At 39.1% G+C, this 72,089-nt stretch overlaps 1 protein-coding gene across 3 annotated transcripts; it reads right to left on the bottom strand.

The window, feature by feature from the left end:
• Positions 1 to 32,039: 32,039 nt before the first annotated feature.
• Positions 32,040 to 71,566, bottom strand: COLEC11 (collectin subfamily member 11). 3 transcript variants are annotated; one of them, XM_051613960.1, is made up of 8 exons: positions 71,353 to 71,566; positions 65,289 to 65,424; positions 55,293 to 55,448; positions 49,570 to 49,641; positions 36,748 to 36,819; positions 35,987 to 36,040; positions 34,548 to 34,643; positions 32,040 to 34,391 (listed from the first exon to the last, which is right to left on the bottom strand). In XM_051613960.1, the coding sequence occupies exons 3-8, from the start codon at positions 55,420 to 55,422 to the stop codon at positions 33,982 to 33,984; spliced, it is 834 nt and encodes a 277-aa protein (XP_051469920.1). In that variant the 5' UTR covers positions 55,423 to 55,448; positions 65,289 to 65,424; positions 71,353 to 71,566; the 3' UTR covers positions 32,040 to 33,981. The 3 variants fall into 3 exon arrangements, with proteins under 3 accessions (XP_051469920.1, XP_051469919.1, XP_051469921.1); XM_051613959.1 differs by lacking the exon at positions 65,289 to 65,424; XM_051613961.1 differs by lacking the exon at positions 65,289 to 65,424 and having other exon boundaries at positions 32,040 to 34,373; positions 71,353 to 71,564.
• Positions 71,567 to 72,089: the final 523 nt, after the last annotated feature.

The following is a 72,089-nucleotide window of genomic DNA, read 5'->3' as shown; positions in this document are numbered from 1 at the left end:
TTTTATTTTTTTGTTTATAAACTGAATATAATTGAAATCAAATAAGAATTAGTAGAAAGAGTTGATTCAAGAAGAAAGCTGGCTGAACTTATATCATCTATCTCTTCAAATATAATTTTAAATCCTGTTTCACACTTGAAAGATCAATTAATCCTGTCTTTTCTAATTAACACTTGTCCATTTTTTTTTGTTGACCTGCCCTCTGCAGCTGTGACGATGTCTTCATAGATGTCTATAGTCTTGTACATTAATCATTGCATTAAGACTGTATTTAATAGGATATCCATTTCTTATAGTAAAACATGGCCTACAACAATGTTTTGGAAAACCAGACCAACTACTATTAAATAATGTCCAATCTTGATATACAAGTTCATGTCCTCTTGCTTACTACGTTACAACTGAATATTTGTTGAACTAAGAGTTCCAGATGGCTGGAAACATGAACTCAGTTAATGTATGAATGTCTACACTGAATCTACATCCACAGGAAAAAATTAAATACACATTTTAAGGAGTGTTAACTCAGAAGCTTGAAAAAAACCCTGCTTTAGTAAGAGTTCATTCTTCATATATTCCATACATAATTAAAGAGTGAAACATCAATCTGATGTATTCTCTGTAAATGGCCTATGCATGAGGAGGGTGATAAACTGCCAGACAGAGCAATTTTACTGGCCATATTAAACTTTTGATAATTTCTCTTACCTGTGAACAACTCTTAAATGAAGAGAAAGTCTTTCACCAATTAGGACAAACTTTTTTGGAGTAAATCTCAATATGAGAAACATTACAGATGACTTGATCGTCTCTAAGTGGGGAAAAACATTGCCAAAAGGCAAACAAGGTTTGTTTGTTTGTTTTTTGTAAAGAAAGTAACAAAAAACCAAAAAGACAAAATGTATTAATTTGAAAAAAATAATGTAACCTAATGCAACTAAGCACCACATAGGCATTCACTTGCTCCCCACACAGTAGGATGAGGAAGAGAATTAGAAGAGTGAAAGTGAGAAAATGCAAGGGTTGAGATAAAGACAGTTCAAAAGGTAAAGCAAAACAAGGAACTCATTCGCTATTTCCCATTGGAAGGCAGATGTTCAGCCACCTCCAGGAAAGTGGGGCTTCATCACACATAACAGTTACCTGGGAAGACAAAAGCAATCATTCTGAATGTCCCACTCCATCCTTCCTCTTCCCCAAACTTTATATGCTGAGCATGACATCATAAGGTTTGGGATATCCCTTTCATCAGTTGGGCCAGCTGTCCCAGCTTTGTGCCCTCCCAGATTTTTGTGCTTCCACAGCCTATTCACTGGTGGGGTGATGTGAGAGCTAGAAAAGGCCTTAATTCTGCGTAAGCTCTGCTCAGCAATAATGAAAACATCTATGCATTATCAACGCTCTTTTCAGCAGAAATGCAAAACACAGCCCCATACTAGCTACTGTGAAGAAAATTAATTCTATCCCACACAGAACCAGTACAATGGTCCCTCAGGGTTCAGGTAAATTCTCTTCATGTTGGAAAACATCTTTGCAAAAAAGGCTCTGGAGCTTTTGGTTGAACATGAGCCAACAACACACCCTCAGGGCAAAAAAGGCCAGCAACCTCCTGGGCTAGAGTAGGCAAGGCATTGCCAGCAGTTCAAGGGAGGTGATCCTCAGCACTGCTGATATCATATATGAGTGTTATGTCCCGTTCTGGGCTCCTCAATACAATAGAGAAATGGGCACACTGGAACAAGCCCAGCAAAGAGCCACAGAGAAGAGGAAGGCATCAGAGCACATGTGATTCCATATGTGGTCTAGTTCATCCATCCATAGTGGTTTGGACTAGATGACCTCCACAGGTTCCCACCAATCTCAACAAGTCCGTGATTCTATGTGATTTTGTAGCAAGGGCAGATTCTCTCAATCCATGTCTTATTTTCCAGTTTTTCCTTTTCCTTGTTCTCTTCCTTCTTCTTCTTTCCCTTTCAACATAAATTCTTCCCCTGAATCCAGATTCCACCAAATCAAGAGAAAAATACTTTTCATATTCTGTATTGAATACTACAATCTCCTTTCAAAAAACTACATTTTTTCATTAAAAATATAATCTGGTAAAACCACCTTCCCCAGCCCCTAGCATTACATGTCCTTTTTCTTGGAAACTCCTCACTTCTTCCCATTACTCCACAAGTTTAAATTTCTTTTACACCTTCTGAAGATTATCCATAACTCGTAACCTGATCAAACATTAAAATATTTCCCTTTCCTACATCACTAATGACACCAATTTTAATATTTAATTTTCATGTGTTTTTCATTAATTTTCACTCATTAAATCCTTCTACTTTTTGATATTGCAGCTCAACTGAAAATTCATTGCAGTTTCACCTGTTAAATTCCTAGTAATAAATAATATCCTAGTAACCTTTCTATTTTGAAACTACAAGGGACACAACAAATTTACATGTTTACATTACACTTAAATATTTTCAGCTACTTTGTACTACTTAAAATTGTTATCGAGAGTTCATTCTTATATCCAATCTCTCACCCAAAATAACGATGAAGCTTAGAACCTGCTATGACCCATAAGAAAGTATATAAAAAATAACTGATCATCTACTATAAGTCCAGCATTTTGTGGCCAGGTTGCCTTGTCTTGTAACATAAAAAGTGCATTGCACAAAAGACAGTATTTACAAATTTAAAGCTGAAAAATAAAAATACCCAACCTGTTTTAAGAGGCGTTTTCCAGTCTAGGCTTAAATCAGCTATTCCACATTGACAGTAGTTCAAAGCTGCTTTAAAATGTTTTAGAAGCTATCTTCCGTGTCTTCTTCCACAACAAAGTAACTTTTAACAAATCATCTGTGTATATCAAACAGGAACCTGAAGCTGCTTCCATGTAACATGAGGCTTCTAACAATTTAGACAGCATAAAAATTAATTTAACAATTTTTTATGCAGCTAGGATTTAAGTGCACAATATTCAGCATCTTTCTTCCCTAATTTTCTTTTCTAAATGTGTAATATAATAATATACTTTGTTGTTTCAAGAGCAAGGGAACATATTTTTATCACCTGTTTATCTTGCAAGTGGCTTCATAAAACTTCCTATATAGTAAGAATACTGTGGCAAGATAAATGTTTTCCAGGAACATGTATTCAAAACAAAACAAAAACTAAAACACTTGGGGCAAATCCTAGCACAGTGTGTCAAGTTTCAGCCAAGAGCAAATATTTATGTCTGCATGCCACATTAAAACAACATCTTGAAGTAATAAAGGTTACATTCAGAAGAAGTCTGGGGCCATCTAGTGGGACTTACAGTAAAATCATGTAAAGCCCTCGGAACACGTACCTGAAATAAGTATTCAGTTTGTCAGAAGAGAGGAACCCAGTCTTCATTTTAGTACTGTTCGCCTCCAATTTGCTATGTAAGTTGACACAACTTTTCTTGTTCAAGTTTAAGAATAACTACCCAAAGAACTCACTTGCAAAATACAAAACTGCACAATGATCCTCTGAGCGTTGATTTAGAAACTTCATCCCTCAAAACATAAATCCAGGGTGGACAAGGAAAATGTATTGTGTAGGGAATGGCAGCCACAAGAATTAAATACATAACTTAAACAATCTTCTTCCTTTCTAAATTCTGTTATTTTAATTTGCCTATGGAAGATGTACAGTGCTTGAGAGCTATTCAATCAAATAAACACTTCAATTCCTTAAAGAAGCAATTCAGATCTATGTCAGATATGTTCTTCCATTTATATTTTTAACCTTGACTCTTGATTTTGACACTGGAATCATGAGTGATTGTTTCACTAGAGAAAAAGTAAATAATACAACATTGGCCTGACGGAAATATTTCTTACATCACAACTGCATTTTGAGAGTTACCTTAGCTTTGTATTCATTTCTGGGTGCAATTTAAAGGTGATTTTCTTTAATGAATAAACTCTTCTATAGGATTTATCATTATTATTTCAAAGATCTCCACAATACCATCCCAGATGAGATCATACAAAGTTTGCATTAACAGCCTACTTGTATACAGAGAGGACACACATCACCATCGGTGTTGTCTTCAAGTATAAAATTAATTCTGCAGTTGTCAGAGTTCAAATCTACTGATTTATAGTTAAAAATGGGCATCTTTAATTTTTTTTTTTTCCTGAACTTCTCCCATAATAGACAAGTTTGAAGTGGAGATAATTAAAAGGTCAAATAAAAACAGTTTAATTAAAGGATTGCCTGGCAAAATCTGCAACTCCTTTTGATGTCTCTGGGTTTTTTTTTAACTTGTCAGAATTACCTGCATGTACACACTGTCACAACAATAGCTTGAATTACTAGGAGTTAAGTTGAAACAAAATGAAAACTTAGATAATCAACTTTTATAAACTTTCACTAGTAGTCCTTTCTCTAGTTATACCACTTTGAATGCTCATAATTTCCAATACTAGCTTCTGCATTAGATAAATCTTACCATGAAGCATGGAGAAACAAGGTATTATTATTATTTCTGCTTCATAAGCTACAGTATGCTCCTCCATTCTTGCACATGTGAACTATTACGGTCTTGCTGTATGGGAACCATCATAACACCAGTGACTTTGCTTGGATTTTGTTATACATATTACTTGAGTAATGGATCTTGTTGGTAAGAACTGTAGCCACTGCACATCCCTTCATATGCCCAGGCAGGGTGATCAAAGGCACATGGAGGAATAATGTGAATTTATCAGTCTGTTTTATTATTCAGGTTTATTGTAGAATGTTTATGACATATGGGACAGAAATTTATAGGAAATCAGGCTTCATTAGCAGTTAACAGAGTTAATTGCTCATATTCTCCATTCATAACACTCCACTGTTTTAGAAACCTCTCTGATACTTCATGATTCTTCCTAAATAACTATTGAATTAACCATTCTTTTACAATATTATCTGTGATGTATACACCTTGTATCATACGACTTTTCCAAATATTCTATAATGTTTTTTCTTTATATTTCCCTAGATAAAACTATTATGCATTGCAATATATTGTAACTCTCAACTTATTTCCTTCCTTTAGAATATGTCAGAAAAATTAGGCCTCCTGTCATATCAGAAAAAAATTAATATAAATTTATGGTTTCTAAATCAAGATAGAAATTGACCCTTCTTAATCACACCCAGTTAAACTGAGGTTCACTACAAATATTCAGCTTTTAACTGAACATGCATATTTGGGACTTTGCATACAATGTTTGAGTAGAAAACTTAAAACCAAATGTAAATGTTTTATTTGTACCACTCTTACATAATATTATGTGGCTTATTCTAGATAAATTTCCATCTGGAAGGCACACAGATAGTACTATGAATTATCGGTTCAATCTGCACGAAAAATCAATCATACGTTGTCATGATCTGGTATTCGGATACATGGCAATTTTTTATGATCTTGCCAGGACAAAACAAAGATAACACAACATCAGGTGCACAAATAGGCACTGGGGCTGGTGTGTGGTCTTACAAGAGATTAGGCAGAACCCCCTTGCTTTCTAACACTCCTCACCACATCGAGAGGCTGGTGCGGCTGGATTCTACCTTCCCTCTCCTGGGATAAGCGGCACAGCAGCTGCACCCTTTGTTGTCCGGCAGGACTTGAGAAAAGGTTTAAAGGTGATCCCAAATGGTGAAATTAAGACACAAATGAGACCAGATGTCACGCGCACAACAAACTTTTATTAGAGTAACACAGCAAAGTCCCTAGAGCGGATAGGACAGGACAGAAAACAGAGACAGAAAAGAAAGGAGAAAGCAGAGATACAGATGACAGCAAGTGAGAGAATAGTTACCACCACGGTCCAGCGATGTCGTTGGTGGGAAAGTGGTTCCTGGTGGGGAAGTGCTTCCCTGCACCCATAGTCTCCCACATTTTTATACAATTCTTGCCCACTGCACCCCCACTTTTCTCCCTGAATAAGTGAGAAAATCTGTCTATCTTCTCCGTGCTCCTCCGAGCTAGGAGGGGGGGTATCTGGGGCTGTGTCCTGCAGGTAGTCTTTGTTTGGCTAATTAATGAGATCAGCCAAAGCAAAAGAGGAGGTTGAGACAACTGGCACCACAGGATTAGTTTATTGCAGTGGAGGTTCGGTCCTAATAGGTGGCTTCAGACTGGCACTCTTTGTCTTTTCCTGCTAAGTCAGTGGTTTTCATGAGATATCAAGGCCTGGTTATCACTGGATATTCTGCTCCCAGCACCAGCTGTAGAACTCCTTTGTCTCCAATCTCAGCATGTCCCACACTGAACTCCCCATTTCTCAGGTACACATCCGAGGAGGGGAAGCAAAATGGTTGGGTGGGTTGCTGAGACATCTCTTTAGTCCATCAACAAATGTTGTTTAACTCTCAGATCAGACAACAGATATCCAGAGTGCCTAAGTCCATCACTTATCTCTTGGATTGTTCAAGACAAGCACTATACATCCTGAATGCCAGATACCTTTTTAGCTGATGCAAGATGTTTAAAATACTTTCTTCTCAGAAGCAATGCTCGTATATAAACACTAGCCCCAGTTTCAAATACTGTCTTTGTTCAGTGCAATATGTTACTTGTCAGTATTTTGAAAACCTGCCACACTTGAGAAATCCCAAGTTTTTCATTGTTTCATGTCTTCTGCCCTCAAAATCTGTGTCATGTTCATTCATCACTTTTCCAAAAGACTTCTGTTCTGAAGCAGCTGACACAATTTAATCAGCCAGAGAAGTCACTGTCAAATGGCCTGATAAGCTCTCTCCCATGGGAAAATAAGCTGCCACCCCAGCATTTCCAATACTTGATAAGCCAGGAAGTGAAAAATTGAGACTTGTAATGAAAGAAGACTTCCCACAGGGGAATCCAAAACAGAATAAACTGCTAAATACTTATGCCAAGTAGACCAGTGACTCTAAAACTTGCTATTCCCCACCTTGCTATTATGAGACCCCACCTGGAGTACTGCGTCCAAATGTGGGGTCCCCAGCTTAAGAAGGACATGGACCTGTCCAGAGGAGGGTCTAAATGATGATCAGGGGGCTGGAGCACCTCTCATATGAAGACAGGCTGAGAGAGTTGGAGCTGTTGGGCCTGGAAAAGAGGAGGCTCTCCAGAAACCTTAGAGTGGCCTTTGAGTACCTGAAGGGGCTACAGGAAATCTGGACAGGAACTTTCTACAAGGGCATGGAGTGATAGGATGAGAGAGACTGGTTTCAAACTGGAAGAGGTTAGATTTAGTTTAGACATTAGGAAGAAATTCTTGACTGTGAGGGTGGTGAGACACTGGCACAGATTGCCCAGAAAAGTTAATGGATACCCCCTCTGGACATGTTGAAGGCCAGGTTGAATGGGATTTTGAGCAACTTGGTCTAGTGGAAGATGTTCCTTCCCATGGCAGGGGGGTTGAAACTAAGTTATTTTTATGGTGTTTCTAACCCAAACCCTTCTATGATTCTATGATAATTGTCAACAAATATGTATCACGGCAAGAAGTAAAAATTTTACATTTTTACATATATATAATATAACAGTTATTTTGAATTAACTTTTATTTATTTGTTTATTCTCAGTAAGAATGGTACAGATTCAGTAAAGCCAGCAGCCTAGCTCAGTTCATTTTCACTATACTTAACTGTGAAAGCAATAGAAGAGCCAGAATAACTACTGTAAATCTCTATCTCAAATCAAAATCCAATTACAATTTAAAAGGTAGAAATTTGTCAAAGGCCTTTCCTATTTAACTGTTACAAACCCAGTCCCATTTGCCTTCAGTGCCATATGTGAGAATGCAAAAATACCATTCATAATTAGAATTACAAGCTATGACTGACTCAGCGTGCTAAAAGGACTCTGTATGGTATGCAATCTATACCACATTGAGTGTGATCACACTACACAGCATTATTGTAGCAAGACTAGATTAAAAATCAAATATTAAGTGAGACAGAACATACAGTCAGTCATTTGGGCTCTGTCTTTTCTCTGCAGAGGAAGACTGGACAGATTGGAATCATTGTATATATGAAATAGACTTAGTCTGCATATGCACATAGTATTCAGGGGTTTCCGCAGTCTTAAAATAGCCCACCAGTTTAAATTCCAACAAAAGACATTGGAACAATAATTTGGAAGATTCCAGTGGGACTTCAGTAGGCCACAGACCATGTTATGTTTCAGGCAATAACTAGCTGTCATAATGACAAGTATGGCAGGGATGTGGCAATGAAAATGTACATGTTGCAGGTCAAACTGCCAAAAACGGCTAAGAAAGGATACTTAATATTGCTTTATCTGTATCAACACTGCCTCAAAAACTCCCTATTGCAGATGGATTACATACAACTAAAACTCATTCTTTTGCAAAATAAGCAGTCTTACTAGATCTACACTTACAAACTCTGCTATTTACTTTCTAATTTTGAATGTTTCTCATCCTCTGCAGCAGTTCTAATCCAAATAAGCCAACAACACCCATGTGATCTAGGTCAGCCTCTTTGACTTCAAAGTGGAGCACAAAAATGTGAAGTCCTTACTTACCTGCCATCAGTTTCAGGTGAGAGACTAAAACCACCAAAGATCAGATAAGAAAGAAAAAAAATCTTCATTTACAGTGAGGGTGGTCAAACACCAGAACTGGTTGCCCCAGCTGACTGCAGAGTCTCCATCCTTGGAGACATTCAGAACCTAACTGGATATGGCACAGAGCAATCTGTTCTAGTTGACCACACTTTAAGTGGAGGTTTGGACTGGATGAATGTCCAGAGGAGAGCTACAAAGCTTATGAAAGGCTTAGAGGACAAGTCATACAAGAAGTGCCTGACGGAACTGGGGTTATTTAGTTTGGAGAAGAGAAAGCTGAGGGGAGACCTCATTGCCCTCTACAATTACCAGAAAGGAGATTGTAGGGAGTGGGTGTTGGCCTCTTCTCCCAAGTGAATAATGACAGGACCAGATGAAATGGCCTCAAGTAGCAGCAGAGGAAGTTTAGATTGGATAATAGGAAGAATTTCTATACTGAAAGAGTCATCAGGCAGTGGAACAGCCTGCCCAGGGAGGTGGTTGAGTCACCATCCTTGGAAGTATCCAAGAAACTTGTAGATGTGACACTTCAGGGCATGCTCTAGTGGCTGGGGTTTGGGGGGGGTTGTGGGTGTTATCTGGTGGAGTGTATGGTTGTTTGCATTTGTTTGGGGGTTTTTTGTGTTGATGGTAGGACTTGGTAATCTCAGAGGTCCTTTCCAACCATGAAGAGATTTTGTGATTCTGTGATCTCCAGAGGCTCCCCACGATCTTAACAATTCTGTGACTCTGTGACTCTGTCACAGAATGTCACTAAATGTATCGCTAAATGTCATCTATAGCTTACACTTTCTGAACATCTACTTGTACAGTCTACTGCAAAGAGTGTAGAAGAATAATAATTACTTTTAATTCCTAAAAATATGGAAAATAATGTATTTAGTTATTGCCAGTCTAGTGATGTTTAAATATTTACACAGTACAGACAAAGGAAAGTTAAGACAAACTTCAAGAGTAACATTATGCTTGCATCCAAATTTTCACATAATGAATTTCAGGTAAATTGATATTATTATCATATTATATTCTTCTCTGAAATAGCATGGTTTAACTGTTAAACATAAATTATACAAGACTAACATAATGAATAGGTATTTTGTCATAGCGATTTGAACAGGTGATATCCATAATTAAACACTTCCCATGGTTTCTTTCCTTTTCCCCTCAGGCTTTTTAATTCTTATTTCAGTGTAACAGTAGAGGAAAAAAAGACACGTAGATAAAACTTGTTCATTTGTATCCAAACAGAATAGACAATCTAAAAATATTTTGGACTCCCTGTGAAGCACTCTATTAAGGATTAAGAGAGGCCCAAGAAAAGACATGGGTACTATCACTTCAAATTGCCAGAACTGGGAACTAAGGGTTATGCACTACCACCACCACTGCAGAAGCCAAAATCCCATCTGGCATAGAGCTCCCTGTGTTTGGAAGCTTTAAGACGCTTCAAAAGGACTGCTCAGGAATCCCAGTCTTTGGCCAGGAATTGCCTGCAGACAGCCACCAAGACATACTAGCCACATATAACTGCTGAATCGAGGTGAGAGAATGCTATCAGCTCTCAGTTCTGAGTCCAAAACTCTCCCTGAAGACTGCTCTACATCTCATGACTGTAGGTAGTCACCACCCATCTCCAACACAACAGCCTAACATATTTGTGCAGAGTAAGTGTGGTTTAAGCTCTGGCCTACAAGTTATTTTTGTGATGACTGCTCTGACAGATTGCATTTGTATACATATGTAAGTATACAGATGGAGTTTTGTGACAATTTACTCTACAGTTCCAGTAAAGATTTCTGTAAGTGGTCCATTATAATTTGAATTTTAAAATTGTCTTGTCTGTCTAAACAGTCTGATCCATGGAGATACATGTATCACCCCAGGCATGCACCATTATGTATGTCAGTGACATTTTAAAATCCACAGTTCAGACATCAAGAAGCTCTCTGCCAAATGAAATCTGACCAAAAATTCTGTGCAATCCTCAGTGTCACAGCACATCTAAGCTACTGTCCCATGTGCCCATGCTGCATATCTAAAAAAATCAAACTCTTAATTTTTTCAAGTTGAGATCTGCCAACTAGCTGATCTTGTTCATGCAAACAAGGAATTCCTTAATTTCACAGGGAAGTGATTTATTCCTCCATCAGCCCTAGTGTTACCCTGTCTGAGCAGGAACAGCTAAACTTTGCTACAGCCAACAATTTTAAAATCAGCACTGGAAACTTTTGCAGGATGACAAATTAATTACAGCATTAAAGAAAGAAAGAAAAACCTTTGATCAGCTCCCAGAGGAGCATCTTGGCAGAACAAAGCTCAGGTGTCTTCTCCATTAATCAATTTGCCTTTTCACTATAAAGCTTTGTGAGGAAGTCTATTTTCTAACCTCCTTTTCTTCACTCTTCCTTTTTCATTTTCAAGTACATTTTGGCTGAAACACAGTAATTCACGATAATAAAATCCTGGTAATGCTAAGGCAGCTAATAACAACATAGGCAGTAGGCAATGCAGGCCAGGGCAGCCCTTTCCCTCTCATCACCTGAGACAGTTCAAACTGCAGAGGAAGTTCTTTGGGCCAAGGATGAAGGCTTGGAAAGTGCAGTCACTGACAGACTGTGTAGGAGTTTTCTCCCATTCCTCGCCAAGTGCTATGATGGTCCCTCATCACCCCAGTGAGCCCAGGGTGGGAAACATGCACCCCAAGGCCTCCCCTCAGAGCCACCAAATGGCTTCTTACCTACTCCTGCCCAGCCGCTGGGCCGTGAGGGACGCCTTAAGCTCAGCGCCTGAGGTAGGGACTGGCCTGGCCCAAGGCAATAAAGAATGGTGAAAGGAAGGGGAGAAAGGAAAAATAATAAAAATTAAAATTTGTGGCACCTATGTAATTGAGTCATTTCACATAACTCAGACATTTCAGGTTGCATGTTTGCGGGCTCTATGAAGGTGAGATTTACAAAAGTGACAGGAGTGTTAGAATCTCCTGGGGTTAAATGTTAAATGTCCTGAGTAACACTGAGAAGGGGGGCTGGCAATTCTGGGGTGGATGTTATGGACTGCTTTCCAGCTAACTGAAAATAAGAAGCTTTTAAAATCGGTCAGACCTACCTGAAATACGAGGCTTTGGTTTCTTTGCACAAGTAATTAATTTCTCCTAGATAATGTTTTTGTTTCATTATCTTTCTCCAGAGGATGCTGAGGAGGGCTGCCGGCTTCCTGCAGCTGCAGAGATGGCAAAGAACAGAGGGGCCAAGCTGGGGCTGGTGCAGAGGAGCCTTTCCCTTCCCAGACATTTGTCACAAGTTTAGAATGTCAGTCTCTGCAGACTTCTTATTTTAGCTAGCTTTTCTTGATAGTTTTACTTCTTTCCACTAATAAAGTCATCACAGAAATGGGTACTAGGACCTTACGTTAAAGATTATATCTAAAAAATTTGTTTGGACTAGTAAAACAAACAGTGACTCACAAAGTTTGTCTTTACATAGACAAAAAAGCTGCATTTTATAATGAGTAAGGAATTGTCATGTTAAATAGAAACACAGAAAATGGAAATGCAGATGACCTAAAAGATCACTTTTTAATGATAGTAGTACACATTGCATCATAGCCACAAATTGTAGCATGAACCAAAAAGGAACAGATGACCAGCTACGAAGATCTTTTCTATCATGAGATACTGGACATATCTGATTACTAGTGAACAAGAAAAATATTGGTTAAAATGTTAATCTGGCACTGGAGATGTGGAATCAAAACTCTTATTTCCTACAGATTTCCTGTTTACCTGCTATAAAATCACCTCTTTTCTACTTTACTTCTCTGGACAAAATAGATATCCTAGCGCTTGCTTGTCACACAAGGTATTCTGAGCAGAAATATTGTAAAGATGAGGGACATTTCACTACTTTACTATTATACAGTTTTTAGTTACACAATTATGTTAACTTTTCTGAAGTTAGTATTTCTCAAGAATTAAAAAACTTTCTCATATACTAAAAAAATCCACAAACTATAGGAGTCACACTTCATGTCACAACTTATGTTGCCAAATAGGTGAGCAGAACAAATAAAACTAAGTAACAGAAAACTAATATTCTGGGTTATTTTTTAAATTTATAAAATGGCCAGTGCTTCAGTGATAGCATTATTTAAATTCTCCATGTAACAGGCAATTCACCTTTGATCTTCATACCCTAGTGGTGTTTAAAATGCAAGTTAGGGAAAAAATGTTAACATTTTACAGCGTAGTGAGCACCATTTTTAAAAGAGATTGTTCAAAATAAACACAATAAAGAATTTTTATTTGATACTTATCACAAGATTAAAGAAGTGACACTGCATCACATCTGAATGATCAAAATAGAAAAAGACATAGTAACATTTCATATGAAAGTCTGTCTGAGGTATTATCTTTTTTTGAAAAAAAAAAAAATCCTTTATCTTAACTAATTCCATTTAAAGCAGCTTAGGTGGTTATGTCTTGTTTTTAGTCTTTGCTGACAAATCAAGTTCCCTTCTCCAGGCACATACAACTCTGACAGTGAAGCCAGAGTAAATCTGCCAGGCAAAAGGAAGATCTGAGGGGGAGATGTGGGAAAAAGTGTTAAAGGAAAACCACAGTGATATATGACACCTGTGTGGCAAGGAATTTCTTCAAGCTTGTAGAGTCCCAGCTATCACAAAAGAAAAGGGATGGAGGCTGATAGGTAGATACATACACAAACTGTCCAGTCTTCTGAGGGCGACATTTCATCTGTTTTTATGGAACCAGAAAAGGAATTCTGTAAGGAACATGTTTCTCTGGAGGGTTGCTGGTTGCTGGCCTTGCATCCTATATGAAGGATCTTTCTCTGTATAGCCAAAAGATATGATCCTCTTTAAAACACTTATTAGTGTCAAACCCTGCATAAGACATTCGTATATGTGGTTAAAAGTAACCAAATCAACAGCTGTTACTTCCTGCACTCATTCTTGCTGCCATCTTGTCCTTGAGACAGTGCAGCTTTTGCAAAAATGCTGTTTTCCAAGTCATATTTTAATGAATTACTTATGCCAATTACAAACTCTGAAATCCACTTCATCTTAAAATAACATGCCTGTAGCCTTAAGTACACAATGTAATAGTTCTTTCTTCACAAAATCTAGGAACTTGTCAGAAATTAGTCTTTTATTTTGTTTCAGAATTAGTCTTTTATGTTGCTTCTAACACACTGCTTGAATTGAACATAGTTTTCAGGAAAAAAAATATTTACCTCACAACAACAGAAAATGCCAGGTGCTCAGCTATGTAATAGACAGATAGTGCTTGTTGAACAAAAATTAAATATATAGCAAGCATGACTTTTCTTTTGTTTGTAACTAGAATAAAGAGATATGCATAATCTGTAAGCTTCAAATGTAAATACTATTTTTAGCACATGAAAGTATGGCAATGTTGAGAACGATGTACAAATAAAAATCAATCTTCAGCTGCTAAGCAATCAAAGACTCCTAACACATCCCAATTAATTTTCAAAGAATTTGCATGCAGCCAAAACTTTGTGGAAGCATTAATATTAGGTCTTTTTGGTATTTTGGGGTAGTATTCACTTACTAATTTAGTTTCCAGAAAACTACTAGACTAGAGAAGGAGAGAGTGGGAGAATTTTCTCCACCTTCAGATGTGAAGGAAAAGTTTAATTGAACAATTATTGAGGTAAAAGTGTATTACTAGCTCAAAATGTATATATTTATGGCCTAAAACATAGCTAAGTATTCATAGTAAGCACAAAAAATTAAAATCATGTTCATTGGGATCCTGAGCTGTGAAGGAAAGATTAAAGGTTTGGTTGACTTTATCTGGGCTTTTGGCCCACTCCATTTTATTAAAAGGATCATTTTGAATATTCAGACAAAAAACTGCATTTTGCTAATAAAATCATTCAGTTGCAGAACTGCAGTCTGGATGAATCTGCATTTTGAGCTAACCACTGTCAAGTTCAGGAGCATTTTCATAATTAATACATTTCATTGCAAAATAAGAAAAAAAATAATATTTATTTGTTTTAAGGCCATAGTAGAATAGACTTGTGACACCACAAAAAAGTACTCAGATATGCATGAAGCTCTTCACAATCCAGCACAGATTAATTTTACTAGCTGGTTAAACAAGGGAGTGGTATGAAAACTGAAGCTCTGCATTATCAAAGGATGAAAAAAAAAACCAAAAAACAAAAAACAACAAACCCATAGTTTCAGGGGTGCTTCATAATATAAAGTAGTTATTTCAAGAATCAGGCAAATTATTACAATCATCATCTAAGAACTGGAAAATATCACTTAAAAAATACCCAATTTTATTGTTTCTTTCCATCTCGGAATGTCATTCAAAGACTACTGGTATTTTTAATATGAGTGGTAAAGAGTTTGGTATCTGAAATCCTTTTCCTTGTCTCCTATCTGTCTGTTATCTATAGCAAGCAAACTGATCTGGTTTGAGTACTGAATCTTGCCTCTATGTTCTTCTCCCAGTTAAATGCAGGCAGGTGTTTATACTGTAATAATCAGAATCTTATTTTCCCTAACATTTCATGTCATAGCTAAATTTTAAGTGGCATAAAACAAAGGATTTGTTAAAAGAAGCTGAAGGTGTTTATTTCAATATGTTGTTTTGTTTGTAATTCAAAAGTATTTTAAATTCACTGTAACTGTGCTGACTTCAATGTGAGTTTTAAATATCTAAATGTTATAAGGTGAAATTTTCAAAAGCTTCTTAGAGAGGCTATCAGAAGATGGAGGTATCCAGAGGAGGTTTTGCACCATTATTTACCCTGTTGTGAAAGAAAATACTAATTGAGGGTCAAAAAATCCCTTTTTTTTTAGCAGAGAATCAAAGGATACCATGTCAGAAGGAATCTCAAGGATTATCTGGTCCAACTTTTCTTGGCAAAAGCACCATCTATACAAGATGGCCCAGCACCTTTTCCAGCCCAATCTTAAAATTGTCCAGTGTTGGGGAATCCACCACTGACAAGGACTGTCCTTTGTTTCAGGTGATTTGAGAAAGAGAAATAATTTTCAAGCATATTGTTATGCTAGAGTTCTGAATACAGATTAGTACCTTTCAGAAGTTATTTTTATGGCAGCAATAAGCCAGCAATTTAATTAAATCTGCAATCAAAACTCAGAACGTTGTGTAATCATAATCAAGCTTGTACAAATTCTTTCTCCGCTGGAAGAACAGCCACAGGCTAGAGGAAATATGTCTTAGAAGGTATCTGAACAGCTTCACTAGTGTGTTCAGTGTAAAACCTACATTACAGTCCCTTCACAAGTGTAAATGAGAGAAAAGACATTGCAAAATAAGGTTCTTTGTGTTCAGACCTATGTTACATATTACTGTACTTGGTGTAATGTGAAGCTTATATGTCTTATTGCTTCATTAAGTAAAAAACAAAATAACCAATGGAAAGATTTTTACTTGTTTTACTTTTGGAGCTCATCAGAAATTTCCCAGCAGCACTCAGGAAATAATGGATTTGACAGGATCAAAACATTCTGCAGGGATACACCAATTATGTTACAAGCTCTGAAGAAAAGCTACTCTACGCATTCTTGGCCACACTGCCCCCTGCCCATCTCCTAGGTGCTTGGCTGCTTAAAACCCTTTATCTAGCCAACTCCTGCATTGCTAAATCTCTTGAGCTGTTTGGCTTTTTTATTAGCAGTCTGGCTGGGAGAGCTCTCAGCCACCATCCAAGCTTGTATAGTAGCTGGTAAGGCTTACCAGTTCCCTGGCAGCTGGAAATCAAGATAATACAACAGCAAAGATGAACTCTCTAGAGCTACTGCCTCACTCTGCAGCCAGCTGGCTCCAACAGGCCACAGACAACAGGAAACTCGTTACCTGAACAGTCTCCCAAGCTGAGTTATGTCGTTAACTAGAATTTTAATAACTCTCTGGACATTCTCAGTAACTTCCTTTATCAGCTCTTTGTCTTCTGCCAACAGAGATTCCCAGAAGCACTTTTATTATGGAGGTGGTAAAGCTAGGGGTTCATGATAGACAAAAAAATTTAAAAATGTATTTTTAATCTTACCTTTCTTTTTTCTCCTATAAATTTTGCCTCACAGTAATTGCTGTGCTTCTGGAATTTTGTCCCAGTGTTGGATTTGTTTTTTAAATGCAAAAAAAAATTAATTGCAATGCCTTTGCATTCTTCCGGCCAACTGGATTTTGGCTTTGATCTTCATAATTTTCAGTTTTCATTGTTCCTCTCATTTTCACCTCACAGTTATCAAAGGATGTGCCTACACTCCAAATTATATTTAGCTGTTTTCCTTGTCCAAAGAACAATAATCCTGCTTAAATGTTGTCGTTATCAAAAACAAAGCTGTAGTAGGAGAAAGAATACAAATACGGGTTAAATAATCAGCACATCCTCTACTGAGAGTTGCTCCCCACAGCCTGCTTAGTTTGGCAGTTGAAGTGAGCAGAGAAAGAATAGAGGTTAAATGCTCACCAATTTTCACACCATCTACCGTTTCAAAGACTTGACTGTCACATTGATTATCTTTTCTATATCTTGCTGGTCCATCCTCTAGAGTCATTCATTCTTCCTTTATCTACTAAGTGGTTTGATTTTATTTGGGGACCTTTTGTTTCCTGCCATATTAGATGAAAACTAGAGGTTCCGCACTTGCAGTGGAGCTGCAGGTTGAAATATAATCTTCTGGAAAGGGAGACATCCTACTGCTGCTTATAGGGAATATGCAGAGTTCAACTCATTTCACCTGGAGAGTTAAGATCCAAGAGTAACAATCATGAGAGGTAAAGGAACCTGAGTACAAAATCCTAAAACTTATTGTACAATTGCCAGTTTCTGTATAATACCAACACACATTAACTACATATTTTTTTAATGCATGTTATTATTATTTTTCTTCTCCCCCACTCCACTGGATTTATTTTTTATAACATGCAAACCTTCCAGTCTTGGGCAAGCTAAGCATCAGCCTACTGTACCTTTCAGTCATTTTCTGATGGAAAAAAAGCTTACCTGGTGTAAACAATGTCTATTTAAACGAAGAAACCAGTAATTTCATATTTTGTGAAAAGTTGTATGTCAAACTAAAAAAAAAAAAAAAAAAAAGAAAAAAAAGCTAACTACTCCTGAAGAACATCCGAAAACCTCCACAAAATCACTTTACATAGGAAATCTTAATGTGGGCCAGTGCACATGCATAGCCATGAGTGAAGTTAGCCTTGCTTTGGAGGCTTGGACTGGGTGACCTCCAAAGGTCAATCCAACCTCCTCTGCAATTCTGCATCTTACTGCCAAGGGCATTCAGCCCATAACATGTCTGCCACCATAAAACCAGCCTGCCTGATAGCTGGTGTAATGGGGCCATTGCAGGAATAGCAGGGTGAAATGGCCTCTGATCTCCAGACTTAATGATGGGCTGGTAAGAACATTACTAGTCAGGCTCTTACCCTCGTTTCTCCAACAGAAACTGCTGTCATTATCCTAGCAGCGAGACAGATGCATGTCCACACTTCAGTCACCCCATTTCAGTGTATTAACCCCATCCCCTGTGAAGACAGAATTGTGCTAATATGCAAGGTGTGATCAGGAGTGGATGAAGTGCAGGAACCTCCCATTTTGCCTCTCCTGCTAAGTGGTGGCAACCTCTGTCAGAAAAATAGGGCGGGCAGGACAAGTAACATTGGAAATTGCTGCAGCTAAATCTGCCAGAGCCTTTTCACCGTTTTTTTCAATATAGGTACTAAAATTAATTCCTAGCCTGCCATCCCAAAGCCACATGAATGTTGTCTCATGGTCACCAGCTTCTGTATGTGTAATTCCTACTTTAAACACTTTCAGTTATTTCACATAACATTTGAAGCAGTTTGGTTCCCAGATATACTTTGGCCTATAATAGCAGCCATCCAGCCTTTCTCTGGCAGACACCAACTAGTTTGAATACCACCCTTTTGATTTATAAAATATTCAGAAATGCATCATTAAAACAATCTTTTAATTGCACCAGATTTTAAAGGATATAATCTCTCCTCTTTTATGCAAATGGATATGTGTGAGGTTTCACAACACAAAGCGATTCAGCAATATATTTTTTTTAATCTCTCATTTATAGTACACAACTCCATTTACTACAAAGGCACAAGAAGATCAGATTATGCTACTGACCTGCAGTGATTTATGGTGAAGCACAAGGAGGAAAGGGGAGGGATTTGCCAAACAAAAAGTAACTTCCTTTTTATGAACTCTGCAGTAGACTGTGCGCACCCTCAGAAGACAGGAGCTTTATTTTCAAGCTTTCAAAAGATATAACACATATTTTAATAAGTTATGTTAGTGGAATTTAACCTGTATATCTACTAAAACTCTGAAGAACCACTACTATTGGGAAAGAATTTTAATTAAAGCAAAAGCCTAAGCTGAAGAGTTTCAAGTTTTATTCTGATTTTTATCAGAGGCTTGTGATGATATGCTTCATAAATCTGATTTTTTCTTTCTGCCTTAGGTTCTCCCACAAGTAAAATTAGATCATTACCTAATGCACAGGGATATTGAGATTCTTAGAGTCTGCAAAACACTTTTTGATCTCCATCTAGAAAGAGAAGTTTCTTGGTTTTTTTCCTGTATCTTCACATACTAATTCATTCTGATATAGAAAATCAGATAATGAATTTTTTCTGCTTTAAGAAGAACCAACAGTTAGAGATGGTTTGTTTAGTATGTCTGATTTTTTCTCTGCCCTTCTAGCAGTCAAGGAAACGAATATGACTGTAATTAGGAATTAGCTTAAAAAAATAATTTATACATTTATTCTTTTATTATCTATATGCTTTACAATATGTATATATTGAAAAACAGTAAAGGCATGCATTAGGCGACAAAAAAATTTTAGAAATTTTTTTTGTTAATTGTATTTCCCTCAAGGATGTAAGGCTGATATATACTTACATGTTTATATACTGTTACATTTGTATTGCTGATTCTTATTATCAAAATATACTCTTACCACAATCATAATTTTTACTAGTAAGGGTGATTCCCAGAGGCCTTGACAGAATAGGAAGCACTGATCCAGGGATGCAGGGCAAAAAGAGTGCCTTGAACCATGTCCTGCGTGAGTTAAACTCTAAGATAGCCCAGGTTTACTCTAGAAAATCTTTTTATGCTGGCTTAGGACATTGTCTGTGTCAGAGACACAAGCAATAGATACAGGGAATTGCTGTTGTCCTGGTCTGTCAAACTGTAACAGCTGTGGTCTTTCATTAGTCCGAGATTCAGTAATTCACTTCCAGGGGTTTGAGTGTCAGTTGTCAGAACATTGTTTTAGAGCATGACATAAAATGAAATCTGGAGAGGTCCATGTGGAGGCTGTGGAGCCCACTGAATCCTTCTAATAAAAAAGTATCCTGTCTTACCTCTCCCTGTTCTTTTAGTTGAGTTCAAGAGCTGATGCCATCCATCTCTTACTTCCTAAGCAGGAGGACACATGATAGTGCAGGAAAAGAAGGGCAGCATCAGAGGAACAAGAGATGATAGGGTCATACTCACAGTCCTGAAACAGAGGAGCAACATCTGAATAGGCTAGGAGGAGGGATGAGTTTCAGTAGATACCATAGAGGTCTGTAGATCTGTGAGGAGCACATACAGTATAGAAAGGAGTGACTATTCATTGCTTCTTCTCATACAAGTACAAACAGCTATCAAATTAAGCTAGTTGGAGACATGCTCAATACAAACAAATGTGAAACACTACTTGAAACATTTACCAGATTTCTTTGAAATTACTTTACAAAACAAATATTTAAGTCAGAACAATTAATTCTAGTGGAAATACCTTTGTATTTCTGTGAAATATAACTTAGTAACTCAAAAATATTTAGAAAAATATTTTTAAAAAATAAAAATGCTTATGCCTGTTTTCACTCCAATATCCTCTAGATTCACTCAAAGAGATCAAAAGTTAGGAAAAGATTGTGGAGATCCCAAAGCAAAGATACACATCTGAGCATCAAGGAATCACTGGACGTAATATTGATTCTAAAAGGCCAAACATCAATCTTTTCTTATTTTGGAGTGATTATGTATGTGAGTGGGTGTAATTCTTTTTGCAGTATAAACACATATGGCTATTTATGTCTTAATATTGCAGTAGTGAGCATAATATGCTCACAGTGAGACTGAAATTGGAGCATGTATTCCCAACTGTGTTGGCCTGTGTTGCAGCATGCCAAGAGCACAACACAGCACTAGTGGTTGCATTATCAGCCGTGGGAGACTCACCCTGTTGCTACTTGATTTGCCCTTGGTGCTCAGCCAGCACAAAAGTGCCTGAGCTACAAAAAATAAAGAGCCGCAAGGGATCTGGATAGGAAAATCGACAAATTCCCTGCAGCTGCTGGAAGTCAGTATAATTATGCATCCTTGATGCTGGGCAGGCATAGGTAGACAGCCAGACCCAGCATACAGCTTACAGAGAAGACTCAAAATCTTATGAATAGGTTTGCTTCGCACTCATTATCAAGCACTGTCTATGTCACACTACACTCTGCCAGGTAAAAAAGTCACAGCATCATGGCAGGACAGACCTGGAAGGGACCAGAAGAAACACTATAGCCTAGAAGGTTCTAAAGGCCAAAGTGTACCAGTCATGACAATCTCTTGTGTCTTGCCTTTTGTGCACCCAGCCACCACTGTTGGAAGTGGCAATTAGGAGGCAAGCAGAAGATGGTAGCAGCATAGACTGATGTGGGGAGGGCAGGAGAGCAGCAAAAAGGAATGAGCAGGGGCTGGGAGGCAGGCAGGGGTGTAGCAGCAGGAGTCAGAAGTGGCAGGGCACAGGCAGCTGCAGGGAGGTTCAACAACAGTATTAGGAATCACTAGCTAGCCCATTTCATTGGTTGATATAAGGCATTTTCCACTGAGTAAAAATCAATTTTAAACATGAACCTGTCTCCCACAGTTCTTGAAATCCTCCTTATTATTTTATCATATCGTTCAAAACATCAGTATAAATGCTGAGTAGAATTGTGTTCAGGATAAATCTCAGAACTCTGACTTCAAATGCACTCTTATTTTTACCCCAAAGCACTGATAATGTTTCTTTGACAGCAGTTTTTTAATGCAATGCACTCACTTTCTGGAATTAATCAAAGCTATTTCCCATTTGGCATGTGAGTGTCAAGAAATACCACATCTCACTGGTTTTCTACGCTTAACAGATCAGCAAATAAGAAAAAAATATAAAGGTGGATTTGATATTATTTGTTCTTCACAAATCCACAATTACTGTCTCCATCAGTTTATTATCTACTTGGTGCCTTATTTAATTGTTTAACCATTTGCTCTTGTATCTCAGTTAAGCTGCCCGAAGTTTTATTTTTATTTTTCTTTAAATACAGGTACTATGCAAAAGTTTCTCTAGGGCTCTGAGACCTCTCAGTTCTCCCTAAGTATCCAAAGACAATCTCTAATAGTTCAGCAATTTCTTTGGCAGATTTCTTAAGTATTCTGCACCAAATTTCACCTGACCCTACTGACTAGAACATTTTTAACTTATCTAAATATTCTTTAACCTGCCCTTTCTCTCTTCTGGCCTGTGATTCTCTTCCCCTGATAAAATTAATTGCATCAAAGATCTGATTGCAATTAACCTTGAGACAGTAAATCTTTCAGCCTTTCCTCTTTCATCACAGCAGACAAAAGCTTTTTCCATCAAATTAAAAAGAAATATGTTGTCTACATGTTGCAGCACCACAGTAAAACATTTTCATGATGCATTGCCAGACATTTGTCCTCTGGGTAGTCCAGATGCAGTTAAGGTCTCCAATGATGATGCTGGATCTGCAGGCCTGACCCCTCTCTCTGCTCATTAGCACTGACTGTTGTGCAGGACCTCATGATGACTCCACACAATGGCATTTTTCCCCAGTGGACACTTAAAAGGGCAGAGATACCACACACAGTGTATTGTAGGAGATTCAAGTGATGTTCCCTACGGCTCAATATCGGGGCCAGTTCTGTTTAATATCTTTAGCAATGATCCAGACAAGGGGATTGAGTGCACCCTCAGTACTTTTGCAGATGACATGAAGCTGGAAGGGAGTGTTGATCTGCTTGAGCGTAGGAAGGCTCCACAGAAGGGCCTGGGTAGGCTGGATCCATGGGCCAAGTTCAATTGTATGAGGTTCAATAAGGCCAAATGTTAGGTCCTGCACCTGGGTCATAACAACCTCATAATAATGCTACATGTTTGTGGCAGAGTGGCTGGAAAACTGCCCAGAGGAAAAGGACCTGGGGTGTTGGTTGACAGCTGGCTGAACATGAGATAGCAGTGTGCCTAGGTGGCCAAACAGGCCAATAGCAACCCGGCTTATAGCAGAAATAGTGTAGCCAGCAGGACTAGGGAAGTGACTGTCCCCCTATACAAGGCACTCATGAGGCTGCACCTCAAATGGTTGGTGATCTAACCACCTTTGATGGCTGGACTTGATGATTTGATGGCTAGACTTCATGATCTGACTGGTCTTTCCCAGCATTAATGATTCTATGAGTCTGTGATTCTATGAATACTATGTTCAGTGCTGGGCCTCTCACAAAAAGAAGGACATTGAGGTATTGGAGTGTGTCCAAAGAAGGGCAATGAAGCCGGTGAAGTGTCTAGAACACAAGTCTTAAGAGGAGCAGCTAGCTGAGTGAACTGGAGTTGTTTAGCCTGGAGAAAAGGAGACTGAGGGGAGACCTTATTTCTCTCTACAAATACCTGAAAGGAGGTTGCATTGAGGTAGGAGTCAGTCTCTTCTCCCTTGTAACAAACAATGAGGAAGTGGCCTCAAGTTGTGCCGGGGCATACTAGGAAAATTTCTTCACTGAAAGAGTTGCCAGTCGCTGGAACAGGCTGCCCAGGGAAACAGTGGAGTCACCACCCCTGGACATGTTTAAAAGACATGTAGATGTGGTGCTTAGGGACACTTTTGCACTTGGCAGTGTTAGCTTAACATTTAAACTTGATTACCTTAAAGGTCTTTTAAAATCTAAATTATTCTGGTAGTTTGTAGAACACACCTTTCCTGGCAGCCTAAAACCTTGCAGAAAGGCCACCAAACCCAGATTTTGTTTCACAAAAATAAGGCAGGATATTTTGTCTTTTTAGCATTAAAATGTTAGGTTATAAACACATTTATGCTCTGAACGTACCTTTCACTAAGGAAAGGTCCCTTGGGTTCTTCCTGTCTTAAAGAGAAATAGCACTATGCTTGCAAGACCGCCTACCATAAGCACATAATAATTCTTCCAGAGCCTTCTCAGGCAATGTTCTCCTTTTCTTTTCACCTCCATCAGCCAACTTGTCCTGAGAGCTTCAGACTTGCCCTCAGATCTTCCCATCTCCCTATCTGAGTTCTTCTTGCACTATCCATGCAAAAGGAACCTTTTTCTTTTTCCTCTGTCTTTTAGGTCACAAATTAAGATAAAGAGTTGAGGGCCCTCTTATAAAAACCCAGGACAGTCCTAGATAGAACCGGATTACTGGAAGATGCTTGATTTTCCATTTACAAGCAGGAAGCCATTAACCTTTTTAACACACTCAATATGGTGTGTTCCCATCTGGGTTATGGAGTACACCCACAGTGCTTCTCTGATGAGCTTTTGTTGCTGAAACTAGTCAAGCAAGACACTCATGGAAGTCACTTAAATGGTCCCTGTGGTGGCTGTGCTTGTGGTTTCTTCTTTCTGCTGCCCATTGTCTCTCCTGGAGGTGATATTTATTTCTTTGCAGCACAGACTAGGAAAGGCACACATCACAGTTGGCAAGGAAGTAAGAAATAATGCCAGCCAACCATTATTCTCTCTCAAGCAAGAAAGATAAGAAGGAATTCAGCTTGCCTCTAACATAGTGATCATAACTGCCAGTTTCGGAAGGAGAGAAGGGAGGGTTATTTTCTGCAGACAGAACACTTATCTTTTTTCCTGAGTGTGACTCATGAGTCATTACCATGCTGGGCTGTATGACAGAAGTGGCATCTGGATGCACCAGGTGATAAAAAATCACCCGTGGCAGGTCATGCTCTTCTAGTGGATGTCACACCTCCTTCGCAACCTCACATAGCCTCTCTTCAAAATCTTACAGGACAAGCACAGCTGGTCAGCAAGGGAAACATCTGAGGGACAGCTCTATAACAGGGGTTTCAGGTTGGCAGCTCCTGAGATTTGATGGGTGGGATTCATCTCATCAGAAAGAATTGTCTGCATTTTACCTTATCACCTTGGTCTCACTTTAGGGCAATGGAAAGATAAGAGGAGTCAGAACAAGGAACATTGCCATCCCAATTTAGACATCTAAAATAGGACAGATGTATCATACCCTGAATGCACTTACTTCTCCCCACAGACTAAAAAGAGAGACAGTGTGAGTAGCTCAGATGCAGGTGTCTACAGCACTGCTGCTTAAAACTATGAGGAGACAACTCCCATCCAGTCAACCTAAGCCAGGGGATCTGGCAAACCAGGAGCAGTCAGGAAAGAAAGAGGATCTGGACATGTCCCTTTAAAAGTCTCCATTTAGGTACTGGCCTGTGTTCATGGAGTATAAACTGTCAGGTCCAGCAGAAATATAATGTCAAAGCATCTGGTGATAATTAGCAAGGGGCAAAACTGACCATCACTACGGGCTCAATCCAGCTGCCCACACAGAGGCACCCAGTGCCTTTTGAGGTTCCCCAAGACATCCAGCAAATTTATCCACTGTCGTCTGTTCATGGGATGTAAAATTTGACCTTAGCTAGGCAAAACATCTACCAGCCTAGGTTGTCTACTGTAGTAATGTTCCCAGCACAGTAAACCCTACACTCTCACTTACAGCAGGCAAACCATCCTCTGTTAGGAGACTGGCAATGAAGTCAAGGATTGAGAACATGCAAATCAACCTGTAAAAATAAGCTAAAAATCAGTACCTAATTTGAGGAAACCTTTTTTAAAAAATCAGTTCAGGGTAATTAAGGGTAAAGTAGTTTCACCAAAAGACAGAAAAGTAAGGAACTGCCCAGTAATTTATATCCAATGATTGTTTTCCTTCAATCCTTTTTACATTAAATATTACTTTTTTCTTTTCTAGATGAATGTCATACAAAGTACCTTAGTTAATATTGATTTATACTGTGTGTTTATCTTTGATTTCTTTCCATTTTCATTACAAGCTCAGAAAATAAACCTAGTCTGAACATTCATTATCATATTCCTTAAGATCTTTAAAAATTTCATATCAGGTTTAAATATTCCTCTCTGTAATCTTATGATAAGTGATTTTTCCCTGTCTGCTCACTCTTAAAAATGGAAGTTCTGTGAATGGAATTCTGTGAAGGCACTTACCTGTAGCCTCCAGTCACACCTGTACACACTTACCTGTAGCCTCCAGTCACACCTGTACATTAATTTAAACGGCAGGGAAGGCTTTTTTTTTTTTTTTTTCCCTATATCTCATCTCAGCATAAACAAGGTAAAGAGCAAGGGAAGCAAAACACAGCCAGCATAAATAGGTATAGAGCATTGTATAAATGTGAACATAAAGCTTGTAGCACACATCCAGCTGAAAAGGTGGTATGCACAGGACCCTATATTGCCCAACCCTACTGATGCCTGTTCTTGCTCCCAGGAAAGCCAAGACAATGTTTAGTGGTTTTGAAAATTCTGTCCCTGGTGAGTGATTTCAACAAGGGGGGAAAAGGCATGGGATTGGTGTGGGATTAAGTAAAAAAAAATCCCGGTGAAGCTGATTGAAAGAGACACGTGTGGAAAATATTCTCTCTTATGATAAAAGGTGATCTAATGGTCCCTTTTTGCTGCAGCTAACATACCATCAGCTGGACATCATAGAACAGATGAGTTTTGTGGGCAATCAAACTGATAAAGACTGGTTTCTTATAGTATTCACCACTGTTATCTAAAGTCTTCAGTACCTAAATAGGACAATTTCTAATCAAGTCTTTTCCTGCAGTTAGGATTTTGTAGTCTGTCTCCAAGATGACTCTTTGGTATTCAACAACAGATGAGTTCACCTGGCAGCCATTTCCTGAGAAGTGGCTGAGGGAAGTCTGTTCATTACCCACCTACATACATCTTTACACAAAATGTTTAAAAACTTCAGATCCCTGAGACCTTCTGTCACACCCAGCTGAAAATGGCTAAAAGGTCCTAAAGTTAGTAGAAGGAAATAGGGCATGCAATCACATCAGCCTTGTCCTTCTCAAACAGGGCTAACACCAGAGGCAGGCACTGCTTGATAAAGGTCTGCAAGTGGCACCAGAAACAGAGCTTTGGGCCCATGTAAAACTGGTCAAATGTAAGGCCCACAAAACACCAGAGCAGGTATTCCTGGCATCAGCTAATAGTGGACAAGCCACAGTACAGCCTGGTGTCAGCAAATTCAAGCCCTGCTTTATCTGAAGTACGAGGTCAATGGACACTGAATTCTCATCTGTTAGCAACCAACCAGCCCATTTCAGTTTATTTTAAAATAATTAAGCATATTTGTCTCATGGGCTAGATTTGTTAATCTTCTATTTACTTTAAAGCAAAAACTGTCAAGACTTAAAGAAGATTCATGTTAGTTATTAGTATAAACCATATTTTCAAATAATCCTTTTCAAATATCCTACAATTCAAAACAACTGCCCAGGCAAATTGATTTCCAAGATAATACAGTACAGAATACAAATCAAAAGTATATAATTAACTCAACTTGTGGGATTGACAAGATGCAAAAGGAAAAGCTTTAAGGAGAAAACTGAGGACACTGTAGAGACCAGGACAGTAGTCTCAAAGAGGATTTTTAAAGAGATTTTATCACCAAGTGTTTGGCATAGTGTCAACATATCAGCTGTAATACATTTTTGCTTTTGCAGTGCAAGGTTAAGGGATCCAGAATTCATCTTCCACTTTCAGAAGCTTCTGAATGGCAAGAGGTAGCCAAAAAACAACACCAAAAAAAAAAAAAAAAAAAAAAAAAAAGGAAAGGCCTACATCAGGGACAACTAGAAACTTTTCTGCTAATACAGCTGGGTATACTTAGAGGAGATACTGAACCCTACCAAATAAGTCAGAAGTTACTATATTAGCTGGTTTTATGTAAAGAAGAAAGGAAGTGATGCTGGGGTAGAAGCACAGAATGGACTAAATAAAACAATCTGATATGTATAGGTGCAGGACACTTTGTAATAAGGAAGCTAGTATTTTGCTGGTTTATACCTTCTTTTGTGCTAATGAACTGAACATATTGCTCAGCTTCTATCTTACATAATGTTTGTCCTTATCATTCCAGTCACACTAAAGAATGAAGCAGCAACAAAGCTAGATCTGTGGCTTTTTTACATATGCAACAAACCTTTTCTTCACTAGATGGCACCCACCTGCTCCTATGAATCAATGTTAAGTACGGCAAAAAGCAACTGCTTAATTTCAATAGATTAATATAAAATGATAAAGGATTTAACCTTTAGTTGAATGCTTTTCCAGCTTGTGTTCTGCATCATACCCCTTATGTAGTTTCACAGGTAAGGTTTCACAACATACACTTACTTAAACTATTTTATGTTGTATGTTTGTGTCACTGATTATAGCCCAGAAATTTGCTTCTGAGATGTATCCATTACATCACTTCATATTTCAAATAAAAGCAGTCAGAATAAATTATAAACATCAAAATACCTCCCCCTCTCTCTTCTTCTTTCTGAAATCCAGAGTTTATTAAGATACTGTGCCAGTTCCTCAGCAGGTATAAATCAGTTTGGCTTCACTGAAGCTGATTGATGCCAGGTGAAGATCTGCACCTGCAATTTAGATGCTGGCCCGCAGAGCGCAGCTTGACTTGTTTTCTTTTGCTTAACTCAAAGGCATGATAATTGAACTCATTTGAGCTCCCTTCTCACTGCTTAGTCTAAACTCCCACCTAGGCATTGGACTTAAAATCAGCACTCATCTCTTTGTTAGAAATCAAAATAATCTTTTCATAAAGAACAGAAGAAAGCTGATGAAAGACTTTAGAGCTGGGACATTACTTCTTCAATACCACATCAGTGATTGCACTGCGTAACATGGTATCGCCAGTGCAAGCAGAAGCAAACCACTGCTCGGCTCCTTCATTTTGCCTCTTCCGGCCACTAGATGATAGTATGGCAACACTTTTTCTTCAGCTGCACACCAGATTTTCTGCTGCTGAATTCTTGGCAGTATTCACACTTTCATATGTAAGGAACACACAGAAATTCATCAATACTACACAGCTAGCCTTTGAATAGCAGTTTTTAATTATATCCCTAGTGATTTCATACATTAATGTACCCAAATAGTAGTGGATTCTATTATTTGGCCATAGACACAAACTGGGCTTTATTTAGATACAGACATTACACTAAGTTGGTCATCTCCCTTTATTTTTGTAGCTACCCACTCAGAGCTACAGTGAGATGTTTTGACAGAAAGGGCAAGAAAAATTCTATTTCCAAAGCAGGAAGCAGAAAAATGGGTGGAGGTAACATTTACATTCCTCCTCACGGGCAACCCACTTGCTGCTGATTCTGCAAATCCACTCACTGCTTCTCCCACCTTTTCCATTTCATGCTCCCCCTCTTGAGAGGACTTCCCTCCTCATCCAATTGAAAAGATTCCAGACAGGAGGAGATACACATCCAGGAAAGAACCTTGAGCACACAGCTCTCATACACTCCACAAACCCTTTTTCTCCCAATTCACATAGTTTGTACTCTCCTAAAACAGCAAAATTAAACTGTTATTTTTCTCAGCTACTCTGTAAAGTAAATAGTCAAAACCCTTCACTGCACATTTTTTCCCCAAGTAAATCTTAAGCCTCTGGTTTCCTTTCACCCACAATAACAAGGTCATTCCTCCCCTCCATAGGATGAACTGCCAGCCAGAAATAACATACCACAGGGAATAGGTGAGTGGCCAGCTCTAGTCCTGCACAATACCTCTCACATGAGAGGTGGTTTTAGGGACACTTTCATTTCACAGAGCATTTCTAGTTCCTCTTAACTGGCCAAAACCCCACCTCTTGGTCCATAATCTCTGGCAGACAGGTTGAATGACAAGGACCTACCTGCTGGCACTACAGGGCAAAACTGAAAACCAGAACCTCCAGTGAAAACAGAAAGACCCTTAGGACAAATTTATGTACACAATTCTATACAGAGCTAGGTGAGCAGAATACTTTGAAATACAGGCTAAGGGGAAACACTCCATAAAGTGCAATGGGCAGTCTCACATATAATCAGTGTTTGCATTGTAGGCTAATTTTCTGCTCTAGGATTTGAATCACCCACAAGCATTGCAAGTCACTGAGTCTCCCACAAAAACTACATCTGGGTATAGACCTAGGCGAAACCTTGAATTTCCACTTTACTGGAAATTACTGATTACTTTGACATCTTTTTTTTTTTTAATTTAGGATGCAAGTATGTTGGTAAGATTTTCATATTTTAAAATGTTTGTCTTCTTTAATGATTGGACACTTGTAATAGTGCATTAACTGCTACTTATATGGCATAATACTTAAAAGAATCATTTTCATAATCAGTAAGAATATCTTCTATTTAATATTGATTGAACTATCTTTTGCTTTGTATTCACAGTGTTTACACTATTATAACAGTCCTGAACACTGTTAATTATGTGGTGGAAAACATTAACCATAATAACAAAACACAGAAAAGCCCTTTATAGCTCAAAATGATTCTTCAGAACTCACAAATTATGAAAAATTCCAAAAGGAAACATCTTGAAAAATGTCTACTTCAAAATTGTTTTGCCTATTCTGAACCTTCATCATATGATACAATAAATTTTTTTTATTTAAATTGTATTCACTTTTCATAAAAAAACTGTAACCAAGAAGTCCAACCAGCTGATATTTTGTAATGCATCTTTGTACTGGCATTTCCTGAGCTTATGAAAAACAAAGCACTCCATTTTACTTTTATGAATAAGGATGCTCTATATCCCAGGTATCAACAGTAATTTTTTTTTACAGTTCTTCTCTGTGACATACAACATTTTAAAACTCCTAGCCAGGGAGAAGTTCTGCTGCTAACCTGCAACCTGTCACAAAACATATTTTCAGGGATAATTATGTCAGCTGTCAGGGCACAGCAAGGACCAGCTGGTCCATGAGAGATGCAGAGCAGGATAACAAGGCAAGTGGGAGCAGCACCTCCCACCAAGGAGCCAGGATGCAGAGCAGCAAATCGGGATGGCAATCAGAGTCAGACTTCATCCAGTGCTCTCCCAAGACATGCACAGCAACACAGGATTCTCACCAGCAATGGAGCTCCCCTTGGACTCAGCCAGCTAAATAGTCACCTTTGCCAAGCTATTTCCTAGAAGGGGGATGCACACCTGGCCCTGACATCAGTAATACAAAGACAGTCTTAGCAGCTAAAGGTGTGGAATATAGTTGAATGAAATATGCTTTTTATGGGATTATGTCATTCAAAAGCATGAATGGGTGACTGTATTGAAAAAAAACCCTGTTATTTTGGCCTCCTTAAAATGCACCAACATGTCCCTTAAGAATAAAATAAATAAGGGCTACAGGGAAATATCTGAGGGAAAACTATGCATCAAAAGCAAAGCATAGAACAGCCTAGGAAACCTCAGTGCGTGCTTTCCAGACAGACATTTTCCAAAGGGTCCCACAGAGCCACACAAGATACTACAATGCCGTTTTTCACACACATGAAAAATAGCCCAAATAGAACAGGTTTATGTTTTTTCCTTAAAAAATAGCTCCAAATTGCACCGAGAGTAATGGAAATTTTACCATGCACATCAGCAGGCTGAGTGCTACATGCAACACTGATTTCTGTGTCCAGCAAGGGTCCATCTATAGGGCTCAGCAACTGGAGGATGAAAGAAATTATGAAGGACTCATTCATTTCCAACCCCTCCATCATTTCTTGCTGAGTACCTTGCAGGACAGCTAGAGACCTTACAGAGTAGCCTGGTTCCTCTTGCCCAAATAGTGAAATAAGGACTGTTGTAGCCAAGGTACAGTGCTCTGAAAATACAACTGATTTCCTTTCTCGTATATCAGGAGCTGCAAAAACACATCCTGAAGAACACAAAAATTGGGGGGGAAAATGGGTTTTCCATTGCCTTTATTTTTCACCTTAAATTTTATTAGAAATGGAGACTGCTTAAATGCTGTACACATCAAGGCAACCTTTATAAACACAGTGTGACTTCCAGGTAAAATATGAGCATTTGTCATCTGAAAAAGCTTCCCACCTCCTCAAAAGGCCTCTTTTCATGTTTCTGTGGAAATTGAACACTATAACTGAGACTTTCAATACCTGGTTGAAAAAATAAACAGTTAGCAACTTTGGCACATACATAATGAGGGAGCTCCAGATATCTGTAACTCAGGTTTGGACTGTTTTAATACAGGTACAAGGATTTGACAGAACTATGTCAGAGAACCTGTTTCTGAGGATTTCTATAGCAGGCAGGAAATAACATTCAAAAGGTGTTATTCTAAACAAACAAATAGTTCCACAGGAATTGTTAGCTCCCTCCAAATTCCATGAAGAGTCTTTGAATATTTGTGTAGAACCATATTCATATTATTGAATAGCTTTCAATATACAGTTGGAAGAACAACTAACATATAGGAATGACACCTACCTTTTATGAGAAAGAAAGTAAAGCAATGGAAATACTGTTTGTATCTTAAAGTTACTGCTGTGGAGCTGAGCTGATATTCCAATACTACAGAAATTTGCTACTCAACTTTAAAATTAATATCAAACATATCAATATATGATGGATTCAAATTCAGAGTAAATATAGCAAGAAAAAATTGTTTGTTTTCTTAGGTATATAATAAGAGCATTGCATCAAATAATGTCAGGCACTGTGGATATGAACAGAATTGTATGGTTACTGATTGTCTGTATGCTACAACATTGTAAAGTTGATAAGAGTTGGTCCTGCCTTGCTGCAGGGAAATCTCTGGGACCACATGCCACATCCACTGTGAACATCCAGTAGACGAATCTCCCATAATGATCAGATATTTATTTTGATTACTATGTTACACAAAGGTTCATTTCTGCTTTAACATACTGTGCAAGGTATTCCTGAAAAAACAAAGTCAGATATTTTGCAGTCATCTTTCTATGCCTAACAGCAGGTAACATGCAACAGGCTCCTAGGAAGATCCAAAATAATTAGTAATTTCCTTTGTGAAATGATGCTGATATTTTTTTTTTTTTTAATACATTACATTTTTCATCAGACAATTGTAAATTGGGCATATAAATTATACATGCAAAATTACTTATTATTGCTGTACACATAATCAGGAAAATTTTGGAAACTTCTGCTGCTTTTGAGGGCGTCATCCCTACAATCTCAGTTAACATGTAAGCTGTTTTCCTGCCTAAACAGCTAAACAGTTTTAATGAGATTCATTTACTCTTTGTGAAGTCTGCCATAAGTGATGGAGGGCTGGTATTTCATTTTGTAACAAGATGCACCAAGATCATCTTATACAAATGTAAAATGTTTTTACTTTAAGAATTATTTGGGACCCAAACCAGTTCATGCACTCAATTGTTCTCACTTAAGAATGCAGAAAACCAAAATCTTATTTTTACTTTTAGCCAATCCCAAAATACCCATCTGGCTACGATCTCTCAGTACTAAATTATCAGAACTTTCTCCTCCTTCAGCACTAAAATTCAGTTTATTTAACTGCCTCCTTGTCATATATCTGTGAACAGGCTAATAATGAAAAATTATAAGACTGGCAGGATTCCTGATTTGTTGATTTGCTTTGGCTGTTTTTAAAAAAAATAAAAAAAGTTGTAACACCTCATCCAAAAAACTTAAGTCATATTTATACTTATTAACTGGAGTATATAAAATATTTGCCTTGTTGCTGAAATATCCCTGTAGCATTACAAGCAATTAACATAACTACAAATTTTGCTAAGATAAAAGAATATCAGGAATCTACTTCTTCAGAAATAATCCTTCTAACAACTAGAGCTTAAATTCTGCCTTCCCTTACAGTCATGCCATTGCATTTATTAACTCTTGCAAGGGCAGAACTTAGCCCCAAACCACTTTTTAATCTAAACATATTTTCCTAGAGAAAAAAAAATTAAAAAAGCTATGTCTTATCACTGCTCTTCCCTTCTGAAGGGTAAATACTGATATTTGAAATACCTAAATTGTATTTACAGCTGTACAACACTGATGCAACACACTTGCAAAATATCACTTGTACTCTATAAACATGGGGTAACTTGTACAACCAGCTTTAAAACTTTCCTTAAAATAAAGAGCGAGCAGAGAAGCTTAGACATTTTCTTTGTCAAATTCACACACAAAATACATGGTAATATGACACGCAACATCATTCCACCCTCCAGATGCCACCATCTCCACACAGTCCTCCTCATCATAAGCATTGTTGGGCTCCCCACTGCGCCACTTGTTGAAGGTCTGCATGGGCGATCGGTCAGAATAGACAAAATTTCCCTCTTTCTCTAGGTCGTTAATCCCAATGAAAACTCTGGTGAGCCCAGCTTGGTTGATGTACGAAGCGATCAGATTGTTGGCAGTCTCATCCTTAGGCATGCTCAGTGTCCCTCCTCTTCCATGACAGTAGAGCTGGGCTTCCTTGTATCTTTTCTCTTCCTTCACCAGCAGGTAGATCTTATTATCTGTCTCGCGCACACCAGCAACAGCTGCGGGGGAGGGCAGTGCTGAAAAGTGAGCACTCGCATTTCTATAAACCAACTTACTGTACACCCCAAAATAGCTTTACAAATCAGACGCAGGATGGTGATGCTCTCTGCGAGCAACGACACCAGTAAAATGCAGCAAAAAGAAAGGAAAATGTTTATATAATATTAACATACCATTTTTAATGAATTTTAGTTCTGTTGTTAGCTGGGCCACTTGGATATCCATTTCACCAATAGCCTTCCTCAGCTGGCTGCACTCACAGGGGATACCTGCAAAATAACACAGACATACTGAAATAAAAAGAGTTTTCTAATTTCAATCATTATCTAATGAATTTTTATTAAAAGGTCCAGCCTGGCAGCCCTGGAGAGAACTGTCTTGCAAATAACAGAACCTAGAGCCTTTGCTACCCTGTGCCATCATACGGTTCTCATGGGTGTCTGGCCCTATCCAGAACAGATCGGTTCACTTCCCATGAAGTTTCAGCCCTGCATTATTGTTAACCTAAACACAGACCGATATTCCTTGAAAAACAAAACAAAATAACCCCAAACAAACAAACAATCCAGATTCTTCTTTTATTATTATTTTTTTAAATTAAAAATATTTACAGTAAAATTCTCCTCTTCAGTCCTCTCCAAAGAGCACTTTTCACACAGCAAAATCTGCACGGTGCACCGTTTGCCTGTACCTCATGAGGAACACAACACAGCAGATCTAAAAGGCAAATGCAGTGCACATAATTGCCTGCAAAATGTAGTCCTGTACTTCTGAAAGTACAAAATTTACAGTAATTCTTCCAATAAAGACAAAGCCAAATCAAATTGATACTGGTTTGACAAAGATAATCTGAAAAAAATAAAAGGCTAATTGTTACATCTGTGAGTTCAAAATCTCAAAATGAGGATCAATTACAGTTTGCAGTTCTGTGTGTAATTACTCAAATCTGCATTTGACTACCCAATTACTCATTTTAGGTGTCTAAGTCAGCCTAAGCACAGGGTACTTACAGTGCAAATTTGTCCTTGATGACCAGGTATATGGTACTCTGGCTCAAGAACTGGAGTGACAAACTATGTTCTCAGGAGAAAACTAATTGGTCTCCCCCCTAGAGCACCCTGACAGGAAGAGCCAAATTGAGTAAAATCTGAATCTGCCATTTTTTGAAGGCTTACACTTCTTATGCCAGGTTTTACCCTTTTTGTCTGAAAGATGTGTACTTTTGGTGGTCTCCTGCTCCTATAACGATAATCCTTGGAGTGAGAGGAGCTTCCAACCTCCACCTTTGTGTTGTCTGGAAGCCAGAGTGGGATATTCAGAGATGACCCTTTGCACTAGGGATGAATGATATGGACAGTTCCACTTCAGTTCATGTAAGTCTTCTGGAGTGATCATAGTTCTGAGCAGCTCTGAGACTTGGTTTCAACAAACACACCACAAGCCCAACAACTACTGCAGCTTCAATAATTAAGTAATTTGAAAATATTACAGTGCCTATACAAATATTTACTTGTTCATTACTTCTCTCAGTATGTAAACAGGCATTTATTTTTGGTGATGATGCATGCATCTTGCAAAACCCTTCACATACACAAGGTGTGTCATGGATTACCTGGGTCACCATTAGGACCTGGTGGTCCTATGTCACCATTATCTCCTTTTTGACCTAAAGACATGAAAAATAATATAAATGCAAGGCAGCTTTTTTGATCAACAATTAACTTAGCACTTGTTCATTTCTTCTCTAGTAACATTCAAATGTGAAAAGTAGAAATACACCCAAGCAAAAATATTTTTCTTTCCTAGTCAATCCACAAAGGCCAGCGAAAGCTATGAAATTTGAACACAAAGAATATATAACCAATATCCATTTTTTGACATTCATAAACTTCACTAAACCATTAAGTTCAAGTGCTGTAGAGGGAAAAGGGCTGGATACGCTACGCTGGTGTCTAAATCTAGATTAATAATCAAGATGTTTAAGTAAACATTGATCCAAATGACTTAATTAAAGTCACATGGGAAGGCTATGGAGTAGGCAAGATTAGAATTCAAGTCTTCTGGCTCTTTAAAGTCTGTCAAAATACAGGGCACCTTGCCATTTGCTTCTCTTAACTGTCCACACTTGTGTGACGGTGCACGAAGTTCTTTATTTAGCTTTAAACGAGGATTCTCCTCCCGCTCTAAGGCTAAATATACTGCAGTCAGAGTGAAAGATAACTGGTTGAGACACCTCAGTCATCTGGCTGACTACAGTGTGAAAAATCCTGAGACTTGCTAAATCATTTTTCAAGCCCCTGACATTTTCTCAAACATAAATCACAGATTTTTCAACTGAAACACAAATGAAAAAAACAACTGAACTAAGCATACCTTTTGAGCCAATAGGACCAATTTTTCCATGTCGTCCCATGCTGCCTTTCTGTCCTTTGTCCCCCATTTCTCCTATACATAACAGAAAGATGAAAAACACAGGGAGCAATGAAGTCTGACTCATTCAGATTCTAGCATGCTTGCAATAATCAGTTTTCACAGTGAGTGGAAACAGGCTATGCCACAAATATTCACTGAACTCCAGAGTTCTAGCTCACTCCTTGTGAAGAACTTATATATAACAACATTGATCGTGATTTCATCTTTGCAAAGTAAGAGACATAAACAAGGCATGCAGGTGTAAATGAAAACTGACCTTGCCTCAGAACCATGGGAAAAGCTTTTGCAAACTTCTCTCAAATGTTCATGACAGAATTATGTTGAAAGTGAGGAAGGACTGTATGTAAACACAGATCAGTGGATTAAAAATTATCACAGAGTTGAAAAGACCTAAAGGATCCAAGTACAACTGACAGTTTCATCTAAAAGAGTAGCCCCACTGCAACTGAGGACTAAACTGGGGCTTAATGGCTTATTTATACAATATAAACACTGTGGAACCAGTCACATCCTCATTCTTTGCTCTTGAAGGTTACATTAATGAAAAATTAAAATTAAGATTCATGCACATATTCATAAAGTCTGACTCAAACCAGCAATGCTGAATGTTACTAATTTCAAAAACAGTTCTGCAGAATACTTCAAAATGCAGCTGTAGCAAACAAGCTACTAATTTTTTTCCACTCAGCTGTGTTTTTACAATAAAAGGTAACTGTCTACCTCATAAGGTTAATTTAAATTATCAACAATTCTGCATTAACCAGCCACCATGACCTATCTGTGTCCATAAGGCATAAGCAAAAATATAGTGTTTAATTCACTTCATCTGACTTTGACCTCTTTTCTCTTAGTTGTACTTTCCTGTGTCATGTAAAGTGAGTATTAGAATGGCTTCAGGCGAAACAGAATTTGCACTGGAACAGGCAGTTTCTTTGTCATCACTGTCTTCACAAACCAAGCTGAAGCACTGTTACTAATAAAATGTGTGCCACAGTCCAAGTACTGATGTCACTGATCTGAGCTCCTCCAGAGCTCAAATAATAAAACAGATTTAAAAACACCTGTTAATTTATACAGTTTTTCCGGATTGTGTTTCTCAAACATTATGAAAAATAATTATCTTAACAGTGTGAAGCTCAGAGAAGAACTTTAACCTGTAACAGCAAAACCTTATTCAACCTCATTTCTACAGAGCTCATCTACCAGCTTAGGGAATCAGCAGTGGAAATTAATAAGAACCAGTCACCTAATAGAGTAAATATAGCAGGCTTATGCATGACTGAAGGTTTTTGGCTTAAATCAAGCCATCTATAGTCAATAAACTCTATGTAGTCTAAGCTCATCAGATTTGTATTTCTAAATGATATCGTAGTTCTGGCATTGGTGTAGAGAGGACTCCCTGATTTATTTCAGGTAGAATTTTTGAGAGCTATGAAATGAGAGCTGTCTTTTGCTACAACGACTATGTAGTGACTGTGGCAGAGACTGCCCGATGCTGTGGCTCCTTATGGCCCGAGGAGCCTCAGGAAATAATATTGCATTTCAGTGTACATTGGTGATACCCATTCCCAGGTGCAACACCTGAGCAAAGCAATGCTCAGGCCTCTTTGCATCATGATCTTTATAGAATCATAGAACCATTCAGGTTGGAAAAGACCTTTGGGATCACCGAGTCCTACCATCATCCCTACTCTACAAAGTTCTCCCCTAAACTATATCCAAACAACCCTTAAACACATCCAGGGATGGTGACTCAACCACCTCCCTGGGAAGCCTATTCCAGTGTCTAACCACTCCTTCTGTGAAGAATTTTTTCCTAATACCCAGTCTAAATGTACCCTGTTGCAGCTTGAAGCCACTCACTCCTGTTCTGTCGCTAATTACCTGTGAAAAGAGACCAGCACCAACCTCTCCACAATGACCTTTCAGGTAGTTGTAGAGACTGATGAGGTCTCCCCTCCGCCTCCTCTTCCTCAAACTAAAAATTCCCAGCTCCTTCAAGCGTTCTTCATAAGATTTATTCTCTAGGCCCTTCACCAGCTTCGTTGCCCTTTGTATCAAGGCCTCTGTATCATGATTTCAAGGAGAAAGGTGGTCTGAAGGCAGCACAGTTGTACAAGTATGTCCTATGAGATAAGTTTGCCACTGTAACACACAATATTAATCAAGAGAGGTTATGGAGGGACTACAGAGATGAGAAGTCAAATGCCTATTGAGGCTCCCATCCTGCAGAAACCCAAGACCAAGACTGCTTTAGGAATTACTGATGCAGTTTTTTCAATGATTGTTGAAAAGATCGTTTCTTTGCTCAAAGTAACATGCACTATTTGATTACATAGGAGCAAGGCATCTATGAGACTAATTAAGAGGAAAATCTATCATAGGTGCTTCTGTACCTATAATTTGTGCAAATTGTCATAACTCAGCCTCAGTTGTGTAATTATGACAACTGAAGATCTGTTACCTTCGGTTATTACTGCAACTGGACAGTCACCCATTTCCTCTGCATATTTTTAAAATATGGATAATTTCATTACTCATTTCATCATTACCTTTAACTTAAAAGTGCAATGAGTAATAAGTTTCAGAATATAAACTGATCACCACTGGGCTAAGAGATGTCCTCTGTATTACTCCATGATGTCTCAACCGTCACTTGATGGCATGAGTCAGGAAGAAATAATTTCCTCTGAACTGGTAGAAGCTAAATATTTATGTCTTGTTGGTCTACTTATTGCCAAATTGCCAATAATAAATTATTTACCTTTGTTTCCAACAAGGATCAAAGTCACTACCAGACATGGATCCAACTAAGAAATTTTACCTGAAATAAATAATATTTTTCTCTTATGCCGTGTATCCTACTGGAATAATGGAAGTAATTCACTCAGCCAGCCGAAGATCCACTTTCTGGAATATAGTTTCACTTTCAGAACAGATTCATGGTTTGCCTTAAAGATGCAATCCATTGGGCTGTGCAGGTTATAAAGGTACTGATGCTACCAGTGGATATTTATCCATTACATGCAGGATATTGAGAGGGTATTTCCTTGAAAAAGTCTGAAGTATCAGCTTTCAATTAATTGATCAAGTTGCTCTGAAACTGACCTTTTTAATTTTGGTTATTTATGAATTGAGATTACCAGAAGAGATTGCCAGGTGTTTGAATGTTTTCTCTATTCAGGCTGCTACATCTGAAACTTAAATAAACATATAGGTCTAATGCATGAATAGTATATAAAATTGCTTCACTTTTTTTCATAAATAAAGCCCAGAAAGGGAACTACTTCTTCATAATAGCCAGCAAAAGCTATATGATCTGTTCTGAAGTAGAATTGTGTGACCCCAAACAATGAAGACATATCTAAGATCTCCTGTGCTCATTAAAAGAATTGTTTGAATTTGGTTTTCTTACAGTGACTAACCCCTGCTTCTACTCCAGGGGCTTTCTTATTCTGCTTCTTCTGCAGAATAAATTACAAGGTTTTAAGAGAGACCCATCTGCCTTGAGGGTTTCAAAAGTTTTAAAACATTTCGTAAAGTCCTTTTTAGTGGCATTATGATTGCAAAAAATGCAGTCTAAAGAGTCTTAACAAAATCAGGAAGTGAGAACTGGAAAGAAATGAGGACAAGGAAAGAAATTAAGTCTCCATAGACCAAAAGTAGAAAATCTAACAGAAAATTTGAATTGAGAATATGAAGCAAGTCATTAGTCATCTCTCAGATGAAGATGATATACACTTGAACCAATTATAGAAGACTTAAAAGTATTTTGGTAGATACTGAAGAGAAGGAAACCTATGAATTATCTTCTTTGTGGCCTCTTCAGGCCCACAAAGAAGAGAAGAAATAAAATACCAGAGATGAATTGTGGGCTGCACAACCAGTGAAAAAATGAGGTCTTTGGATCTGTACAACACTATTAAATAGGGGGCTTCATACAGTATGGCCAATCTCTTCAGACAGGATTAACTGGAACAGACAAGAAGGTATAAGACTACCTTAAAAAAAAAAAGTGAGAAAATGACAAATCTAGTAGACACACAAATTCACCATGTCACAGACAAAGTGAATTAAATAGTGCCAAAGGGAAGAGAGCAGTGGTTTACTTCCCAAACTTCAGGATTTGAAGACATATGAGATAGAAATGCTTCATGGTTTGACACAGTGGACATCTTGGAGACCTACCTAACAATGAAAGTTGAAGTGAACCAAACCAGAACCAAGGCCATTTCACTCTAGTACCACTTTGTACAGCATTCTGCAGAGGATACTTAGAAAAATAATGTAAGATACAGACCAAGCTTTCAATGTCTTCCTCCTGGTGTACCTCCTCAGTCTTGCAGCAGTTAGTATTCCCAGTGCAAATATTTAGTCTGATTTGAATGAGAACAGTATTTTTTTAAAGTAGTAATAATGTTATGGTAGTAATCTACATTCAGGACACTTAACTTCCTCAAACTATTGGCAACTGGAAATCAAAAAATTCTGAACACACCAATTGACAATGGTACCGTTTAATGCTAAATAGTCTGTATTATCCTTACCACTGCAGGTTGGTGATAAGCTAGGGAACAGTGGTTACAACATGGTTACACCTTATATGAGCAAACAGTAGACAGTCCCTGGTGGCATTTTATGTAGCTGAGGCAAATTAATTTCACCCAGCATTAGTCACCTGAAAGTTAGGTTTTTAGTCTAAGCTATTTATCTAAGCTCCCCTGGTAGGCAATGGAGAAATAAACCCCTCTCAGCAGTGACCCATCCCACTCATGTCCGATAGGTATCTTAATGATAAAGAGAAACTGTAAAAGCCTTGTAAAACAAACAAGGAGCAAAAAAAAAAAAAAAAAAAAAAAAAGAAAGAAAAAGGGGAAATTACTATCAATTCCTACTAACTAGAAATCAGAAAGGCTAGAAAATTTGGAAAGGAAGCTAAAGACAGTAAGAAAAAAATCCAATCTAGGAAGGCAGCTGAAAAGTTTATAGGATTTTAACATACATTCAAGACAAAGAAATGGAAATATTATGGTCCATTCCTGGATGGAGGAGTGTATATTCAGATGCACACAAACAACTGCCCTTATGAAACATATATCTTGCCAGAAGTACATTAAACTCATAACACCAAGCTTGTTCAGACTAGTGGCTGCTCTAGCCCAACACCCTGATTCCCACGGTGGCAGCAAGAGCTGCACTACGGGAGGTCACACAACCTCAGCAAATATCTGCAGGCCATTGCAGACAGAGCTGCTGAATTAGTCCCCCAGCAGTTTCAGTGACTGCCTCCTAGTTCAGGCATGATGGCATGTGGTGGACAGCAGGTCACCTCACTCACTTGTTTTGTGATTCTATAACCTGGATCATATCCTCCTCAGACTCCTCCATACAAACGCAAGAGTCAGCCTTTCCAGCTTCTCCTGATATTGCTGCTCCTCCATCTTCTTCACATTTCTGACTTCCCATGTCATTTTTAAGAGAGAGAGACCAGAACCACACTCATGTCAGGTGCATGTCAGTCTTTTATAAAGCAAATCAGCTGCAAAAATGAGCTTCCTGTTTTGTCCCTCTTATCTTTTCTGATGATATGCAGTAATTTTTTGGCTTTGGGGCTGCTGCTCATGATTTCAGAGTAGTTCTCAAGTTTTAACTGATAGTTCTGTTTTTTTGGCATCATGTCAGTATGAATTAAATTATGCAACCCTAATGTCCCTAGGCAATACATTTATTTACACTGAAGCCCATCTGCCATCCTTTGGTCCACTCAGTTTAGCATGGATTTTTCTCAAAACCCTGTTGAGTTCAGGTGGAACTGAAAGGCAGTTTTGAACCAGATACCCACTTTGTGAATTCACAACTGTCAATGTCAGGACTCTTACATGGAATCCTGCCTGCAGCACTCCTTAGTGAGCAATAAATTAATGTAAAAGTTGACTCAGAAATTTAAAGGATTGATTGATTACATATTAATGAGCAATCAGTAATACTAAAATATAAATTAAGATGATATTACCTCTCTTTAGAATTTGATTATACAAATGACTGAGCACTCTGGCTCCAATCCAGTTAAATTAATGAGTCTTCTCTCATACTTAAGAGGCTATGCCTGTACTAGTAAACTAAATGCCTGGGACTGTTCCCTGGCAATGGGAACCAGGTGGCTAAGAATGGTACACTCCATGATATTGAATTGTCTTACTCTTCAAACCAGGATAATCACTTTCAAGTTGTTTATCTTGTTAGCTCCCTAAATGTGCCCAAAAACTGTCTGGGAAAGTGTTTGCTGGCACAAGCCAAAACCACACCAGGGACTGTGCTAACACTGCAAAGGCAAAAAGAGACAGTTGAGTTCCACACCCAGTAATAGCATGTGACTCTGGCTTCACATATCAGGATAAATAAAGATGCAGCAAGGCATCAGATATTAAAATGCCAAAATAATATATTTTCAACTGGTTATGGCTCTAGGAAAATTCATAGAATCATCTAATATTTTGGGTTGGAAGAAACCTTTAAAGGTCATCTAGTCCAGCCCTCCTGCAATGAGCAGAGACATCTTCATCTACATCTGGTTGCTCAGAATCCCCTTTGCAACATGAAATGTCTTGAAGAACATATTTTTAACATGCTATGCCTTTGATTATGCATTCCAATAGTAAATTTACCATCTCCTCCTCATTTTGATTGCCACAAGCCAAATATATCCTACTCTGGGAATATTTACGGTATTGTATTGGTATTGAAATATCTCTAGAATGTGTATACACTGAAATTTCAGCTTCCCAGGTAGAATCACGACTCAGTCAAATATTTGAGTTCACTCCAATTGCTGGGAGTACAGCAATCAGGGCAAGTGGGGAAAGTTAAATCTATTAACTTGACACCACCAAACTTGCACTACAGTACACTCTAATTTTGCCTGAATCAGCCATTTTACTTGATCTAGCACTCTATGCCTTGCATAAGGCCAACATAGTTTTATATTCTGCTGACATGCTATGCATCATAATTGACCTATACAATTAATTAAAAGCAATGAGGAAAGTGGAATTTAACCTTAATCAGTGTCCAAAGACATCAGGATGTCTGATGTCACCCTGAAACATCAGGACACTCAGAAGCAGATTTATTTCTGGTAAGCACCTGAAAGTTTTAATATTCATCAGTTTCTGAACTACAAAAATCTGAAAATATATTGAGGAAAGGATACGATAAAAACACCTACAGTGCTTTAGAATCTTGAGATGCTCATTTCAGGCCAAATATGCCATATGAAAAACATTTATTTTGTATACTATGCATTCATAGGTTATTATATACCTAAGGAGTTCAAAGAAACTAAGAACTTGCATGAGAAATTAAACAAGGAAAAAAGTTACTGTAATTCTCATTATGTAAATTAACACCAAAGGTAGAAAATTCTACAAATGTTGCAGAATAATTGCAGCTCTCTCTCATATAAACCATCACTTACTCAAAAAGTAGAAAAATACACTGAAATTTAGCAGTTTCCATAAACAGACTGATCCAAATATAAGCCCAACAACAAAACAGTTATCAGGTTTAAATAGAAATGCAGAGGGTCCAACACATGTTAACATAATGACTGCAATTTAACAGGCTACTGCACAGAAAGAACTGCTATGGTCAATGTATGCTTTTAGAAACAGGTAAGTGCAAAGTGACTCAACAATTCTATCAATTTTTCGTTATCCACGAGCTGCACGTTACATACCTGGAGCATAGATCTAAGCTTTACACCACCTGAGGACATTAATGTATGCCCATCAAGAGATAAAAACCAGAGCAAAAAAGCAAAGCCAAGAGAAGGTCAGGAATGGATACTAGATAATTGGCCCAAGAAAAGGTAATGAACTGGTTATTTCTGAGAACAGCACAGCGAACCAATTATCAGCCTTCTAATGATGCTCAGTTCTCAACAATCCATAAATAAGATGTACAACCAAATAGGAAAAAAGATGTCAGCATGTTGGATACTTCAGTGTTAGTAGCTCACATGGCTTTCCCCAAGAATATTGTTATATTTTACTTTTGCCTCAAAGTTCCAGCTTCTGGATAACAAACAAGAAAATCCTTGGACTGCTAAAAGAGAACATACAATTGAGTCTGTCATTCAGCTTGAGAGTCTAGAAAATTATTTATGCATGAGCTCAACAGTAGTTTAGGCACTACTGCCTGACTCCACCCACTGTGGAGGTTAACCACAGACTGAAAGATTAAAAGACTAAAAGTTTTTTCTAGGTCAAGGCTGAAAGTCTTTCTGTGTCCTTTCTGTAAAGTAGAAAGTACATCTGTGAAGTCTGTTTGCTTATCCAGTCAGCACTGTGACACTCAGAAAATACAATGGATACAGTACCATGATGAAATCTGGCACCATATAGTCCAAATTATTTTTAAGGTAACACAATTTCATAGAACCATAGAATGATTTGCATTGAAAGGAACATTGGCTTTCTGGGCTGCAAGCACACATTGCCAGCTTATGTTGAGCTTCTCATCAACCAACACCCCAAAGACCCACTCCTCAGTGATGTTCACAATCCCACTCTCTGTCCAGACTGTATTTGTGCTTGGGATTGCCCCAATTTATTTATTTTTCTTCTTTGAAGAAGCAAAGAAAAATAAGATCTTTTTCTGTAGAAGGGAGTTGATGAAGACAAATATCTACCAAATGTACAGCATTAATGAAATTAGTTAACTATAATTCATTTCAAAAATAAACTTGTTTGTAGAAATTTTTTACTATGCTAAAATAAAACAGTTTACCAACTATTCAAAGAACATAACAGTGCCAAATCAAATCTGGAGGCACAAAGGAAACTGGAAAAAAATACATTGCTCTGAAAGCAGTAAGAAATTTTGCCTGTGCTTAACCTGAAAGCACTGCCTGGAAAAATACCATTATAGCATGCATTAATATTCAGTTTTATTTAATCTCTTTTTCGTTTGTTTCAAATATGCTTCCTTCCAGTGAATTTTCACTTCAGTGTTTCTTTTTTCCATGTCATCAGAATTTTAGACTTTTGGAGGTATAGAAGACTGGAAAATTATTATTATCAAATATTCCTTATGAGAATGATTTTCCAAATAAATGCAACTTTTCAGTATAAAATATATGACATATTCCATCATGGATTGGCCTGACTGAAAAAAAGTACATCCATTTTTCAGATGGTCCAAAGCATTTTTAATTGATTTGACAAAATGCCAAGCTAGGTAAACATGCACAACAGGAGAGGCTCCCGATGAGAAAGCAGTATAAGCAGGCGCCCATCTCAAAGATTTTTGTACAAAAATGATCAAAGCCTGAGAAACAAACAGGCGAAACTGGGAGTCCATTTAATGACATCAGTCACCCAGATATGATGGGAGTGCCAGAACAATAGGTGTACTGCATTCAATGGACATTGCTCTAAATTTAGGAAGGAGAGGCAGGGAAGATGAGGCAAGGGTTATGCTCTGCAGAGCAGGCACCTTGATACATAGAGATTTACTTTGTAACAGGTAACTGGTCTTTTGAAAGCATGTAAGTCAGATTTAGAGGGACGCCAGCAAGAGGAACATCATGGTGGGCATTCATTACAGACTGTCTTGTCAAGAAGTGGGACTGGATGCAAAGAGTTCCTTTAACAAATGTAAGAAGCTCCATAATTGCAGACTAACTACTTAGCCTCTTCTGAAAGACCAGCACCACGAGGAACAATCAGTCCAGAAAGTGCATCAGGGACAATTATCCAATGTATATACTGGGTCTCCAGCTAGAAACACTATTATCCTAGACCTGTTACTCACAGGTTATAGATATGATAGTCAACAGCAGCCTTGGCTGCAGTGACCTTGACTGCTTTCATGAGATTGGAGCACTCAAGGTTCTGAAGGAAGTGAGGAAGGTAAGCAGCAGGATAAGAGCTCTCAGTCTTAAGGAATGAATCCTTAAGTATATAATCCTTGAAGTGTAAGAACTATCCATTGCAATGGGCAGGAAATAAACAGATATGGCAGGTGGTAGCTTGGCTGAACAGGGAACTGTTGACTGAGACCAAATGCAGAAAGAAAGCATGAAGGAGATGGATAAGAGGACAGGCTACCAGAAAGTAATATGGAAGTATATCCTGGGTATGCAGAGATGAAGTGAGGAAGGACAAAGCTCATCTGGAGTTGAGCTCAGCTAAGTGTATGAAGGATAACACAAAAGACAGGTAAGGCAGAAGCAAAAGAGACCAACATGGGCACTCTGCTTAGGAGGAAGGCAACCTGGTGACAAAGGACACAATAAAAGCTAAGGTACTTGGTGCTTTCTTTGCCCAGGTCTCTACTGGCAAGTTTGCTCTCTGGCCCCTAGTTCCTCATGCCAGATAGCAAAGATTTGGAGAGGACATGCTACTCGTGCTAGAGAAAAATTGAATTAAGGATTACTTCACCTGGATGTACACAAGTCAATGGCACTGGCCAGAAGGCATTCAGGGGTGCTGAGAGGGCTAGCTGATGCTGTTGCAATGCCATCAAAGTCTAATCAGCAGCCGATAATGAGTGCTATTCCTCAGGGACAACTCTTTCAAGAGTAACAGAGAGAAAGAAGTGGAAGGATGCTCTGTGAGTCTGTAAAAAACCACATGCTGGCTGGAGTAGCTGGTGCACTGGATGGCAGTGTTGCCAGCAAGAAAGAGCTCAAAAAGTTACAGGAATATGTTGACAGGAATATCATAAGTTCAGCCAGCCACTAAGTTCCTCACCTGCAATGAATTGATAAAGGCCTGCCAACAGCTGGCTAGAAAACTCCTTCGCATAAAAGAACCCAGAGATTTTTCAGTCCTCATACAAGAGAAGCCAACTGGAGTCCATCTGAGGAAGATGGTTTTATCTCGCTGGAGTGGAAAAAGTTAAGGGGGGAACCTAATTGCAGTCTTCCACTAGTGACAAGTGGTTTGTAGAGAAGATACAGCCTCTGTCTTCAGAGACACACAGCAAAAGGACAAGAAGCAATGATCACAAAATATAAGAAAAAATTTAGTTGGTGCTCAGTAACAGGTCTTTCACAATGACACTGAAGAACAGATCTATGAAAAAGGATATGGAATCTCCATACCTGGAGCTTTTCAAAAGTCTGCTGGACAAGACCCTGAGCATATATATATTTGAAGTCTGCCCTGTTTTAAGCAGAAGATCAAACCAGATGAGCTCTTTTAACCTGAATTATTCTGTGGTACTTCAACTTTTCTTCATGCTGCATTACCTTGCAAGTTTCTGATTATTTGTTTTATAAGGGTTGTCCTTGAAGGGTACATACTTGCCTAGAAGAACTACATAATGGATCACATACCATCATAAGGAAATGTAAATTACCACTGTGATTTCTTTGAAAGGAAGCCTGTAAGTTCAGTTTAGTAAAAAATAACTCCATCATTCTGATGACAGGAATGTCAAATGTTTGATTTCAATATTGAAATAACAGGTTTTGACTACTCCTAATGTGAATTTTTCAGAATATGCATCTCCCGAAATACCTATGAAGGTCAAATACCCTCCTTGCTTCAGGAGAAAAATAAATGTGAAAAGACAATTTCTTGCAAGAAAGAAATACCACATTTCTTCCAGCTGTATAACTAAGTTCTATTGAGCACCATTCCTCTCAAGAGCTCCAAGTATTTTGAATTACAATGAAAACAGTGTTACTACCATCCTTCCATACATATTACTAACGGTGATGCAAGAAATGTGGAGCTGTTCACAGCCATCTCTGCTTATTATTGTTTGTACTGCCTTCCCTCAAGTTTTAATTCAGGTTTTGTGAGAATTCACAACTATAAATAACAGGAAACAAGAAAACTGAGCCTCATTTTTTCTCTCTGAACTAATACAAAATTTGCATTTACAGAAGGCAAAAATATAAAGATGGCTTTATGATGTCTTTCTTCACAGACACCCTTCTAAAAAAAAAAATCAAGTGGTTTGTTTTTTTTTTCCAAAATTAATCTTTGCCAGAAAGCAATAGCTAGTCTACAAATGAGTGCACATAGTTGTACTGCTTTTGGCTGAGAGTTAATTTTCTTCATAGTAGCTGGTATGGCTTTGTGTTTTGGATTTGTGACCAAAGCACTGTCAATAGCACTGGGATGTTTTCATCATTGCTGAGCAGAGCTCACACAGAGTAAAGGCCTTTTCTGATTCTCATGCCATCCCACCAGTGTGCAGGCTGGGGGTACCCAAAAAGCTGGGAAAGTAAACAGCTGGGACAGCTGAGCCAAATGACCAAAGGGTTCTCCCATACCATATGACATCATGCTCTGCATATAAAGCCTGGGGAAGAAGGAAGGTGAGGGATGTTTGGAGGGATAGTATTTCTCTTCCCAGATCACCATTAGGCGTGATGGAGCCCTACTCTCCTGGAGGTGGCTGAACACCTGCCTGCTGACGGGAAACAGTGAATGTATTATTTGGCTTTGCTTCAGTGCACAGCTTTTGCTTTACCTATTAAACTGTCTCTGTTTCAGCCCAGGAGTTTTCTCACTTCTACATCTCCAATTCTCTACCCCATCACACCAGGGCAGGGTGAGCGAGCAGCTGTGCAGAGCTGAGCTACCTACCTACTGGGGTTAAACCACAACCATGGTACACAATAATGCCCAAGGATCACTTGGTCACACAGCAAAGGGAGAGAAGATTGCCACCACCATTATCTCCCAAGAAAAGGCAACACTTGGTCAGGAACGACTTTCAAAACGCTTTCTTTAACAAAGTTACCTTTTTCTCCTGGAGGCCCGACTCTGCCTGGACGACCTGGAGCTCCTTTCTCACCCTTTTCTCCGGCCTCCCCTGATGATACAAAAGGAAACAAAAAGAACAATATTAAAACCAGGACTGTTTTCTATTTGTGGGTGTGACAAGAGTGCCATTCTCCCCACTGAAAATAAAACCCCACTATGACAAGAAGGGTAACATAAAACTAAATACAGTCTGACCTAACAGCTTTACTTGATGCATGGAGAACAGAGTTTCCTGCAACTGGCATAGACACTGACAAAACCAAAGTCAATGTACCACTGAAGTCTCATACAACGGGTCTAGTTTTGTGCAGGTTACTTAGGTCATCAACCCCTCAAAAGCTCAACAGCACAATTCAGTTAAGCAGAAGCTTCAGAATTAGACCCTAACTTAGGAAACTTCTGGGACCATGTTCACCAAACACCTCCTGAGTATCTGCTCAGGGCATGCTAAAGTCTCAGGTGAATATGGTTTAACTATAAACTCAAATTAAAAAACAAACAGTAATAATAAATAAATGGAAAAGTTTATGCATTTATGAAGGACGGATCAGGTCTATACCACAGGCATTACTACATCGCTTCTTTAGAGGATAACTTTTAAGCATGAAGAAGCATCTCCTAATCCACATCCTCATTTATATAATGTGCCTTTTAATCTCTGTGGTACAAACCAATGTGCACTGTACTTACACAAATATGGCTTATGGTGCATTATTATACTCAGCATATTTACACATCAGTTTCTGTAAATGTTTGCCTCCCCCCTGCCTGCCTTTCATTGGAAAATTGGGAATGCTTACTTTTTTTCACTTGCTCCTTACCATTTCACTACTATGGTAGTTTGCCACTGACATAAAATTAAAATCTCTTAAACAAATAGAATTTTAAAGAACAATTTACATAGCCACCTTTACAAAAAAGATTTATATGAAGGACAGGAAAGCTCTCTGGCTTCAACTGGAAAGAAAATGCCAAGATCTAAAATCCAGAGCTAGCATAACACACCTGATGCCTCAAAGCTGTATTTCTACAGAGGACAGTGAGCATTAGCTGCTCTCCAGGAAGTTGAAGGGAGCACCATAGCAGAGAAGTCAATACTTATCATGTACTTCTCGAGCTCTGCACTTTGGCATAGCTGACAGCTGTGGTTCGGAGAAGGACCATAGAGACGACATGTAAAAAGAAGCTGAAACACAGTATGTTTCAAACATGCAGCCTCCAGCTCTCTCTCTTTATTGCAGGCCTAGGTGGCTGTGAGCTGAACTTGGCCCTCCATCTGTTATATTTTCCTTTTACAGGCTGCCAGCAGGCTCCAGACCTCTTTCCCTGTCTTCAGACATGCAAAATAGGCCATTCTCTGACCTTAATGAGGACAAACTTCACATAATCCCCAATGAATAATCTTGTTAGTATGAAACAGGCTATTATTTGGCACATTTGGGAATGTCACTTTTTTATTATCAGGTAACCAATAGGCTTTGTATGATTGCCTTTTTCCCCTCAGGGCTGGTTATGAGTTCTTTGCTTCCCAAAGATAAATCCTGACAATGACTTTTTCCTGCTCTCTGGAGGCTGAGAGCAGGCTATTACAGCCTATTGCTTTACACGTTCTTCAGAGTGAAAGCTGTGCATTAGGGATCAATAAAATAGATCACCCTTGCTTCAGGCCATTACACTTGCCTGCATTTATTCCTGTAATAAGATGACACTGCACTCCTTCGTGTGGGTGTTTAAAACTTTTCCTGGCAGGAATTACCCTATTACAGGCCCAGCTAGAGATCACTCTGCATTTTTTGGTATCAGCTGTTTTGAACAGCAAGACTTTGCCCATGAGGGACTGACCAGAGGTCCAGCTCAGCTTTGCCATGCTTAAGTCCGTGTTTCTACTGTATGTACATGCCCTGAGTGTTGTGCAAGCTGAGAAAGCAAATCCCGTGCAGGTGTCATGGGCAACAAAACAGTTTTCTGCCAGGGAATTTCGAACAATTTAATATATCAACAACTATCACTAACTTTCAACTTTTGATTCCTTAATTAGGAAGAAAAAAACAAAACAAAACTGAGAAAGACACCTCTGCTCCTCCCTTGTGGTGTCCAGCCCCTCTGCCACACATCACACCCAGTCCCTTCAGAGCAGAAGTTTGGGTCACAGCACTGTGATACCTACCCACTTGCTCCAGCATGGCCTTCTCCTCCAGTCATAGTCCCTTTGCATTCCTACCTTCTGCTCACTCTCCTCTCCATCCCTTTCTGGGTGGCTCTTTGCTCCAGCCCTACTGCATCAAACAGTACCTTCTTCAGTGCAATGCAGCTTTTGCCCACACAGCTGAGATGAGGTGAGATGGTTGTGATGCACCACATGCCCAAAATAAATTTAGCCCTGGTGCCAAACTGAGCTGCAGCAAGATTGCAGATATCAGGCACAATCCTGATGCTACTACAAGCTTCTTGTCCTGTCACCACTGGCAGATATCTTTTATAAATCAAGCAATATATCTTGACATTGGTGCCAATTTACCTCTTCTTGTGAATTCTTAGGGACAGGGTTTGTCTCTGATTATGTTTACATCTTGCCTACCTTGAGCTGTAATATATACTGCATTGAGTACAGCACATCAAACATTAACTACATAAGCTATTAAGCATTCCTAGGCTGGTGATAACTTTCTTGTGTTACTCATATAACCCGTATGAGTAGAATCATCAAGTATGGGTGTAAAAAAAATGTTTCATTTTATTAACGTATCATCAACTTTTTCATGTATTGTAGACCACTGAGACTATAAAGACAATTCCTGCTTCAGATCCTAGAAGGCAGACAAAACAAGGTGACAAACAGAGAATTTAAGTGTTGAAGGATTGCTCCATGTTATTTTTTTCTCCACAATATTAGTAACTTCAATCTCATAAGCCTATCAAAAGAAACAGGACTTCAGGAAGAACATGAGTGAGCAAAGTAGTGAGGCTTCATCATCCATCTCTTCTTCACACACAACACACTTTACTCATCATTAATATTGTTGGCTTCAGTCTGCTGTCTTGATTCTCACAGCCACAGTATTTTTCCCCTCCACATTTCATCTTACTCCTTTATGCTGTTGAGGCTATACATATATATAAAAAAACCCAAACCCTATAAACAAGTCCATAAGATCTAAGCTGCTGACCTTAAACTCATTTGTGCCTTTTTCTATTCTTGGTGTCTTTACCGGCTTTCTTTATTTTCCATTTCTAACTCTATTCTCATCTCCTCTCCCTTCAGATTTCCCCTTTTATTTTGTAAAATCTTAATTGGCTTTGTGTAATTTTATTATTTTTTTTTAGTTTCTAGTCTGTCCGCTCAATTTCATTCTTTGTGCACTTCTTTTCTCTTCTCCCTTTATTTCCTCCTGTTCTTCTAAAATTTATCCATTATGCTTACCTACTTTTCCCTGGTGTCTTTCTCCTTCACCCACCCCATCTGGGCTCCACTTTCTGCACCACTTCTTAGGCTTGACCTTTTCCTTCTATTTTTTCCCTTTCACGTATCCCATGGTCTCCCTCATTTCTTCCATTTCTTCCCTGTACTTATTTCTCCCAAACCCTGACAGCAGCCCAGCAGCAATGCAGGGCTGTTCCTGCAGCAGTCGAGATGTTGCCAGCAGCCCAGCCAAGGAAGAGATGGGGCAGATCTAAAAGCCCCAGAGAGCAAACCCCACTGCATAGGAGCTGAAGATTGGGCACACAGCCACATCTATGCTCAGTTCAAAGGAAGCCTTGTCCACCGACATGGGTTGGAGTTGTGCCAGCAGGGGACTGCAGTATCTCATTACCAGTTCCCTGGGCCAGTCCCCCTGACAGCATAGCTGGAGCATTGATAGCTTTTTAGGGATTTCACATTAACTAGGGCTGTATCAGGCCATTTTGTGCTTCACAGAATTTGTACACCAATCTCTCTACTTTCGCAAGGCTTATATCTCATGAAGCAGAGTGAAATCATTAACACATGATGGTTTTCAGGCCTTTTCATTGTTTCCTGGCTCAGGATTGCCTTCTAACAAGGAACCAGGGTCCTGCACTGTTTATACATTTTAAAAAACTCTGCTGCATATAATAATAATAAAAGTCCTTCCATAAAAATGTTAATCACAGTTGTAAATTTTGATGAAGTACACAAATAAAGAAACTAATGCAAAGAACCTACAAAACTTGTCAAAACCTGTCAGCTTTTTGAAATGAAAAATCATTTCAAAGCTTCAGTCCTCAGTACTGTGGGGCTTGACCCTTTGATTGATGTTCTGTGTAACTTTAGACAACATATATTTAATGTGTTCTTCTTTGTGAATCACATCAACAACATTACCTTATGCTTATTTCACAGCTAATACGTCAAACAAATTAAACAACCTTACTCAAGGCTTAGTTAAACCTCAGAAGACCTGGATATAGTGTTGTTCTTTCTAACCAGATGGTCTAGAACAACTACAGAAGGCATAAATGATATTAATTCAAAGGCCACTTATTGAGGTAAAATAAAGAATATACAGATTTTAGTGCACTTCAGGCATCCAAAGAACAGGAGAGATTTTTTGGTCCTGAAGCCAACTGGCCAAGCCCAGACCACATTCCTACAGCCCAAATCTCTTGCTTCCAGGGCAGCCACATCCAAACTGGTCAATATCTGGAGAAGGCAGTTTACACCACAGCAAAACCAGACTGCACACAAGTTAATTGTATGAACAACTGCAGGACAAAACTGAGCCTTGCCCTCATCAATCAATTCACCAGCACAGATAGAGCCTGCAGTCCATACTGTGGTCCTCAGGCAACTGGGTAAAGCCCAGGTTTGCACTAGATAATGTTATGGGAATGATACTGTTAGGTAAGTTCTGTGATACTACAATGCATAACTACCAGAAAAACTGGAAGGTTAGCTGTTTTTAAACAATGCAATTTTTTTTTAGAATTAATGATAAAGTAGTGGTTTTCATGGGGATTTTTTTGTCTTTAGTTAATAGGTATTTTCCCACGCTCACAGATGTTACACTCCAGTAAAAAAACAAACATAGCCTCTATAAGGAGAGTTAACTAAAAAGGTTAACTCCTTGCAGCTCTGGTTTCCTATCTAAGGTACTTCAATACATATTTTGCAAAAAAAAAAATTAATAATTTACCTACCACCTTTTTTCAGCAATAGTTCGAGAGCATATTAAAAAAAATGTTGCTTTTGCCAACAGAAACAATACAAATGCTAAAAATCTAATTTTTTGTTTCTTTTAGAAGGCAGTTTAGCACATAAAATCAAGAGAAGACAAGCATAAACTAGAAAATGCAAAATACTTCATTAGTACATCACAAAACAGCAATTAAAACCTCTCCTGGTATAAATGAGGGCTTGATTTTACAGTCTTTGGGTATTTGCACCATTCATGAGTATGAACACAGACAAAGCAACCAGGCAACGTATCAGAACAACAAGCACTACCGACCAGGAGTGAGTCTGGGAAACTTTGGCACGCATTCTCTGAATCATGTTCATTTTAACAGACTGAAGTTCATCTTACAAACCTTAAAACTTCATTTTTAGGGAGGCTACAAACTGGACAAATAAAAGGACAACTGAAAGGCACCTTCTTTGTCTCTGTTAGAAACAGTGGTGCAAATGAGCCTGTTAGAAAGAAAGGATTAGTATTTGAATGATGGAGTAGACTTCTACATTACCTTTGAGGCCTGGAACAAGAATTTGAACAGAGCAGGACTCCTCTGCAATATGTTGAGGATATCCAGACCTTAACAGTGACAGGAAGGCAAGGCTAATTAGAGTCACCAAGAAAACCAGATCTCTCTTCATAATGAGCACTTACAGGTCACTGACTCCTAAACAAAAGAATGAATAAACAGTTATGAGAATTCCAAAGACTTTTAACAGTTTATGAACATATGCAGCATCCTACTATGAATACAATATATTTTTGTATGCCATAACCTACAGAGCATGAGAAGGACATCTGCAGGTCCTCTGAGCAGGTTGTGTGTTCTACAGGAACACATGAAACCTGCAGCAGTGCATTCAGCAGTTTGTTTTGGTGTTAGTCTGGGTAAACTAAAGCTCAGAAAAACAGTAGTTAAGGAAAAGTAAATCAGGCAATGATAATAATGGGCAATTCTGCCTTCATCATTTCTCATTGGAGGAAGGGATCTGGAAAGGTGAAAGGGGAAAATGCAGTACATGGGCTTGCACTGAAAGATATTAGTATTAAGTTGCCGCTTAGAAAGAGTGCATACTGCTCTACAGAGGTCATTCAGCAGACAATGAGACCAACCTAAAAGCCTGAAATTTCACTTCCCATCTACCTAAACACTGAAATTGTGCCCAGTCAATTGTCTGATACAATAGCACTGATCTAACTCATTGAGGCTAGAAGGGAGATATGTCACTGTATCGTGCAATGAAGTTGTATCAGAGCCTTCAATAAATCGTGAACAGATTCGTTTCTGAAACTACCCTTGTCTAAGTTGACAAGTGAAATGGCCTGCCTGATACTATGCTCTGAAGAGATCTCTAAGAAAACAACAGTACAGAAATGGAGTTTGTGTGAAAGGACCATCAAAAGCTGGTATTTAGGGCGTCAATGGAAATACTCTTTGACAGAAGTGTTATTTATGTACTTGGGGCATGTTTTTCCAGTCTTTCTTTCAATAAGGCTCTGTACTACACAAACAAGCTGAAAGTCAAATCAGGGTTTCAAGAGAAAGTACCTGTATATCATCTTCTATAGCCATGATAGAGACGCAAGCATTTTCTATCTAGAGCCAGAAGATTGGCTGTATCACTCTCCACTCCCCGATTTCCTTCGGAAATAAGCCAGGTGGGGCCAGTACATAGGTCTGTGTCTCTCAGCATGCTGGGGGTCTAGGAGTGTGGATCTATTATATTGCTGATAGCCTGAAGGATTAAGTGTGCTTCAGAAGGGACAAGAAGAATAAGCTTCAGGGTGACAATGGGCTGGTGAAGCAAATCCCAAAATATAAGCAATGGAACAAGCTGGGCAGACTGCCCTCTGCGTGCAACAAAATTCAGTTTTGCCTTAAAATGTACACGGGTTTTAAAAGCCTTGCTCCAATTTAAAATTCCACCATCATCTGATATGTTTAGTAACTGTCTTAGCAGTAAGATTAAGTAGATGACTTTGGAGTTGGAGGAATAAATTATCCCTCTGAATTGCTGTCTAGTATATGCTTCCATTATCCTCTAGGATATCCTTCTAGGAGATAAAATTAATAGACTGCAGCAGGGGGATCAGATGGGAGCAGATTTTGTCTCCCTTCTCATGTAGGGAGCTACACGGAAGACTGCTTTGCTTCATAACACCCTTGATACACCATCTACACTGCAGGGCAGACTCCCCAATTCTCACCAGTCCTCCAGGGTTGAGGCAGTATGCTCTGAGCCCCTTTTGACTCAAATCTGTTTCCCAGCTTTTCTTCCAAAGGAGAGCAAGATGGCACAAAGGAGACTCTAGAGAATGGCAATAGCTGGGAAGGGGGGAATGGAGGAGGGTGGGGAGAGTAATGAAAATTTGTATGTAAAACTTCTATTGCCACGGAGAAGCAGCAATCAGCCCTGCTCCCCAGGGCTTTGACAGGCAAAACCAACAGAAATCATTTGGTTGTGCTACTGTCCTCTGCTTTCTCAGGCTGCTGCCGCCTTCACCTATGCACAGAGCCAGTCTTGATTGCCAGAAACCAGTCAGGCCACTGGCCACCCTATAGCTATTTTCTGAGGTTATACTAACTACTAGATCACAGTCTTGATAGAGTTTTGAAGTATCAGAGCTCTATGATAGTACTTTTTGCCTTCATATTCTCATGTGCACACCAAATTACTTCCCATAGATTAAGCCTGAATCTGGCCACATCTCCCCAGTAGGAGATTCCTAACCCAGGGGTACAAGGCACTGCATCTTGGTGTACCTCGTGGTCTAGAGGATCTCACAGTATCCACAGTGGATGGTCCTGGCTCTTTTTGCAAAGTCTGTGATTCGTAACAGTCAGCAAGCAAAAGAAAGAGCAGCAAAAACTAGGCAAAAGGAAAGGTGAAGAAGGGCATTTCTGCAGAGCTTCCTTTCCAAGGCTTGTAGGGCCAGATTTGGCATTTGAATAGTTAGACTTTACTATGCCGAGTTCGGGATCGACGCTCCCTACATGGGAAAGCGGTGAGTTGTCATTGCCTCGGCCAGCCAGGAGGGTGTGGCAGAGACTCATACCTGGAAGTCTCTTCCAGATACTTGAATGTAGGTGTTTAGCCCTCAGCAGCACCACTTTTGAGGTACAGTGAGTGGGACCATTCTGGATGATAGCCACACATGCTCTGCAGGCTGAGCAAACAGAGGCCATGGGTCCTGCCTGCCTTCAGCTCCCATTCTACAGCCCAGGAGAGCACCTGGCCACCAGCCTGCAGAACATCCTAGGGAAGGTGTCCTACCTTTTCTTTGTAGGTGGGGCACTTTGGGATCCAGAAGATCAAAAAAGCTTTCAAACCAAGTGGTTCAGATACTCAGCTGAAAGCCTGGAAATTAGGCAGTTTCAGCATGAGCATCCACCAGCCTGGTGATAAAAGATTCTTGACAGATCAGTCAGAGAAGACCGAAGAAACGGCCTGAGACAGAAGAAGGAATTAAAATTAGGAAGGTGCTCCAGTCTCTGCATTAACGGCTAAAAAGGCATCACCACCTTTTCTGGTTGCATTTTAAGAGGTGTTAGATATATACAGACTACAACTGAAAGATCAAAGTCTCCAGGTATGTTAAATATTCATCTGCTTTGCAAACTTCTACACAGCTCAGAAATGAGACCAGCATCAAGCAGCAGGGAAGCAGGGAGCTCACCTTATTTCATGATAGCTTGACTTGCAGAGAAAAGGGACTCATTCTAGAAAACAGAGTCTCTTAGTGTCAATTAGGTCACAACACCTGGACCCACATGAATACTGGGGAAATTACCTTGGTCTGAGAAGAGTCACTAACAGAGGAAATCGCTGAAGAGGTTGCAGATTAAATACTTTATAGAGTCTGCAGCTGCAGTAAAAGGACACATCAGTAGTAGAAATCAAACCAAAAGCACTTCAGATACAACTTTCTCCGCCTTTTCCTGCTTTAAAAAGAAACCTTCCCTTCTGCAGCTAAATGCCATATATGATTGAAATAAGAGTTTGATCTCCTGGTATGTGCTTCAGCAGTAGCTTTTTAAAATTTTAAAATCCTGAAAAATTCCTTGCCTTTCCGACCTACCTTCAAGTCCTTTCAGACCCAGGTTTGTAAAGGCACTTAGAACACTAAATCCCACTGAAATTGGACCTCAGAAAAAGGCACCAGCATGTTTTTTCAAACATGATCTTAGCCCTGGTATTTGGAGTATCCTGTTCATTGGCAAAATCAATGCCCAAAAGAAATCTGGAGATGTTCAGCACTTGTAAAAGTATAAATATTGTCTCACTGTCTACACAGGTCAGGAGTCAAATTTGCAGAAACTGGAATGATGGCCATCAAATCAGCATAAGCTGAAAGCAAAAATACCCCTATTCCCATTAGGAACAGAAATATACCAATGCAACCAACATGATCATTTCAAAAGAACTTTTGAGACCTGTCAGCTTTAAGGAATATGTCTCATGTGCCATGAGAGAAGAGGTTTATTAAGCCAGGCTTTAAGTGACAAGTCCTTGAGAGGTCAGAGACTCACCAGGACACCAGAGGTTTACTCAAAACTGCTGCAGGATCAGCCAGGCCAGCTGGCATCCCACACTCCTTGAGCTCCACCACTACACCACCACCACCCTCCCACCCCTCCCCCAGCTCCAAAACCATGGATGGAAAGCTTAGAGATCACTTCAGCCAGCAAACTTCTCACACATGAAGACCATGTATCTGCCAGCAGCTGCTCCACATACTGATATTTCGGACCTAGAAGCAACAACACAGATGATCTGCCTAGTTGAATCCAAATGGCTGAGAAATGCAGAAGGAAAATTATGCTTGCTGGCAGTAGTGCTCAGCCAGCTAACAGCTATGGAGTGGCTATAATCCTCTGTATAATCCTATGGGATTCCTCTTTGAGCTGTCTTCATTCTCCTATTACTGAGGGGTTTTTCCACTTTTATGATTTTTGTATTATTGTTTTTAAAACTATGCTTGATTCTCAGGATCTGAGCTTAATTATCTACGTTCTGAACAGAGTATGTTCCTGGTACACACCCAAGCCTGCAGTGCCATAGCCACATTGGATGGGTGATTTTCCCAAGCAGGTTTGAGTCAGCACTACAAACACATTGGCAGCTTTCAACAGTTTTCACTCCTTTGACTTTTCAAGTCTTTTGTCATCCACATTCTGACACCTCCCAGAACTATCTGGCAGCCTGTGTATCCTCAAATGCTCCGGCAAGCCCTAAGCCGCATCCTAACGGATGCAAAACATGCCCATACACTCATGGCAGTGAAATGCCAGGCTGTCAGGCTGTGACACAGACCTCACACCATTTCAAACAGATAAAAGAAAAAAAAAAAAAAAAAGGAATGATGTCCCAGGGCTACAAGAGTAACACCAGTGCAGATCCAGGGATTCATTTTGGAGGGAAGCAGGAAAGGACAAGCCTCCAGCACATGCATGCTGCTGCTTTTCACCCCTTGGCTCAAGGGCTATGGATCATTCCCTGGAGAAGATGTCTTTCACTCTGGAGATGTAACCTGTGTCACTGACCCCTTCTTTCTCCATTACAGCCTTCCTAATCTACAGATGTTTCATGTAGCTATGCTTTTATCTTATCTAGGCACTCTTTCATTTCTCCTCCTAGCTCCTCCATGCATTACCTTTGGTAATCAGACCATTTAGCTGGAATATAAAAATCAGAATCAATTATAAAGCTGCTTAAACAATGGGTGATCATTTTCATAACATTGCAACACTCTGAAGTTAAATTCTACATGTTGCTTTAAAGGTTAAAGCAATGGACTTGAAAGATTAAAAAAAAAAAATCCCTAAATGTTAATACCAGAGAATTGCAAAAATTAGAACCATAACTGCTGCAGCTAAGAAGTCCCTATGAAATCTATGGAGCATGGAGTAGCATAAAGCAGAGATATAACACATTTCAGGTCCTGATGATGCTGAGGAACAGAGAGGTTTGCTGCAAAGGACAAAAGAGTGAGCCTAAACTTATACCTAAAAGCCTAACTGATAGGAAGTCATTGGTTACTCCCCCAAAGTGCACTTAATTCTGGCTCAATAGAGCTACTTCCTCAGAGGATGTTTGTAAGGTGTGAGAGACTATTATTTTTGTCTGTAAAACACAGGTGCCCTTCTCATACACAGGAACAGCAGCCTCACTTTTCATCAAGAAGAATGTTTTTAAAAATTGAGAAAAGTTTCTTCCTGATGCAGTTCTGCTGAAGTCAACTAGTTTGCCAGACTTATTGTCATCTGCACTGAAAATAGAAAATCAGGGCTTCCGCAAGGGTGAGGTGAAAACAGTGCCAAAAGGGGGCAAGTATGTTTTTAACACCTGTAACTAGAGATGTTATTTCTTGCTCTAAGTCTCTCATAACAGCTGTGTGGTTTTTAGATGGTAGAGAGTTACACTCAAGTAGAATTTTTTTCTTTTTCTGTGTATCTGTCAAACATAACCAGAAATGTTAAACAAAACTTCTCCCACAATGTTTTAAGATGACAAGATCTCTGCTACAGGCTTGTTTGCAGCTGTAATTTACAAAAATAGCTTGTAATTTTGGGTGATATCCTTAATGTACATCAGATCACATTTTAAGAACTTCAAAACAAACAAACAACAGGGTCCAAATATAGCTGTCAGTTCTTCTACAACCTGTATCTAAATTATCTCTGTTCAGCCCTGCTCCTATAAAGCATCCTCATAAGAACCTATTCCCACACACCTATCAATAGACCTAAACCACCAAGGATTCACGAAGAATCAGTGAAGAACACCACAGGAATTTTTCTTCACATGACTAAATATGTATTATTTACATATGCATCTGTCATATTATTTCTGAAGCTTTAGGGCACCACTTCAACTCTCCATATCAGAGGCTTAACACTGGCTGCAGAAGCTGAGATGTTTATACAATATTTAATTGCTTCATGCCCATGTAACCAACTTATGGTTTCTAACACTGGATGGCCCCAGTTCCACAGCTATGCTCTCAAAGGTGCAGAGATGAGGCAGAAAGGTCTATCAAGACCCATCCAACCACTCCACACATGACCAGTGGTGTATGCCTTTTGCACAACAGAAATGCCGCTCAAGTATTGCTCAGACAGGTGAGAAGTACCAGCTATGGAACATCCTTAAAAGGATTTGAACCCACAACTCCAGTTCCCCAGGAAAGCCATTGCTCCCATTGGATGAACACAGTAGGTGACATTAGATTGCACTCAGGCATGCCTCGTTAAAGGATGGTAGGAAAGCAATGAAGAAGCCAGCTCAAGCCTAATGATAGAACACTAGACTAAAAAGGGGCAAAATTAGTGTTCTCCCTTTCTTGCTTTCTGTTTCTAACTTGTGTATAAACACACGGACAGGTCAGGAATTCCCAGACAGAAGACAAAAATCTAAGCAAAGCATCATAAAAGGCTAGATGAAGAGGAAAGACAAGAGAAGAGACAGAATGTAGACTACAAGAAAGCTAGGGGGGGCTTTTCACCACAGAGGGCAGAGGCAGGACAAGGAGTAATGGTTTCAAACCGAAAGAGGGTAGATTTAGGTTAGACATCAGGAAGAAATTCTTCACCATGAGGGTAGTAAGCCACTGGAATAGGTTGCCTAGGGAGGTTGTGGAAGCCCCTTCCCTGGACGTGTTTAAGGCCAGGCTGGGTGAGGCTTTGTGAAGCCTGGTCTAGTGTGGGGTGTCTCTGGTCATAGCAGGGAGGTTGGAACATGATGATCTTTAAGGTCCCTTCCAACCTTAATCATTCTACGATTCTATGACTACCAGCAACACAAAGCAAAAATGAAAAACCAAGAGACCTGACCAGGGGAGAATGACAGTGAAAGGACAGAGGGAGAAATTGAACCATCTCAGAGTGCAAGCTGATGGTAGAAAGGTTGGCTTTCAGCTGCCCCAGCATCCTACTCCTTACTGAGGAGAACAAAAGCAACAGACCAGAAACAGCTTTTGCCTCCATTGTCTCAGACACTAGATATGCAACAGTCACATTTAAAGGAGGTTCTAAGAATAAAAAGAAGTCACTTGACAGCTGCCCAGCCCTTCTAAATGCTGTAAGTATGACACCTCAAAAAAATGAAGCACAAGACAGAGCACAGCTGGCATTAGGACTATTTATCAGGGCAACATTGATTAGATCCAGATCTCAAGCTACCAAAAGTTATACGCAGATCTTGGGTGGGATTAAAAGATTTTGGCTTAGGTGCTCAGTCTGAAAACATCACCCCGAGTTCTCTGCATAATCATCAGAGAAAGGCACCTTGGCACGTGGATTCATTTCATTCTAAAACAGGACAGATAATTGTTTCTAGAGGTATCTATTCCATTGCCCAGTATGACCAGCTTAACCATGTAGTTATGTGAAGCTAGGAGAAGGGAGGCCCACCATCACTAATTAGCTAAGCCAATCTACAGGAGGGCTAACAGCAGCCTGACCTCCCCACTGCAGTCGCACATTACACCCCCTCCCCCTTTTCTTTGCACTGTCACAAACTGCAAGCTGATCCCATCATGAGCTAGCACAGGCTGCTGTGCCACCAGAAAGCTATTCTTCTTTTTATAATATTTTTAATTTGTTTTAGTTCCTTGGTTCCTGGTGAGGGTAAAATGGCCATCATTCCTGTGAAAAATGTTGCCAGTCGGGAAAGAAATGCCCTTGGCAGCAGCTGAGATGGCCCTCAGTGTGCTACAAAATTGTGTCCTGGCAGGTCAGCAGCATACAGAAAACAAAAATGTGTAAGTAAAAGAATTAAGAGACTAAATTCACTTGGAAAAACAAAACAAAAACAAACAAACAAAAACACACAAACAAGCACCAAACCAGCACATAATTGGAGTGGGAACATTTTAAGAGAAGGAAAGATATGGCAAAATACCAGTCTACAATGGAAAAAAATATCCAGGAATAGATACAGCACATAGGAGGTACAACAACACAAGGCATTTTGCAATAGCATGCAAGCCACCAAGAGTCATGGAAATGATCCAAGAGTGTTATCCTCAAATGACAAGGACATATTGAGGACATCATTCCAAGAAGTATATGGTACATAAGCATGCATGGTCAGAATCTTGCATTTGAATTGGAGCAGTGTCAATCCAATTCCAACAAAAGGTTATTTTTTTCTCAGGCTAGGAATCTGCAGAGACCAAATAATACTCTAAGTGTGATCCTGCACTGAACCTTTCATATCACCCACCATGACCCTGGGAAAAGGAGGGAAATAAGTTATATCGGCAACACAAAGACCAAAAACACCTTCAGTAAAATGGCCAAGACTCAATGCAAGAGAAAACAAGAGGATCAGAACAAAAAGCAAGCCTCACAGGAAACACAGCTGCATGTCTTCACTGGACAAGTGAAGGTGAATCTATAGCAACAGTGTTATTCAACGTCCTTTCACTCCTAGAGCCCTGAAACACCTTTCCAAATGCAGATAAGGGAAAGAAGAAAAAAGGAAGGAGCAGCTCCCCAGATTAAGAGGAAATACGTGGTTGGTACACAGAAATGGTTGTAGAAGCAAAAATGCAGTGGGGAAAAACAAACAGGTTTGTATGGATCTGATGTGATTTAGGTAAAAGAACATGCAAAGATATGTGGTTACTGCAGACGACTAGACACTAACAAAGTCCTCAAAGCATTCTTAAACTTCAGCAGACTTCCACTAATCAATCTATATCATTGGCAATAGTCATGGTCCTACTTATGAGGTATGCCAAATGGAAGTCAGTTGAAAGAACATCCTTCAGTGGTAAAACTTTTCCTAGAGCAGTTCTTCAAAATCCTCTGCCATGTACAATGCACTGGTCTACAAGGATTTAAAAATACTGTGGAAAAAGTACAAGTTATTGCATGCAAGTTTGAATGCTTTTTACAAACTTATCTCATTTTGAAAAAAAAGTAAATTCAGAAACAGATGTAATATGTAGAACATAACTGAATTCATATAAACTGAAGGTGTTACTTCCCTTATCCATATGCCAAGATGCTTCTGCTACCAAAAGATTCCCGAGAATGACAAGTCCCTTTGGAATTTTTTTATTAAAGTCCCTCTATCTAACCAACTGCCCTGAGAGATTTCTTTGTTTTAATAATGTACATTTCTAGGGAACAATATAACAAGCTGTGTTATTCATAATTACTGACATCTCCCCTTGCATTGGTACTCAGCAAATTCTCTAACAGCAGCAGATACATCTTTCACACAGCTAGAACTTGACCAGAGTCTGACTGTGAACAAATTAAGAAGCTGCACATCAGCTACGCAGTGATCACTTGAACCTCAGCGTGTATATTTTCAGCATTTATGGGGCACTTGCAGGAGCAAAAAACTAATGCTACTGCTCTGGTTATGCAGCTACTAGCAAAAGAAAAGGCTTCAGAGGTGTTAAAGAGTACTGTGACCTTGCCCTGGCTGAAATCCCAGCTTCTGCCAGTTGACTTAAGCAAAGGAAGAACAAACAACAAAATGAAATTTACCACAGTTACTCAGTGCTGCCAAAAGGTGCCCAGGAATCAACTCTGAACATGTAAATCCAGTCCAAATCGGTAAAACTCTAAACATCTAAAGTCCATGTATCCAACACTGTAGTTGCAACATTGTACATCATCTTCCCTAAAATCAAGGAAAAATGTGAATGCAATTACATGAAAACAAAGTCTATTTAGGCGAATATATGTTCAAATAGACAGTTGCTTTGAAAACAGGAAAAAAACTTTTATGACCAAATCCATTAACAAAGCAGCTGACAGACTGGCACAGTGCCAACAGATTTGTTTTACACTAAAAGGATGCACATGCACTGTAGCTGATATAACGTTTTCCCTGGGTATATCAAGGTGGCATTGCTTACACAAGAATCTTGACACACAACATCCAGAAATTAACCTTGGCATGCCCAACTGATCTCTTTTCAGGTGGGAGAGTTTCAAGTTGACAGTAAAATTGCCCCAGCATCTATAGAGCACTCTTTAACAGTGTGCTAAGCTACTAAGCTCCCAGTACACCTGTAGCACTGCAGAAGCAGATAGATATAGCAGTGGCCACAGGCTGTGTAAAAATCAATAGTCATTTAAAGCACTTCTGGTATATATAATCTGTTAGCCCATCTCCACAGAACTTATGAAAATAATACAGTTGTCTCCACATATGACACAAACAGACTTCAATAATCCCACCTGAATAATTCTGGAGAAAAGATATTCAAGACATGAAGATATTTGGAAACAGGTAGAAACCCTCACATTCTACCTAAGAACATCACAAGGACTTCTTTAGACAGATCAGGCTCCTCTTCACTATTTCTTCAACAAAACAAGTGAATATTATCTGTGAATGGTCTGTGAAGAAATATGCCTTGTCCTTTTAAGGACTACCCTTGAAAATACAAAAGGAAGATGGTACTGAAAAATCTATACTTGTTCCTCAAAGATTTAAGACTTAGATTATGTTCACAATTATTTAAATGGAGCAGAAGTAAGGAAAGAGCTACTATTTAATCATAAATTGCTGATACCTGCATCATACATTCCTGAAGATTTTATATAACATTCATAAAAAAGGAAAGCAGAGTGACTATAGAGCTTTTGGTCCTCCACAGTTATATGAAAGGCAATTCTGACATCAGCAAAGGAAAAAAACCTCCAATAAAGGGGTTTTTCAGATGCAGCTCATAACATGGTTGTCATTGTCATCTCACCTCATCTCTGTGTCAGTTTTAAACTGCAAATTCCCTACTCAACTACAGAGAAACACTGCAAATGCATCTATGGATGCTGCTGACAGATCTACCACCCTGCAGTCTCTGCAGCACCCATGAGCACTGCTTCTCTTGCTCTGCCACACATTCTCAGTATCTGTTCCCTTAATATTTCTTGTATGCAACTTCACTAATCACTTCACCATCAGAGACCTATTTTCTCATTAGTACCATTCTGACAAGAGAGCTCCTTGAGAGACATTCTCTTCCTATAAGATATTTTTTGCTGTTTCCTATGATAAGTCTTCATTACATTCTTGTATAATGTTTTTATTTTGATTGGCTGTAATTACCACACCATCTAACATTGCCAGTTCCTTCACATATTAATTTTTTTAAAAGCTCTTTGGTTTAATTTACAAAAATTAGACTCTTATAAAGCCTTCTCTGAGGATAATAATAAAATTCCACTTTATATAAGCATCATCACAGCTATCACAGGAAAATTTGGAGGGATCCACAACTAAGCCTTTAAATCACTCAATTTAAACCGAAAATCACAGAATACTATCCATGGGATTTCTTGTTGTTATTATTTATGCTTATTCCACAGTTAGCAAATCAACACAACCAAAAAAAAAAAAAATCACAGACTTAGCCATGCTTAAGACCAAAGACAGGCACCAGGATCCTGATCACAGCTATGGACACAGCTTCATTCTTCAAGATTCCTACTCAAAAAACATTCAGAGTGGAAGTAGTTTCTCTTTCCACTTTCCATCCTTTGCCCCCTATTCTTCATGCCTAAACCACCAGGTAAGAGCTGCTTAAGTCAGCACTGGCAACACTACCACTGAATTGGTATCTCTGATACCAAATTCAAACAAAGCATCCCAAACCATCTCCTAACAACTGGGTCACCTTAAGAGGCAGGAGGTGCCTGTGGTTTTGTCAGAAAGCTTACTTGGGTGCCTAAGCTTTTCTTACTGCACAGAGCAGAGATGGCCAACGTAGAACCACAGAATAGTTTGGGTTGGAAGGGACCTTAAAGCTCGTCTAGTTCTAGCTTCCCTGCATGGGCAGGGACACATCCCACTAGACCAACTTGCTCAAAGCCCCATCCAACCTGGCCTTGAACACTTCCAGGGAGGGGCCATACACAACTCCTCTGGGCAACCCGTTCCAGTGTCTCACCACCCTCACAGTAAAGAATTTCCTCCTAATGTCTAACCTACCTCTTCCAGTTTAAAGCCATTACCCCTCATTCTATCATTCCATGCTCTTGCAGAAACTCCCTCCTCAGCTTTCCTTAGCCCCTTCTGGGGCTGGAAGGCTACTATAAGATCTCACCCAGAGCCTTCTCTTCTCTAGGTTGAACAATCTCAACTCTTGTTTCAGGACAATAACAAGGCAGTATTCTCCCACCTAGCCCATTTATGCTCATCAAGGAAAATCATCCAAACTCCTTTATTCTCCTCTAAGCACACTGTAAGCGGGAAGGTTAATAGAAAACACTGCCATTCCTTTCCAAAACGTGGTGGGGAGACGCCTCTCTCTTGCAGACTAGCTTAAGAGAGTGCTCCGCCAAAGGAATAGAAAGCCTAAACAGTCCAGGAAAGCCTATTTTTTCTCTTTTAAAATCAAAGTAGTATCAACAACAGAAACTGTCTTGGGAGCGGTGGACACAATCTTGGATGTTCAGTGGTCCCACTTCCAAATATGACTGTGTCAGTTACTGACAGGGCACCTTTCCAGCAGAGGGGAGATGGAGATTTGAAGCAACGCAATGAGCTGCAAGCACATCTCCCACTTCCCTGTAAGTGCTCCCAGCCAGTAGATTATTACATGACAGCTCAGTAGCAGCCATCCATTTTCTAAATAGAACTGTAGAAAACCCCTTTTTCAGAGCCTGTTTCGGAAGCTTCCATGCCTGAAGTAAAACTGGGCACACACATTCAAAGCAAGGTTCTAGCCTCTGGAACTCAAGCTCCTGAAAGCACTTGGCACTAAAGGTTGTGAATTTATCCACTCCCAGCAGAGGGAATCTCCATCAGAAGCATTCTCCACAGGACTGCTGTGGCCATCACACACTTGGCTGGCTGTGGTGTCTCACTTTCTTCAGTACTTAGCTCTCCTCCGTTTGCCCCATATAGCACAAAATTATTGTGGATTCTTGGCCTAGAGCCACATATCTCACTTGCATCACTGTGAACCAGTTTATTCACGTTTTTGTTTCATTCATGTGCCATCTTGTTGGACTACATGATCTTTAAAGGTTTCTCCCACCCAAAGCCATTTTACTATTCAGTGTAAAAAAAAAAGTAAAACAATGTGAAACATAAAACTCCTCACTACCTGTCTTACTGCTCTATCCTGGAGTCCTGGACACCCTATGGACCTCCTAACCAATCTTCTGACACAGTTTTGAAGAAGCAGCATCCAAAAAGTCATAGCAGCTATGAGTCCTTGGATTCTAATAAACAAGTAAGAGACTGCTCCAGTCACTGATAAAGAACTTGAGAAGACCAGCCTCCACTCCTTATTGCTTACAGACATCTTATACAACTATAGGCAAATCACTCTAGATTTTTCTGAAGAGGCACTTAAGATGGGTGAGATGAGATCTTACTGGATTTTCAAAATCATCTCTTTCTGAAGTCTCAGGCTCCTAGTGGGTTGTTTTTCTTGACTTATGTTTACCTAGCTCTTAATACCCAGCTGCACTCACTTGCAGCATTCAGTTCCAAGTATATAAAATAGAGCATTTCTAGCATGAAAGTTGGCAGAAGCACTAACATAACCTTAGAAACACTTTAAAATGTTTTCTCCCTTTATAGTCATTTGCATGGCTGAATTCTTCAAAAGGCTTTAAGTCTTCTACCAACACATCAAATCTTCTTGAAGGATCCTACTCTTAGGACCCACAAACAGTAGGGTCTGTGGCTCATGTGCAAACCAGAAGGAAGCACTTTAAGAAGCTGCCAGCTAGTTATCAACCAGTAATCCGAGGGTTTTGCCTCCAGTTGATGCCTCATGAGTTCAGTCTGTGCCTCTTTCACTAGACTACCCTTCTTAAAACACGTCCTAACACTCCTCTTACCAAGGGAAATGAAACAGTGAGACCCTGACCACTTGGTCTATGGGAAACATGATTCAGCTGTGAAGTCGAGGCAGCAGTGAAATGCAACACAAAGCACAAACTACACTTCCCAGGAGACACCATGGGAGTATTTTTGGCTAAACTCCTCTGGTTTTCGGCCAAAATACTTTGACAAAAGAACTAAACTACCCTGGAAAACTGACACTTTTCTTTAAAAAGCTACTTTGCCAAAAGTCTTCCTACTTCAAAAGGATTCTGGTTCAAGAGCTTTTGGACAGCCCTAAAGATAACTAAATAAGAGCATTAGAAACTGTGTAAAATAACTCAGAAGTAATTGGAAAAAACAGCCTTCAACATTGAGTAAAATCAATATATTAAACAGTAGATTTCTGCTGTTTCCACAGTGCAATTCTCTGCTGACTCTAGGACCATGACATGTTCAAAATGCCATTTTGACTATGAATTTAAGTTAAATGTTCTCTTTCATGTATTAATTAATACAAGAATTGTAACATATACACCTAAGTGTTTTCTGAAAGACAGCCCAAAGATTTTTAAAAGGAATACTCAACTTGGAAGCATTATTTCTTTTCTACATCTGTATGCACTATTTATACTACATCAGTAGCATAACAAAACTTTAGAGATTTGTCTGACAAGTAGTCACAGATTGTAGTATCTTAATATCATTGTTCTAAGGGAGAGTGTCAAATCAGTGTTTTGTATTCTCTGATCACTATAATGGCTTAAACATTCATTATAATGTAAACAATCATCTAGATATGAAATGCAGGACAATAGTTTTTACATTTGCTATATTTTTAATTCTTAAAATACCAAAGGATGGAAGTTCTAGTATCTTGTGGGGCTCTTTCTGTTTCACTGTATGGCAAGTGAAGTTCTGTATTTCAGTTCTCCACTGTAGCTTAATTCTCCTAGAAAACAATCCCCCTCCTAAATTTCACTGCCTATATTAAGCATTCATAAGTCCTTTTATGAATCCCGTGTTTCATACCTCATGACTGAAAAGCAGGCATGTGGCCTTCTGGTTACTGAAATACAGCTCACTCTCATATTTCAGCACATTTAGACCAAGATTTTCTATCTTTACACATCCTTAAATCTCATTAAGCAATCCTGTATATTATTTCCAATTTGATTTGGTTTTCACTAAGTTTGCTTTTAATTATCCAGTGGTGTAATTCCAGCCCTTACTGGATCTTCTGTCACCTCTTCACTTCTGCAGTGTGAGTCATTCCCTGCTTTGCAGATGCATTAAAAGCTCACTTTTTAAAGTAGGTAACAGCCAGATGTTTAGGAAAAAAAGTAGGATGGAGAAAAGTACTTAGCATTTTCAAAATTAAACTGATGCTAGTTATCTGTTACCAGAAATTGCAAACCATTAGCAAACTATAGTAAGTTTCAGTTGTAGGAAAAGTTACAATTCATACACTGTTTTGTCCTTCCCTGCTCAAAGCCAGCTCTTCCAATGGCATTTGTACATTTTAACACAAAACACAACCCCCGGCCCCCCACCCCCCCCAAAAAGAACTCAGCAATGTAATCCACATGGGTGCTTCTCAAAAGAAAGGTCCAACTTTATCTGATATAATTGAGCAAGCTCTTATTTTCCTTACCTCCCCCTACTATTTGGGGATCATGAATTGTATCCTGCCACTTACAAGGCAACCCCCTTAAAAAACATCCAGTGTTTCTGAAGAGTGAAAATATAAAAGTTTCTTACCTTATGGTTGCTGAGAAAATGGGAACTGCAGAATGCTCTGTGCCTGCAGGGACACTGCACAGATGAACCTCATTGCTGCTGTTTACAGAAGTCTGACAGTTTTTAATTTGAGAAGAGGTTGTCTTTTGCTTTTCGACAGTTCAACAAATCAGACAAAACAGTTACAAGTGTTATCTGTAAACAACTTCCTGTTTGAAATAGATCAGCTGTCCTGCAGGACAATAATTAGGAAAGAAGTGTGGGAAAGCTGAAGAGGTCCATGATGTAAGCTTTTTATTTTGGGAATGTACTTTTTTGGGAATGCACTCTTACTCTCCCCTCCTCCTCTCTAGCAGAGAACCCCTTTTTAACCATTTACATCTATTCAGCTCTAAGCCATGCACACAGACTGTCCCAGTATAGCACTTTACTTGCTTTGCTTCAGCATACATGACAACACATGAAATAAAGCACTGAATGTGAACATCTTTGCAGGTAATTAACACACTCTTCCCTTACTGAAATTATTTCCATTCTTGCTATTGGCTATGGCATTGACTAAAACATGCCACTATTTTAAGAGCCAAGTCTCAACATTCCACAATAACAAAAATGCTAAATTATCCATGGACACATGGCAAACCTCTTCATGAAACTTTGGAGTTTGTTTTCTTGTTGTTGTGGATTTTTTTCCCCACAACTTTTGATATCACTTTACATGTCAATGGGAAAGGGGGGAAAAGGAGACAGAAAGCCTT

This window comes from Apus apus, chromosome 3, assembly GCF_020740795.1.
Source record: "Apus apus isolate bApuApu2 chromosome 3, bApuApu2.pri.cur, whole genome shotgun sequence".
NCBI lineage: Eukaryota > Metazoa > Chordata > Aves > Apodiformes > Apodidae > Apus > Apus apus.
This window is presented reverse-complemented; position numbering and strand designations above follow the sequence as displayed.

Coding starts and splice junctions, on each gene's coding strand:
- COLEC11 (XM_051613960.1), bottom strand. CDS start 55,422: ATGAAGAGAGATCTGGTTTTCTTGGTGACTCTAATTAGCCTTGCCTTC. Junction 49,642..55,292: donor TCTTGTTCCAGGCCTCAAAG/GTAATGTAGAAG, acceptor TTGTATCATCAG/GGGAGGCCGGAGAAAAGGGT. Junction 36,041..36,747: donor TGGTCCTATTGGCTCAAAAG/GTATGCTTAGTT, acceptor TCATGTCTTTAG/GTCAAAAAGGAGATAATGGT.